The following is a 72,089-nucleotide window of genomic DNA, read 5'->3' as shown; positions in this document are numbered from 1 at the left end:
GATTGAAACAGTCAATGAATCCTTTGTTGGTGGTCAACCAGTCCATCCCTAAGATGACATCCAGTCCTTTATTTTCCAACACGATGAGATTTGCTTGGAACTTTAGTCCTTTGAACTCAATGATCACTCCTTGGCAGTAACTCTGAGCGATCTACTTATTTCCGGGGGACTTGATGATCATAGATTTTTCCAAGGGAAGTATCGGAAAACCATGTTGCAAAACAAAACTCTTCGAAACGAACGAATGGGAAGCTCCAGAGTCAAACAAAACCGTGGCAGGTACTGTGTTGACAGGGAACGTACAGAGCACGATGTCTGGGGCATTCTGCGCTTCCTCCCTGGTCACATGGTTCAGGTGACCCTTCCTGTGGTTGTTGTTGGGATTGAAGTTGTTGCGCTTGGGGGCTGGATTATTCCCATCGTTGTTCGGCTTGGGGGCCGAGTTCCTTGGCTTTGGGCACTGTTTAGCATAGTGCCCTTCTTCACCACAAGCATAGCATGTGACCCCTGGACGGTACGTGAATTCCTTGTCCCTGGCATGAAACTGTCTGACTGGCCTTAGATCAGTAGTCGTGGATTTCCTTGCTTCTGTCCTCGGAACCTCAGTCTTGCTTCGGTTGTTGCGAGCAAGAGTCGTCTTGTCCCTCTTTCGCTTACGGATATCTTCCAGACTACGGCGCTCATTCTCCAAGGTAATGGCCTTGTCAACCAGAGTTTTAAAATCCGGGAAAGTGTGTACAACCAGTTGGCATCTTAGTGCCGGTGCCAGGCCGTCCAGGAATTTTTCCATCTTCTTGTTCTCTGTCATGTGCCCGTCATAGGCATAACGAGATAGCTGGGTAAACTGACCGTTGTATTCTGTCACTGACATGCCTCTTTGCTTGAGGTTGTCAAATTCTCTCTTCTTGATTTTTATGATGCTCCTGGGGATGTGTGCCCCACGAAAGCCTTCCTTGAACTCTTCCCAGGTGATGTTGTGTTCACTGGGATGCATGTGTAGGAAGTTTTCCCACCATGCTGCAGCTGCTCCAGTAAGGTAGTGTGGTGCATAAAGCACCTTCTCATGATCTGAACACTGAGCAATAATCAGCTTCCTTTCGATGTCACGAAGCCAATCATCGGCTTCCAGCGGCCTATCGGTGTGAGCAAACGTTGAAGGGCGAGTCTTCTGTAACTCAGATAACTTGGAGTGTGGCTGGTACGGCTCATGGTGGTTTCCCATATTGATGACGTGGTTCATCATCTCTTGGTGCTGTTGCTGGCTTTGTTCGAAGAGATGGCATACTTGAGACAAGGCTGCTTCGCTGTCCTGTTGACTGGACTGTCCCTGACTGAAGTTGTTGCTAGTCTCTGTCCCATAAACTTCTTCTGGCTGATTGGGCATGGAGCGAGTCCACGGGCGAGACATTTTTCCAGTCTGGGGGTATTATTTTGCAAAACTCATGAGAAGAACTGTGTGGCACAAGGAAAATCTTGCAAAGGCAAAAATTTAAAAGACCTCAAGATTTTTCAAAAAAGAACATAAACAATTTCGCACGGAGAAGAAACGCTTAGCACATATCTTACACGCGAAAAGCAAACACATGATACAGCACTCAGGATGTGCGTACACAATCCTGACATGTTATTTGACTAGCACACTCCTGCGGAAAGCAGCGAACACAACTACTACAAACTAGCGTATAGATAAAACACATCATACAAGCAGACATAACGCGCCGCTACTCGGCGCTCTCAGTCGGAGATGGTGACGATGTCCTTTCCCTTGCCGAGGGCAAGACTCAGCGGTGCAGGAGATTCAACCTCCACCTCCTCTCTAGCAGGTTCCTGGCGCGTAGCACTGCGCTGCGGTGATGGCGCGGGTGCGACAGGCGGTAGTGCGGGTGTGGCAGGCGGTGCAGCTCTGACTGGAGTAGGAGCGATGACTCGGTCGAACTCCTCAGTGGTAGGCAGACGGCGAGCAGTGGCCAAAATGGCCGGTGCATAAGAGGCTGAAGACGAGACGAATGTCAGAGGCGGTGCCGTGTGGAGAAGCTCCTTCCTGCTGGCAGGACCGCCCCGGACTAAGTCCACGCGGGCAGCCACAAGATCGTCCACGAGGTTGTCGAAGGATTCCTCCAGAGCCTTGAGGTACTCCACAACCATCTCGATGGCTTCATCTCGCTCTCCCCGATGGCAGGCGAATGCATAGTGACAACTGTATGGCATGGGAGGTAGCGGTAGCGACGAGTCTTCATCATCGGAAGGATGTCCCGAAGACGAGCTATCGCCTCACGGGCAGCCATCTGCATGGCATGCCTCTCCGTAGGCATGGCCCTTCCCACAAAACGGAAGTGGCGAGATGCAGAACACCCTCCCTTGAATTGCACCACGGCTTGGTGCATAGACACGTCGTCACTGAGCTTGTGCTGGTAAAGCGTGAACTCCGGACGAGTCGCTGGCCCGATCGCGAGCTTGGTGATGGAGACGAGGAGCTTGACAAACCCCTCGGGCACGTTCGTGAACACTCGAGTCTCGCAGTTGCTGCCAGCCATCTACAAAAGTAGGCAAAAATTCTGAGTAGTCATGACATAAATTTATGATGACCAACAGAAAATAGCTACATTTGCAAAAAAAGCTGAAAAAGCACAAAAGACGCTAATAACCGATTAGCGATCACACCAAGTGGCTTCCTACAGTCAGCCTGGCTCTGATACCAAGCTTGTCACGACCGGTTTTTAATAAAATATTTATTGAGAGACCAATCCCTTTTACGGACCAATAGAGAAGAATTCCTTCTCACTAGTAGACAATATCTTGGTCACAGAAGAAAAATACCAGGAGTACTGAATATAATACAAGGTTGAGCGGAGACTGCTCAACAATTTATTACAAGCGCGCCGATAAAACTTAACGGCGGATAGGGTGGCATAACTACTAACTCACGATAGGAGTGGTGGTGGAAATATCACCGCGATGTGGGTGATATGACTCCTGAAAACTAACAACTCTTCGAGCGTCGGAGTGAGGCTCGAGGAGACTTATTGCGGGTGGTGGAAGCGTATATAATATAAGTGACCAATATCCAGGTTCGCACGGGACTGACTGGGATTCCTCTAGGCGTCGGACTCACTATCAAACTCTTCATCCATGAGATCGCCTTCGTCAACATCTGGCCAAATCAACAAGCCAGGTGAGTACTATGAAAGTACTCGCAAGACAGTTCGAACTTAAGATATAACAAATGTAAACATGATGCATAAGAACAGATTAACAAGTGCACTCAGACATAGAGATAATAATACACGGGAAATAAAAGAGAAGTCGGGCGGTAGTCCTCCCGAAATCCCAAAACAAATACTGGGTGCCAAACGAGGGTCTGAATGACTCCTCGAGAGGAAAATGCAGGAATAATATTGCCGCAGTCGGGCGTCGGGGCGACACCACATAAAGGGCTTATAACAGAAAATAAATGACAGTGTGTGCCACAGTCGGACGTCTGAGCGACATCACATAAAGGGCTTGTTTTGAAAGTAAAAGACAGGTATGCCACAGTCGGACGTCTGAGCGACATCACATAGAGGGCTTATATCAAAAGTAGATAACAAACATGCCACAGTCGGACGTCTGAGCGACATCACATAAAGGGCTTATATCAAAAGTAAATGACAAACATGCCACAGTCGGACGTCTGAGCGACATCACATAAAGGGCTTATATCAAAAGTAGATAACAAACATGCCACAGTCGGACATCTGAGCGACATCACATAAAGGGCTTATAACTTAATATCTTAGTAGCTCAAGAATTTAAATCATGACAAAGGAATAATCAAGCATGAGATAAATAACAGGGTTAGTCCATCCACGGGAATAACGTTCAGCCAAGTTTACTACTCACGCTCGCTTATCGGAAAGAAAAAATATACCACGAGGTTTTGACATAGACATGGATACACTGATCACGATACTTGACCATGGATACGATGACTCGGAAGGATTTGACTCTGCAGAGTTTGTACTTTAACCACAGCCAACGGATTTCAGTAGTCACGGGGACTAGTTCCGTTTACGGTGTCTTGGAAGAAACACATCTAACCAGTACACACCCATTCAACATTCCGAAGCCAGGAATCACCCTCGGCAACTTTCAAGAAAAACCTTGAGACGGGGAGGCTACAACCTCGCGTAGCATGGGATCAAATTTCTATATGCGCGCTCTAAGGGGTGCCCCCCTCTCAGTCCCAACCGGAAACACCCATGCCCCCTGACCGGATGACTGGCTTTAATCCAGGGCCATGGAACCCTCATCCCGGCCCCTCTATTTGGTGTGTACACGGAAAGAGGTTACCAACTTACTAAACCGCATTCTGGTAGAAAACATGTGGTAGCACGGAAGGGGAAGAACGATAACGTGACTCCGTCCACGTTAACGTCGGAATTTATCGGATGACGTAAGGTTGGCATGCTACAACAGTACCACCTTACTGCCCTTCATGTCACCACATGACTAGGCCATCTCTCATCAGAGATCACAGTAACTTTGGAACACACGGGTAGTTGCCTCACATGCAACGTGATACTCACCGGTGCTCATATGTCATGCACAACCTTTCACGCAAACATGCAAACACCTATCATATCAAAGGTTCAAACATGCTTGCCTGGTTCGGAGAAGTCGGAGTCTAGCTCGGCGAAGTTCGCGGCTCCGTCACCTCTCCCGGAACCTACGGTATAGCGAAAAAAATGCATACTAACGTGAAAACCAACGCGTGCATAAAAGTTGTTCCAAATTTTTTTTAAATAAATCCCATAAAAAACTAGACAAAATTATAAGACTGACAGAAAAAGAATCACTCAAAAATCACTTTTTATTAAAAAGTTATAAGGGTTTCTGTCCAGGGACTCATATGTAATGAAACAGAAAAGTTCCAGGGGCTTAACTGAGAAAACAGAAAACGGTTCGAATAGAAACGCGCCAGCCCACAGAGAAAACGTACTTGCCCGAAGGCACCAACAGAAAACGCTTCAGGAGAGAAAGAAAGAGAGGCTGACGTGGGGGTCCCACATGTCAGGTTTGAAAAACCTCGCCGGCGCCTGAAGGCTGCGGTGGTCGCCGGCGTCGAACCACAGCGAGTCAGGGAGATCGGAGTGTACCAAGAGTATCAGCGTGTCCTTCCGCGTTGGTGGGTGGTGGACTTGGGCGTCGGAGAGCACCACGTCGACGGCGACACTTTCTCCGGCGGACGGCGGCTCGGGCGATGTGGAGAACTCCGGTGGTGTGCTGCAAACTTCGAATTGAAGCGCGGGTCAGAAGGAGGGATGCACTAGAGAGCTACTGGCAAGAGATGGGAGGCAGAGGTGCATGCACGGGAGCGAATCGAGCTAGATCCCGTGGCGGGTCGCGGCGGCCGGAGTTGAGGAAGGAGACTCCCTCGGGGCTCTTCCAGTGGCTAGGCGGGGTCTTGGTGGAGTGCAGAGGTGGTGTGGGTACTAGCTGGAGCTCGGGGTCTCTATTTGTAGGCGGCTCGAGGGGTGGCCGTGAACGGGGTCGCTCCGGCGAGCAATTACGGCGAGGCAGTGGATGGTCAGTGGGTTTAAGTGGCCAGGCAGCATCAGTGAGGTGTACTGGTGCCGTTCCCCCGCTAATCCTGGTCGGTCTTGGCGTAATGGCGCTGGTCCACGGCGGGGTGGCCGTACGGGCACGGCGGCAGCAGAGAGCGCGCTCCGCGCCCAGCGGTTCACGACGAGGGTGGCAGCGCGCACTGGGGAGTGGAAGACCACGCGGCGGCCTCCGGTGGCTTGGGCGGCGCTGGACGGCGCCGTCTGCGCTGTGCCTCCCTTCTGGCGGCCGCAAAGCCGTCGCTGGCGTCGGTCACGGGGCGGCGCACCTCCTGCTGCTCGTCGACGACGTCCGCAACCTTCCAGGCGCCCGTGCGGTGCAGAGGACAAGGGGGAGGGGACAGGAAACACGGCGACGCCGGGGCACTTGTGAGATCGACAACAGACACTGAAGAAACGACAGTGGTTCAGCCACTGTTAACTGAATTTGACAGAACATGACATTGACAGTGCTCTGAAGGTGTTCGATGAAATGATATGGTATGAAGAAATTTTTTCCTGGAGCTGGGACTTGGTGAGGTGACCTCTCAATGCACCCAGAGGCTGCCTGATTTTTCTCAGAATTTTTGGAGAAGGATTTGAATGAATTTCATCAAATTTGGCAAATCTGGTCCAAACTTGCAGCAAGTATAGTTTGAAAAATTTGAACTGAAGACCAGTGGATCTTCATTAATCTAGGTTGAGGGTTCAAAGGACTATCTAGGGATATTGGTTTGGAGGCAAAAATCAAAACAGAAGGAGTAGCTCCTTTGTAAATCTCCAAGAGCTAGAATAGAAGGCTGAAATTGTTTTTGATGAGAAATAAATGGAAAATAAATATATGGAGAGGTTCAACTTGCTGTAGTTGAGGTACATCATGATCCAAAGGTGGGGAAAGGTTTATGGAAGAGGATTTGCACATAGGTCATGGCAAGAGAGATTTGTTGAAAGTGGCAAAGGATCATTCCAAAAGCCATAGGGCATTTTCAAAGAAATTTTCAAAAGACATTTTTCCCAAGTGAGAAGCATTTTGGTTTGAGTCCAAATAAAAGAAAGAACCTCCAAGACCAAAATCAAGTCTTGGGTGAATCCAAATAAAACTCTTGCCATAAAGAAAAAATATTTTGAAAGGGAGGGTTCTTTTGAAGAAAAATTTAAATCACCTCCCTCAAGTCAAATAAAAATTTTGAAAAATCCAAAATAAAATTTTGGGTACACCTACCCCCTTAGGAAAAATCTCGTCCTCGAGATTTCAGCTGATCCTCGAATAGATATGGATATTCTGCCTGAAGAAAATCTTCCCTTTCCCATGTAGCTTCATCCTCAGAGTGGTTGCTCCACTGAACTCTGAAAAATTTTGTCGTTTTCTGACGGGTCCTCCGTTCAGACTCTTCCAGTATCTTTACTGGCCGTTCTCTGTAGGTGAGGTCCGGTTGCACATCAATGCTCTCATGAGATACATGCTTCTCCGGGTTACTTACACATTTTCTCAATTGTGAGACGTGGAACACGTCATGGACGTCTGACAGCTCCTTGGGTAGGTCTAGTTGGTAGGCTACCGTGCCTCTTCGTGCAACTATACAGAATGGTCCAATAAATCTCGGGGCTAGCTTCCCCTTAATTTTGAACCGTTGCAGGCCCCTCATAGGAGACACTCGTAGGTATACGGAATCACCGGGTTCAAAGCTGACCTCACGATGTTTTTGATCATAGTAGCTCTTTTGTCGGCTTTGCGCTGTCTTGAGTATGTCCCTGATCTGCTTAACTTTCTCCTCGGCCTCTTTAAGCATGTCTGGGCCGAAGATACGGCTGTCACCTGTTTCTGACCAATTCAGTGGGGTACGACACCTCTGTTCGTACAATGCTTCAAAAGGTGCCATTTGTAAGCTGGCTTGGTAACTGTTGTTGTAGGCAAACTCGGCATACGGCAAACTTTCCTCCCAACTGGATCCATAGGTGAGCACACAGGCTCTTAGCATGTCCTCTAGGATTTGGTTCACACGTTCCGTTTGTCCATCAGTCTGAGGGTGGTACGCTGTACTGAAAGCTAGTTGCGTGCCCAGAGCTTGTTGTAGGTGATCCCAAAATTTGGAGACAAATTGTGTACCTCGGTCAGATATTATAGTCTTTGGGACTCCATGCAGACAAACTATATGGGAGAGATAAATCTTGGCCAGCCTTTGTGTGGAGTAGGTAGTCTTCACGGGAATGAAATGAGCAACCTTGGTTAGTCGGTCTGTGATGACCCATATGGCGTCATTTTCGCGTTGAGATCGAGGTAGTCCGACGATAAAGTCCATTCCTATTTCATCCCATTTCCACTCCGGTATCCTGTTTGGCTGGAGTAGCCCTGCTGGCTTTTGATGCTCGGCCTTGATGCGCTGACATGAATCGCAACAAGCAATAAATGCGGCTATATCCCTTTTCATACCGTGCCACCAAAATCTCTCCTGAATGTCTTTGTACATTTTGGTTCCTCCAGGGTGGATCGAGTATGGAGCGGTGTGGCTTTCGGTTAGGATTTGTTGCTTGAGTTCTTCGATGTTAGGTACGCAAAGTCTGTCTCCGTACCATAATATTCCTTCATTGTCTGTGACGAACTCTGAAGCCTTACCAAGGTTCATTTTCTTCTTTATACCTTCGATGCTGGGATGTCCCTGCTGAGCCTTCTTAACTTGTTCCACTAGAGTGGGTTGTATCTCCAGATTTAATATGGTGCCCTCAGAGACTAACACCATGTTGAGTCTAGCGAACTCTTGCTGAAACTCAGGCCTCAAGTTTCGTGGACTGTCGTTATCCGGGCTGGGGTTCCGACTAAGGGCATCAGCCACTACATTTGCTTTCCCTGGATGGTAGTGAATACCGACATCATAGTCCTTGACCAATTCCAACCAGCGTCGTTGGCGTAAATTTAGCTCTGGCTGAGTGAAAATATATTTAAGGCTCTTATGGTCCGTATATATTTCACAGCGATTTCCCAACAGAAAGTGCCTCCACTCCTTGAGTGCATGGATGACCGCTGCTAGCTCCAAGTCATGAGTTGGATAATTTTCCTCATGTTTCCGCAGCTGCCTAGAAGCATACGCGACAACTTTGCCATCCTGCATCAGCACACATCCGAGGCCCTTTCGGGACGCGTCACAATATACTTCAAAACTCTTGTGTATGTCTGGCACAGTTAAGACCGGTGCGGTTGTTAGCTTCTTCTTAAGCTCTTGGAAGCTTCTCTCGCATGCTTCCGTCCATACAAACTTTTTGTCTTTCTTGAGCAACTGGGTCATTGGTTTCGACACAGTGGAGAATCCTTCAATAAATCTTCTGTAATATCCGGCCATTCCCAGGAAACTCCGCACATCTGTTACGTTGGCGGGTGGCTTCCAGTCAAGTATGGCTTTGACTTTTTCTGGGTCTACGGCCACGCCTTCTTCGTTTAATATGTGGCCTAGGAAACCAACTTGCCTTAGCCAAAATTCACACTTGCTAAATTTGGCGTACAACTGATGTTTCCTTAATTCTCCCAAGACAATTCTGAGATGCTCAGCATGCTCTTCTGGTGTCCTTGAATAAACCAGAATATCGTCAATGAACACCACAACAAATTTGTCCATGAATTTCATGAACACTTTGTTCATGAGGTGGACGAAATATGCGGGGGCGTTCGTTAGTCCAAAAGGCATCACTGTGAACTCATATAATCCGTATCTGGAGGTAAATGCTGTCTTAGGCATCACTGTGAACTCATATAATCTCTAATTGTCATTGCAAACATGTTTATTCATAATAGGCTGAATCAGGAACGATGAACTAATCATATTTACAAAAACAAGAGAGGTCGAGTTCATACCAGCTTCTCTCATCTCAATCAGTCCATCATATATCGTCATTATTGCGTTTCACTTGCACGACCGAACGATGTGAATAATAATAATAGTGCACGTGCATTGGACTAAGCTGGAATCTGCGAGCATTCAATAAACAGGAGAAGACAAGGCAATATGGGCTCTTGGTTAAATCAACAATAATGCATATAAGAGCCACTTCAACAATTTATCATAATCTTCTCCTATCGGCCCCCAAAGAAAATAACAGAAATAAAAACTATTTACACGGGAAAGCTCCCAACAAGCAAAAGAAGAACAGGAAATCTTTTTGGGTTTTCTTTTTAATTACTGCTACAACAAGAAAAGTAAACTAGCTAAAGCTATTACTAATTTTTTTGGTTTTTTCTTAAGATTTAACAAACACACAAGAAGAAAGCAAGAAAAATAAAATAAACTAGCATGGATAGTACAATGAAAGAGTATGAGCACCGACAACTAGCAATGAGTGTGTGAACATGAATGTAATGTCGGTGAGAAATACGTACTCCCCCAAGCTTAGGCTGTTGGCCTAAGTTGGTTTATTGCCACGGATGGCCTGGCGGATATCCAAAGTTGTAGTTGGGGTCGTACTGAGATGCAGCGGCTATTGCCTCCTGAGCTGCAGCGTGACGGCGAGCTGCCTCCGCCCTCCTCTCATACTCATCTGCCTCCTCTCTGGTGATAAAATGTCTTCCTTTTACCTGATAATCAAAGAAGGTAGGAGCAGGGAGAGTAATATGGACAGCACGACGTCTGTCAAAGATTAAGCGATACTGGAGGGACTGCTCGTTCCTCTCAAGAAAATGATGATGAAACATGGCATTATAATCTATATAAACATTAGGTAGCTCAACATCATACTCACGTATAGGTACCTCAAGAAAATTAGCTAGACGGGTTGCATAAATTCCTCCAAAGAAATCCCCATTAATTTTATTATTATGCAACCTACGTGCAACAATAGCTCCCAAATTATAAAATTTATCTCCTAACACAGCACTCCTAAGAATACTGAGATCAGGGACACCCATGTGACATGCTTCATCCTTACCATTGATGCACCTACCTATGAAGAGAGCAAAATAATGTATAGCAGGAAAATGAATACTCCCTATGGTAGCTTGTGTTATGTCTCTAGATTCACCCACAGTTATATTGGCAAGAAAATCTCTAAATTCAGGTTTGCGAGGTTCACTAGCACTACCCCATTGTGGAAGTTTGCAAGCAGTGGTAAAATCCTCTAAGTCCATCGTATAAGATTTTTCATAAAGATCAAACAGGACAGTTTGAGAATTGCGTGAAGATGAAAATTCAAACCTCCTCACAAAGGAACTAGTGAGATAGTGGTACTGGCAGCACTTTTCCTCCTCGAAGCTCACAAGATCAGCGTTACGCAAATATGCGTTAAATTCTTCCTTAATTCCCGCTCGATCCATGAAGTCCTCTGAAGGCCATTCACAAGGCTGCACTGGAGTGTTCCTTGGTGGCTCATCATCGGCATCGCGCATTGCGAGCCTGGGTCCTTGCTTCCTTGAAGGACCACCTTGGTACATTTTCCTAAGCATATTTCTTCCTCTGAATTTTTTTGAAATTTTTAGTAACTTCAAATAAAAGTGAACCAAGCTCAACAAAATTGATAGCAACTACTCCTACAAGTGCCTAAAGCCTATATCATGCATTGGAACTACTTAGAACCATATAAATTTGACATGCACGCTCAAGAACATGGTCACCTAGGCAGCACAAATTTGCAATGAATAAAGCACTAGAACAAAAACTAATTGGACCAATGGAGGAGTCACATACCAAGGAACAATCCCCCAAGCGGTTTTGTGAGAAGTGCTTTGAGCAAGGAGATCGAAAATCGCAGCAAAATGAGCTAGAACTCGTGCTTGAGCTGGATGGTGTTTTTTTGGGAGGAAGAAGAAGTGTGTGGGTGCAGGAATAAGTGGAGGGGAGCCACCGTGGGCCCACGAGGCAGGGGGCACGCCCTGGACCCTCGTGGCCAGGTGCTTGCTCCCCCTGCTGTGTTCTCAGTCCCAGATATTCTCAAATATTCCATAAAAAATCATATTAAATTGGCAGGGCATTTGGAGAACTTTTATTTTCGGGGTATTTTTATATTGCACGGATAATTTAGAAAACAGACAAAAAATACTAATTTTACTTTATTTCAACTAAATAACAGAAAGTAAAAGAAGGGTACAGAAGGTTGTGCCTTCTAGTTTCATCCATCTCATGCTCATCAAAAGGAATCCACTAACAAGCTTGATCAGGTCTTGTTAACAAACTCATTCCGAATAACATGGAACCGGAGAAATTTCGAATAACACTATGTTACCTCAACGGGGATATGCACATCCCCAATAATAATAATATTTGTTCTTGACAGTAGGAAGAGGAAATTCAAAACCTCCAAAAATAATTGATGGAAATTTTCCAATAGAATTGATACTGTGGATTTGAGGTTGTTTCCTCGGAAAGTGTACCGTATGCTCATTACCATTAACATGAAAAGTGACATTGCCTTTGTTGCAGTCAATAACAGCCCCTATAGTATTCAAAAAGGGTCTTCCAAGAATAATAGACATACTACCGTCCTCGGGAATATCAAGAATAACAAAGTCCGTTAAAATAGTAACGTTTGCAACCATAACAGGCACATCCTCACAAAAACCGACAGGTATAGCAGTTGATTTATCAGCAATTTGCAAAGATATTTCAGTAGGTGTCAACTTATTCAAATCAAGTCTACGATATAAAGAGAGAGGCATAACACTAACACCGGCTCCAAGATCACATAAAGCAATTTTAACATAATTTCTTTTAATGGAGCATGGTATAGTGGGTACTCCTGGACCTCCTAGTTTCTTTGGTATTCCACCCTTAAAAGTGTAATTAGCAAGCATGGTGGAAATTTCAGCTTCCGGTATCTTTCTTTTATTAGTAACAATTTCTTTCATATACTTAGCATAAGGATTCATTTTGAGCATATCAGTTAATCGCATACGCAAAAAGATAGGTCTAATCATTTCAGCAAAGCGCTCAAAATCCTCATCATCCTTTTTCTTGGATGGTTTCGGAGGAAAAGGCATGGGTTTCTGAACCCATGGCTCCCTTTCTTTACCGTGTTTCCTAGCAACAAAGTCTCTCTTATCATAACGTTGATTCTTTGATTGTGGGTTATCAAGATCAATAGCAGGTTCAATTTCTACATCATTATCATTACTAGGTTGAGCCTCAACATGAACATCTTCATTAATATTATCGCTAGGTTCATGTTCATTACTAGATTGTGTTTCAGCATTAGAAATAGAAATATTATTGGCATTCTCAGGTGGTTCAGCAATAGGTTCACTAGAAGTATGCAAAGTCCTATCGTTTTTCTTTTTCTTCTTTTAAGAAGGACTAGGTGCATCAATATTATTTCTCTAAGAATCTTGCTCAATTCTCTTAGGATGGCCTTCAGGATACAAAGGTTCCTGAGTCATTTTACCAGTCCTAGTAGCCACTCTAACAGCATAGTCATTATTCTTACTATTCAATTCATTGAGCAAATCATTCTGAGCTTTAAGTACTTGTTCTACTTGAGTGGTAACCATAGAAGCATGTTTACTAATGAGTTTAAGTTCACCTTTAGCTCTAGACATATAATCACCCAAGTGTTCAATCATATAACCATTTTGTTTTAATTGTCTAACAAAATAAGCATTAAAATCTTCTTGTTTAACCATAAAGTTATCAAACTCATCCAAACATTGGCTAGCAAACTTAGTAGGAGGGATTTCAGCTTTATCATATCTATAGAGAGAATTTACCTTTACTACCTGTGTCGGGTTATCAAGACCATGAGTTTCTTCAATAGGTAATGGATTAAGATCATATATTTCTTCAACAGGCAGTAAATTAAGAACATGTATTTCTTCAATAGGTGGTAAATTCTTAACATCTTCAGCTTTAATACCTGTTTCTTTCATATATTTCTTTGCCTCTTGCTGTAGCGACCCGACCTCAAACGGTCAAGTCTCTGTGCTTCAGTGTCATCCCTGGATCGGTAATGCTGACACACACAGTACTCGAAGGATTTATAACAGAGTAGCAATCACACACTTATTACATCGAATGTCTCAAAAGAGAACTTATTACAATAAATATGGCTTAAGGCCATCTAATACGATAACATCGGAAGGCTTGGAAGATAAAGTGAGTCCATCAACTCCAACGGCATAGCTGAGCTGCACGGCAACGACCTAACGAACCTCACTCCTCGTCTGAAAAGTCTGCAACATAATACGTTGCAGCCCGGAAACGGGTCAGCACATGGAATATGCTGGCAATATACCACAGTAGAGCAAGAACAGAATAATGCTATCACTACATGCATATTTGGCTGGTGGAAAGCTCTATGGTTATAGTTTTTGCGAAAAGCCAATTTTTCCCTACAACAAAGGAATAAGTTTTATTTTAACTATCATGGTAGTTGAAACATCATTGAGAAGGTTCCTCCAACTCAATCCCAATTAAAGTAATTATCAACCCAACAATATTAATTTAGAGTGATGAGATACTTAGGATACTCCAAGTACTAGATACTCAAGATTGTCCATAACCGGGGACACGGCTAACCATGATTAGATTGTACACTCTGCAGAGGTTTGCGCACTTTTCCCCACAAGACTCGATCTCCTCCGTTGGATTTCTCGCACTACAAGGTGTTTGAGAAACGGATGACCGAGACATAGCCTTTCAGAAACATTAACTCTTTACTCCGGGCAGACCATACAAACCTACATCCCTCTACCTGCTGATCCACCTCTTCAAGAGCTCATGCAACTTACTCAACTATGCTAGAGCCCATAATAGCTTGTGGCTGCACACGGAAGTTTCTAGCATGAAAATATCTCAGTTCCCTTTGAGCCTGGGTGGCGGACCTTAGGATGATCACATGGGTACTCTGGGATATCCTAGGACAACACTGGATTCTCCAGGTGCCCGACAAGCAATCCACCCAGATGTGTATTAAAGTTGCCACCTTAAGTTGAACCATTAATTAACAATCTCACATCTGTCATGGATACACTCAAACCCAATCCACGTCTACGAGCATAGCATAGCAATATAAGCAATACGTAGAAGTAACTCCCAAGGTTTGAATATAACAGGGCAATAGGTTCTACCTCATCAACTCCTTCCCAACCCACATGTTAATCACATCCTAAGCATGCAATGTTTGAGGATTGGAACTAATGCATAAAAACTGGGTATGAAAGAAGTATGATCAATGTGTTACTTGCCTTGCTGACGATCCGCAAAACCTAGGGACTCGTAGTAGCACGCTTCTCACTCCAGGAATTCTATCGCAAACAAACAATAGCATACATAAGCAATCAAGAAAAGATGCATGGGCAAAACTCAAGTAAGAAGAATTGACCAGAAAGTTCAACTTAAGAACTCCGGTTTGCAAAAAGAATCAAATCAAACGGAGCAACGAAACTCAAACTGCGAAAGAAACAAGATCCGTTTACTAATCTGAACTAAAGTCAAATTTTACAGTACCAAAATCTTGTTCAAGTTGGTTAAACAGAAAGAGGGTTTCGAGATGAAGATCTAGGCGCTTGAATCGCCTGATTCCGATAAACGAGCGAAAAGATAAACTAAAACGAAAATCGGATCAGAAATCGCGATCCAAAATAATCGCGGAAAATCCGAGAAAAAGAAAAACTGACGAACAGGCTAACGAACGAACGTTCGCTGTCTGCGGTTAAACGGTGAAAACCGTTCGTTAAAACGAACGTAAAACGGGCGTTCGCTAAATAACTAAACCGAAAATAAACCGAACCGGATCTATATAAAAAACGGATCTAGGGTTTCGAAAAAAAACCAAAACGGTTTTCTCACGAAAACCGAGGCAGCTACCTCGGGTCCGGCATCTCTGGCGCGGCGGGCAGCGGCGGGCGGCGGCGCCGCGGGGCGATGGCGGCAGCGGCGGCAGCGCGGGCGGCGGCGGCGGCTGCGCGGGTGGCGGCGGCAGGATTAGGGTTAGGGTGCGGGTGGCGGCTGGGCTGGCTCGGGGCTCGGGGTCTCGGGCTTTAAAGGCCGGCCCGAGGATTCCTGGCCGGTTACGGCCCGGAGTCGGTTCACTTTTTTTTTAATAATTCCGATGTGCAGAAAAAAAGAAAAGAAATACTAAACGGACTCCAAAAATCCCGAAATAAATTTTCTCCGTCCTCTAAAAATAGGCCGGACAAGGTGAACATTTATTTGGGCCTAAAATGCAATTTTGAAATACGCATATTTTCCTAATTCAAATAAAATAGCGAAAACTCCGAATAAAATCCAATATTTGATTTTAATATTTTTCCTCCAATATTTCATTTATTTTGGAGAAGTCATATTATCTCCTCTCATATATTTGAATACGAAATATTTTCGGAGAGAAAAATAATTAAAACAAATAATCCTCGTTTCAATATTTGATAAAATTCAAATATACAGGGAAATCCCCAACTCTCTCCGAGGGTCCTTGAGTTGCTTAGGATTTCGAGGATCGCCAAACGAAATGCAGCAAAAATATGATATGCATGAATGATCTATGTATAACATTCCAAATTGGAAATTTGGGATGTTACACTTGCATATCTTCAGGACTGAGAAATAAAACACCCCTCTTCTTTGGAGTTGGTTTAGGAATAGGCTCGGGAATTGGCTCAGGAAGTCTCCAGTTATTTTCATTTGTCAACATATTATTCAATAAAATTTCAGCTTCATCCGGTGTTCTTTCCCTGAAAACAGAACCAGCACAACTATCCAGGTAATCTCTGGAAGCATCGGTTAGTCCATTATAAAAGATATCAAGTATTTCATTTTTCTTAAGAGGATGATCAGGCAAAGCATTAAGTAATTGGAGAAGCCTCCCCCAAGCTTGTGGGAGACTCTCTTCTTCAGTTTGCACAAAGTTATATATATCCCTTAAAGCAGCTTGTTTCTTATGAGCAGGGAAATATTTAGCAGAGAAGTAATAAATCATATCCTGGGGACTACGCACACAACCAGGATCAAGAGAATTAAACCATATCTTAGCATCACCCTTTAATGAGAACAGAAATATTTTAAGGATATAAAAGTAGCGAGTTCTCTCATCATTAGTGAACAGGGTGGCTGTATCATTTAATTTAGTAAGATGTGCCACCACAGTTTCAGATTCATAACCATAGAAAGGATCAGACTCAACCAAAGTAATTATATCAGGATCAACAGAGAATTCATAATCCTTATCAGTAACACAGATAGGTGAAGTAGCAAAAGCAGGGTCAGGTTTCATTCTAGCATCAAGAGATTGCTGCTTCCATTTAGCTAATAACTTCTTAAGATCATATCTATCATTGCAAGCTAAAATAGCTCTAGCAGCTTCTTCATCCATAACATAACCCTCAGGAACAACAGGTAATTCATATTTATTAGGGGGAGAGTCTTCGTGATCACTATCTTCAATATTATCAGTTTCAATAATTTCATTCTCTCTAGCCCTAGAAAGTTGTTCATCAAGAAATTCACCAAGTGGCACAGTAGTATCAAGCATAGAAGTAGTTTCATCATAAGTATCATGCATAGCAGAAGTGGCATCATCAATAATATGCGACATATCAGAATTAATAGCAGAAGCAGGTTTAGGTGTCGCAAGCTTACTCAAAACAGAAGGTGAATCGAGTGCAGAGCTAGATGGCAGGTCCTTACCTCCCCTCGTAGTTGAGGGATAAATTTTTGTTTTCGCGTCTTTCAAGTTCTTCATAGTGACCAGCAGATATAAATGCCAAGTGGCTCAAAGAATAGAGCTATGCTCCCCAGCAACGGCGCCAGAAAATAGTCTTGATAACCCACAAGTATAGGGGATCGCAACAGTTTTCGAGGGTAGAGTATTCAACCCAAATTTATTGATTCGACACAAGGGGAGTCAAAGAATATTCTCAAGTATTCGCAGTTGAGTTGTCAATTCAACCACACCTGGATAACTTAATATCTGCAGCAAAGTATTTAGTAGCAAACTAATATGGAAGTAACAGTAACAGTAGCAAAAGTAATATTTTTGGGTTTTGTAGTGATTGTAATAGTAGCAACGGAAAAGTAAATAAGCTAAGAACAATATGTGAAAAGCTCGTAGGCATTGGATCGGTGATGGAGAATTATGCCGAATGCGGTTCATCATGTAACAGTCATAACATAGGGTGACACAGAACTAGCTTCAATTCATCAATGTAATGTAGGCATGTATTACGAATATAGTCATATGTGCTTATGGAAATTAACTTGCATGACATCTTTTGTCCTACCCTCCCGTGGCAGCGGGGTCCTAACGGAAACTAAGGGATATTAAGGCCTCCTTTTAATAGAGTACCGGACCAAAGCATTAACACATAGTGAATACATGAACTCCTCAAACTATGGTCATCACCGGGAGTGGTCCCGATTATTGTCACTTCGGGGTTGCCGGATCATAACACGTAGTAGGTGACTATAGACTTGCAAGATAGGATCAAGAACTCACATATATTCATGAAAACATAATAGGTTCAGATCTGAAATCATGGCACTCGGGCCCTAGTGACAAGCATTAAGCATAACAAAGTCATAGCAACATCAATCTCAGAACATAGTGGACACTATGGATCAAACCCTAACAAAACTAACTCGATTACATGATAAATCTCATCCAACCCATCACCGTCCAGCAAGCCTACGATGGAATTACTCACGCACGGCGGTGAGCATCATGAAATTGGTGATGGAGGAAGGTTGATGATGACGACGGCGACGGATTCCCCTCTCCGGAGCCCCGAACGGACTCCAGATCAGCCCTCCCGAGAGGTTTTAGGGCTTGGCGGCGACTCTGTATCGTAAAACGCGATGAATCCTTCTCTCTTATTTTTTTCTCCCCGAACACGAATATATGGAGTTGGAGTTGTGGTCGGTGGAGCAACAGGGGGCCCACGAGGCAGGGGACGCGCCCTCCACCCTCGTGGACAGGTGGATTCCCCCCTGACTTGGATTCTTCTTCTAGTATTTTTAATATTTTCCAAAAATATGTTCCGTGGAGTTTCAGATCATTTCGAGAACTTTTTTTGCACATAAATAACACCATGGAAAGCGTCAGTCCGGGTTAGTTCCATTCAAATCATGCAAGTTAGAGTCCAAAACAAGGGCAAAAGTGTTTGGAAAAGTAGATACGACGGAGACGTATCACGCAATGACCGGGCTAAGTCTCCCATGCGGCTGTGCACTACCCCCTCGGTTCTTAAATATACTCCGGAGTATTTGTCTTTCTAGAGATTTCAACGAATGACTACTCAAATATTTGTCTTTTAAAGATTCAAATGGACTACTACATACGGATGTATATAGACATATTTTAGAGTTTAGAATCACTCATTTTGCTCCGTATGTAGTCACTTGTTGAAATCTCTAGAAAGACAAATATTTCGGAACGGAGGGAGTACACATACGAAGCAAAATGAGTGAATCTACACTCTAAAATATGCCCATTTGAAATTTGTAAAAAGACAAATATTTAGGAACGAAGGAGTATAATTTTGTGCATGGCACATGGACCCGGTTGCCGAAGAGGATTCTGGCAACGCTATCAAGCTTCCAGCATTTGTTTACATAATTGACGTACTATACAAATAATTTTCCAGCGACATGAAATTGTAAAATGGTGTGAGCTTTCAGCTTTTGTTTCGTGTGTCTTGCCATCGATGCTATTTTGGAAACAATAAAAAACTAACGTCCTTGCTAATGCATCTCAATTATTAGCAGATCAGAGCTAATATTTACATCACAACTGAAGACAAAGTTGTGAGAAGGTGTTAAATTAAAATTGATCCATGCTTTCATTGGCAGCAACGTCCCCTAGCTCTGTCTAAATCAACAAGGCATGTTGGGAAAAAAGTAGCTGTCTGGAGCATGCAACATTCCGATCATTTTGTGCAGTTCCACTAAAATAGAGCTGAGCGTCCCTGTTCCAAAGATATTAAGTGTGATTGCAATAATAGAGGACTACTGATGAAACAATAAACACACAAATAGAAGCCGGTCACCTTTGCAGTCTCTCTTAATACTAACTAGTTGGAGAAGACTAGGCTCGGAGTTGGATGAGGAGGATAGAGCAAAACCAATCTCCCTTTGTGCAGTCGCACTGAAATGTAGAGACGTTGCCCATGTGACATTTTGGTAGAACTGCACAAAACACTCTTAAGAAAAAAGTGATTTGTGCAGTTCACCAAAAGGTCGCAATAGCAACGAGGTGAAATGGATAGCCCTGTTTGCAAAAAAGAGGTAGAAAGGAAACAATTACTGGCCAATAACAGTTGATGACACATGCGACGACAAAAAAGTAGCATATTCCTTGTCCTAAGGGAAGATAACAACACGGTTGTGTTTGTCTAAAACGTTGTGAGGACGAGATTGCAATATGGAAAGTACGCCGGACGAGCTACGTTTTGGGCAAAGAACTATGGAAGATCCACATGCAGCGACGTGGGAAGACGGGTAGTGGAGCAAGGTCAGAGGGGATACCTGGAGGTCGTCGGGATGTAACTAGGTGAGCGGCGGCGGGCGGAATCTGCCCATACTGCGGCAGCGAGCAGGTGGCGTAGGCCCTACCACGCCGGAGCTTGGTCAGAGAGAACGGCATGTACCGTAGATCGGGACGTGCTGCCTCGGCGCCGTCGAACGGAGAAACAATGCACGTCCTCCCTTTCCGCCAGCGGACGGGATGCGGCTGGATCAGTGACCAACGGTGAGAGAGAGAGAGGCCACCGCGGCCTTGTGTGAGATACTCTGAAGAGAGACAAACCAGGCAGGCTCCATTGTATATAGTGGAGCGGACTACCTTTTTCTCCATAAAAATCATTTTATATTTTGTGTACGTGCCATTGAGCGATATAACTTTATTTAAAAATAATGCGCCAACGCATCAAGTCGAACTTTGTTTCGTGCACGCGTGGTACACGACCTCCGTAGGTAAACAACCGCTACACGCGTTCAAATTAGCATGTGGGCTGCCATTTCGTACAGAAATGAGCTCCACCGTGTACCCGCGCAGGTGTGGCTGGGCACGAAGCGTGAGTACGTGCACGGTGCACCTATTCTCTTCTTGTATACGTACACCACCTATGTGGGGTTGTGTGAGAGAGATACAAACGTAGAGAGATATAGTGTGTGGGTTTGTGAGAGTTTTTGGGGGGGGTCAATCAAAAAATGTAACATATGCAATGTGTGTGAAATAGAGTCCTGGATATATCATATATATAGAGGGGGCGATCCACGAGAAGAGAGTGGAGGTATCATCGGCTTGAGGTGTCCATAGAATCGAAGAGAGGGATGATGTGTGTGTGTGTGTGTGCGCGCGCGTGATCGATAAAGAGTGCCATCGAATTTGTGTGTGCCCACGTCAAAGATATAGAGTGGCTGGCCTACTGGAACATGAGAGGGGACAGGTGCAGTTTGTCTCTGTGGCATGGATACCTACCTACAGCGCTCGACTATCGGTGTGTGCTGGGGGGGAGGGAGGCCTAATTAACTATAGAGGTACAATGGCTGGTATATGTGTGGAGGAGGAGAGAGGCCTACCTCATGTATTAAGGGAGATCGATCTACCTCATGTATTAAGGGAGATCGATCTACCTCATGTATTAAGGGAGATCGATCGGCATCCATGCATATGTGTAGGAGAGGAATAAGGTTGGGAGAGAGACAGAGCTAGAGTGTTGGAGGGGGTGGTAGTGGAGTTGCTTCTAACAAATGGTGGGATAGGCTTGCTAGACAACCGGAGGGCATGCCTGCAATATCAATAAGAGAGGGGATGGCTGCCTGTCTATGCACGTGCGTGTGAGAGACGGGTCAGGAGGCATGCACGAATGATGAGGGGGACAATATGGATGTGGTAAGCAGACATAACTACATAGGAAGATCAATGGTCCTTTGTCAGAGAAAGAAGAGAGATAACTTGTGAGGTACGTCGATCGATGGGGGGAATAGTTAAAGTCGACCTAGGTATATGTTGGGAGATCGATCGGTATACATGCATGTGTGTGTTAGAAGAAAATGAGGCACGGGGAGAAGGATAGAGAGAGAGAGGGATGCATCTAGGAGGTGGTGCGAGAGTCATACTATATCAAGGGGGAAGGAGTGTGCGAGTACGAGATCGATTAAAAGAGTGGTGGGAGTGAGGCATGGATGGTGATAAGAGAAGAGGGGAAGCTTGTGCTTGTGCTAGGCACACCTGGCTAGAGAGGCATATGGATCGATGTGTGCCGTAAAGAAGGAGCTGGGGGGCCTACGCACACCGTGGGTGAACGACCTAAAGTGAAAAGACGAATTTGCACGATGGAGCTAGAGAATGCTGAGGGAGGGTGAGAGGGAAGTGGGCGTGTGCATGCATGAGAGAAAGTTAGCGCTAGCTACAAAGATAAGAGGATTGTGTGGGTGTAAAAGACGAATAAAGATCATACTTCATTATAAAAAGCGAATTCGGATATTTGAAGAATTTATCATAGTGTTTTAAACTGACGCATGTGTGAATATATATAACGGTGATACACATGGTGTGGTTATGAACATGTTATACTACATATAATATATTTTATCTCTACTCTTATAAAAAACGGAGTTGTTGATGATGGTGTGCCTGCCATCCTGCAATATAGGTTGTTCGATTTATATCTGACGGATAGAAAGGAAACTATGGCAATTTTGAAAAAAGATACCCACACCCCTTTTGCAAATTAGGCCTCCCCTTGATCATGTTGATGTTCTGTGGAACGCATGGGCATCTTGCTAGTACTACGTATAATATATAGAACATTGATCATAATGGAAATAATTTGCTACCCATGGTGGTAGCTACACACGGCCCCAATTTTTATCTCTAATCATTTTGGTAAATTATTTTGGACGATGAAAAATAACTCTATAACCAAAATATGGTGGCTTTGGACCAGCCAGGCAAGTAACATGCAACTGTGCCAAAAAGGCAAGCAAAAAGACTGAGAGAAGTGAGAAAATGCCCTTTCTACACAACGAAAAGGCACTTGTGTCAAAAAGGTAATAAAAAGATAGAGAGAAGTGAGAGAAAGTCATTTTTATACAACAAAAATGCACTTGTGCCAATGCCATAAGAAACCCAACACCTCATATATCAAAAAAATGCACATATGCCAAAGGGTGTGTAGCTGCCACCATGCATGCGTAGCTACCACCATGCATAGAAAATTGCCTCTCTTGATCATAATTTGGGCTAATGTGTGGCTTTTGCAGCTCAGGTCTAAATACTTGTCATAATGTAGGGGGCGGGGCACTATACTATGTGTCATAAACACGGTGTACGTATGGAACATGGTTTAGATTATGAATATATAGTTAGTACATCAAATGTACTATTATTTGAAATCAACATCAAGTGTACTCAAAAAATAGAATTCGAGTTCATGTAGTACACATAGTTCATATCTATCTCTATAGTAATCATGTGGTGTGTTATTAAGGTAATACACGAATGATGGTTGAAGTTGGCAACAATCATGATTGTAGATTCTTATTGAAATAGAGAAACGAATTCAAATTCAGTTCGAATTGCAGCGGTAGTATAGACATTTGGAATGCACTAAAATGTTGGTATGAGTAGGTTACATGCATTATACAGCAAGCGAAAAAATTTAATTGGACATAACATGGATTCATACTCCCTCCTTCCATCTATATAGGGCGTAATGCGTTTTTAAGACCGCCTTTGACTATTGACAAGATTAGTAGTACATGACATGCACAATGTGAAAATTATATCATTGAAAGAACCTTTCACAAACGAATTTAACGGTGTGCTTTGTGTAAGTTGCATGTCATATATTATTGCTCTAATATTTGGTCAAAGTTAGCATCGAAAAACGCATTAGGCCCTATATAGATGGAAGGAGGGAGTAGCTTTGAATAGCATTTTTATAGTAAAACGGGGCAAGACTCTCTCTTTGTGTGGTGTGAATAGTTTTATTTTTTTCGTTTTCTTTTTGGTTGAGGGAAGTGTGAATTGATTTGGTACGTACAAGTACAATATTACACGTTAGGCTTGTCCCTAAAATTCAACTCGCGCCTTGTTATATCCCGAAAATTCAAATATCGTGCTCCCAAAAATGGCGCCTTCACAACCCGCGCCTTGCTATCCCGAAATTACAATGCGCGCGAAAACTCCCTCCAGCTGCCAAATCCCGACACGCGAAATCCCCCTTCTAACCCTGAGCCGAAAGGGCCGCTAGTTCAAATCGGTGGGGGGTACTTTTGTAACACACCCTACATTTTGGACAAGCGCGTCCCTAAGTCATGGTTCACCCCCTCCCATCGCCTCCTTTTTGCCATTCGAAATCCGAGGCCGCCATAACCTCTCCGCTCCAGCCGCGAAACCCCACCCTCCTCCGTCCGCCACCTCACCGCTGCCCAACCGAAGCCTCTTCCCCGACGACGTCGTCCACCGCAACAGCTCGACGTCCCTTGTCCACCTCCCCAGATGAGGATCCGTCGTCCATCTCATCATCCCGCCGGTTCACCCGCCCCGTCCTCCACCTCCAAGGAGCTGCTCTGACGATCGCCTCGTCTATCGCGGCTGCTCCATCCCCACAGCGCCGCCTTAACCTGCTCCATCGGAACCGCAACATCCTCACCGACTCCTCGGACGAAGCCGAGGCCTACTCGGCGCCACCAAAACACTCATCGCGTCGCACCTTCTCCTTAACTCGACCTCCCGACGCCGACGGTGCTCCATCCCACACCCCCATGGAGTGGCTACCTTGAAGCCAGCGCAGCGGGCGACATCTCCACGGCGGCTCTCCCCCAGTGCGAGGCCCCTTCGGCGGCGGCGGCCATACCAGCCGGATCTGCTGTTGCTGCTCCGGCTCTCGCTCGCTCGCGCTGCTACTGCTGCTGCTCCGGCTCTCGCTCGATCACTCGCTCGCCCAGCTGCTGCTGCTCCGGCTCTCGCTCGCTCGCGTTGCTGCTGCTGCTCTCCCCCTCGCTCGTGTTGTTGCTCTGCTCCGATTTAGCTGCACTTCAGTCGACTGAATCGACTTTTGGGTCAGTCGATTTTCAGGGGGTGGGGGGGCTCGCCCTAGTTAAGGAAGAACCACCCGCAGCGGGGATGGGGGCTCGCCGGAGAGGTACCCCACTAACTATCTTAGGGTTCAGGGTGGGGGTGGGGGCCTAGAGGGCTGGCCGGGGCGGCGGCGGACTGGCGATGGGGAGTTGTTTCGGGGCGGCGCTTGGGCCGGCGGTTTGGCCGATGGTGGCTGGCGGCTCAGGGGGGTGCAGGTTGAAGATGAACTGCAGGCCCTCCCTAAACTACATGTCAAGTGCCTCTCTGCTACCATTGCGTTCAGTTTCGACAGTAACATTCAGATTCCACGGTAATTTTCTGTTTCGGCAGTTAAGTTCAGAGTCAACAGTTTTTACCTCATCTATTGTAGTCAGGTGGTTTTTGGTGATGTAAATTTTACATCTATTTTACATCATCTATTGGAGATGCTATTAGAATCCCACTTGAGATTGACGATGTATGTCTTGTGCTGCTTCAGCCTTGACGTCTTACGGCTCACCGGAGCTGCTCCAACGACAGAATGATCCATCACAACAGAGCAGTGCCCTGGACGCCGTCTACAGATTCCTCAGATCTTCCTCCACACCTCCGACAGCCACCTGTGCCTCAACTACTTCAGCGACCAACCCAATGATGCTGAGGTCGACATGGCTACGGCAAAGAGGTTGTACACTTGTTGCATCACTTATTACTATACATGCATGTCGATCCATTAGGGCTATTTTGGTTCAACGGAAAAACATAGCAATAGGGAATTTTCCAATGGCACTCTGCTATTCAATTATTCATCCATTTGTTGAAAGGAATGAAGCAAAACATCCACCTGGACCTACTTTTCAAAATCCTATGCATGAAAACAAGACCAAGTGCATTAGTGGCAGAATAACATTCTAACTGTACACGCTTTCATATGGTTTCACTTTATTTTGGACATGTTTCTTTGCATTCCTCTGCTCTTCCAATTCCTGTAAACCAAACACCCAAGTTGACAGAAATCATGTGTTTACAAATGCTCTGTTTACCATGTGCATTCCTATCCTATTCCGGTGTTTTTCCTATCCCTGCGTTTTTAGAATCATGCAAGCCAAATGAGCCCTTATAGAATTACTTCAGTTACAGGTAGGTGTCGAAGGGAACTTTGTGTGGTTTGTCCTGCTCCTGCAGCGACGTCGCCCACCTCACCTGAGCTGCTCCATCAACAGAAACATCCACCAAACCAGACATCACGACTCCTGACCGTCTTTCGCCGCCTCAGATCTCCTTCCCTGCCGCCGTCTCCCACCGCAACGGCATCACCATCATCGACTCGGCAGATGAACCTAAGGAGTACACGGGTCCACAAGAGAGGTCACACTCTTTTATTTCTGCTTATGTTATGCATTGCTTAAAATTACCTGCTACTTTATCGTCCTGTTCACCTCTTGGACTCCAAGTCAGGTCCAAATTAATGTTCAAACTTGAGTTCTAAATTAGTTGTGGGGCACATATCAAGGAAGCAATGAATAGTATCTCTGTCTAATATCTGGTTCACCTGGGTATGCCTATGTTGTTCATCTTGGGTGGGAAACAAATAGTAAAGCAATCATCATCTGTCTTTTTATTAAATTAAAGCAATCATCAGCCTGCTATCATTATTTTTGGATCCATCCACTAGTTGTTACCATCACTGTAAATTTCTGCATGCTCTCCTTACATAATCTCACCATATTTTTTCGTATGCATGTCAGATATTGTACACAGTCATGCTGAACATGTAGAGAAAAAGAGAAGAGTTTTGCGTGGCAATACAATGTCATGCAGACATCGCCCCATGGTGGGTTCAATGGCAAACCCTCCCCACCCCTCTCCAGATTGTAATCGAGAGGAAGATATCTGTTCTGAGGCGGATTCAGACGCCGCTGACCACTCCTATTTACCCCCCAAGGTGTTTGCTCTACCTTGGCATGATGATGTTAGTCATATGATGATGTTAGTCATATCATATCAACCATTTGGGTGGGAGATTGAAAAATCTAGAGTGAAAACAAGGCCTTCAGTGCAGAAAGTGCTACCTGTCGAAGCAGATCTCTTGTTGGGTCCCGATAGCTCCTCGGAGATGGATTCAGAGACAGATGACCAGTCCTATTCCCCCACCGAGGTGTATGCTCTAACTTGGCACGGTTATACTGCTCATATCATGCATATGGTGTCTTGCATTGCATAGTTTAGACATCATATACACAATATTCAACACCATGTTCTTAGTTCAGACATAATATCTAATGCCCTCTGTTTAGCATATAAATCACATATGTGAATTAAATGATGCGATCCTGATTACTTAGATAACATGTAGGTGAATTATGTCATGCGATCCTATTTAGTTATTCATCATATCTTTGAATTATGTTATGCTATGCTATCCAGTTTAGATAGACATCATATATGTGAAATTATGTCATGCTATCCGTTTTAGTTAAACAATATACATATCAACTATTTCATGTCCTCTTTTTTCCACACTATGTATTGCATCTGTCTCTCATACAATGTCTGTACATTCAACTATGTTTCCTGTTTATCAGCCATTTGAATTGGAGCGGGTGATGCCAGTATCTAGCCAACTAAAAACACGGTCTTCAAATAAAACAGTGCTACCTCTTGGTGGAGATAGCACCCCGGTTGTACATGCACGAGAACCAGCCCTACCACACATAACCCAAACTCTCGCAGATTGTACCCCTACTGTGATGGACAGAGAACCAGCTTCATCCAATCTAACCCCAACCCCAGCAGATAGTAACCCAGTTCCTGTTGACACAACACCATCTCCACCACAGAGCTCCCAAACAAGAGCAGTTAGTAAGGCAGCTCCAGTGCCCAAAGGGCCAGTACTACCACGGCGAACCCCAACTCCACCAGTTAGTACGCCTATTCCTGTGGAGGAAGCACAACCAGCTAGTCGTAGTTTAGCATCTATCGCATTTGATGTTGTTAAATCGTATGTGCGTATCTTCCCATCTTGTAAATATTATACTGAAGATGAAGGAAAATGCCAGTTGCAGGTGTTTATCCAGGAGTTATGTGTAAGTAATGTTATTCATGGCAATTACTTTGCTTTGTCCCATACATCCTACCTCCATGATGGTTATAATACAGCAAATTTTCCCATTTTTCTCTATAGAGAAGGACGATTTGGAAACTCAGGATGAGGTAACCTGTGCTAATACCTCTGCTATCTTCAAGAATGCTTGGTGGCAGTATCGGAATTACCTGAAGAAAACGTACTTCACCGGCAAAGAAACTCATCAAATTCCCTTACGTTCTCCTGAGACACATTTACTGGACGATGATTGGGAACGCCTTGTTCTGTACTGGTCCCGAACCAAGAATGTGGTAAGGTCTATGAGCTCATTTTCTATTTTTAAGTACTATATTCTTGCGTCTTACTGTACTCTGTTCATGTAGAACAAGTGCCTAAACCTGAAGAACAACTGTTCTAATTTAAGATTCCATTGTTATCATAGTTCAAAAAAGCGCTAGGCGTTAATTGTGCGTTTTGCCACCGCCTTGCGCTTTACTGACCAAAGCGCATGCTTATGCGCAGTTATGCACAGATTAAGCGTAGTTATGCGCAATGCGTTTTGCCAACGCCTAGAGCCTAGGCGCGCTTAAGCGCTCGCTTAGGCACGCCTTTTTTAACTATGATTGCTATCGTGCATACTGCTTTGCTCTTGTATCACTGTATTTACTCATACAAACTTATTTTTAAATTGAAGGATCCAATCGAAACTCCAATGGCACAGCAGGTATGTTCACGCATGTTTCTTTAACATGCTTGCTCTTATCAATAGCTCTGTTGATTTCAATTTCAATTGTGTATACAGTTGACTTCTCATATCATGCACATTGCTAGCATCACAACAGAGCCAATAGTGTTGTTGTACATGTAGACCCGTGGTACCCATCTGAAATCTTGTTGTGCCGTGTAGTTTCCCACGCTTTGTATTCTTTCACTGCTACTTTGTCTTGAACTGATATGATTTGAACCGTGTTTCTATTTTGATTTGGCAAGACAATGCAGTGACCATAGGACATAGATATATGTTTGTTTGATGCTTTTATTATGTACTAGTACTTGGCAATAGAAGACTTGGTAGTTTAATTCTGTCCACCTTACTAATGAACTGGTTCACCGAAATGAGTTTCATATACTAGTACATGGTAAACCTGTTATGTGCCTGCTTGTTTCTTCTTTTAGAATGCTGACAGAATATTGGGGAAGAGTGCCTTATTAAGCAATGGTAAAGGAAGTAATGCAGATAAGGTTCAGGATAGTGACACATCCTTGTTGGTCTCCAACAAAGCTGATAAAACAGCTAAGGAAGACTATCTCGAAGACAGTGAGACAACCCCAAAGTCCTGTCTTGGTTTAGTGTTCGAGTTACTGGCCACTACCGCTTGCACAAGCTATTCAAACTCACTGTCTGAATTAGTTCGGTTTCTTGAGTCTCAACTACAAACTGAAAGACATCGATCAGCTGTGCTGCGACAAGAAGCGGAAGGACTGCGGAAGTCCCTAGAGCATTCAGATGCATACTTTCTGGTGCAACAGTAAGCGTTGGAGGATTTTAGCGCCAAACAGGACAAAGCTAATAAGCTTGCTAAGCTTATTGCCAGCATGGTGGATACCCAGGATAACATTTCTTGAGCTCTTCTGAAGTTGTTTCAGTTATGCTCTTGTTTTGCTGCCGCGTTTATTTGCACTGGTGGCCAATTTTGACGGCCAGTGTATGTAATATGCTGTTTTGTTCCCTATATTTGCACTGGTGGCGGACTTTGATGCCCAGTGGATGTAATATGTGTAATAGCGGTAATAGGCTAGCGTTAATTGCTTGCTTATTTATTTCCTTATTGTCTTGTTTAGTTGTTTGCTTGTAGTCACTGCAGTTCTTTTTCTGTGTTTTTCTAGTGGCCACAATAACCTATTTTTGGAAACTAGGCCAAAATAATCATGGCAACACATGAACTGTTGTAACCATGGCCTCCTGCGGGCCGTATGATCCATGGGCCTTCTACGGGCCGTAGGATCCATGGGCCTTCTACGGGCCGTACGATCCATGGGCCTTTTACGGGCCATAGGATCCATGGGCCTTCTACGAAGCGTATCATCATTTCGCCAATCATGGGCCGTACTATTCGTGGACAATAACGGGTCGTTAATAGGCCGTATTTGATAACTCTATGAAAACAGCCCAACGGGTTTTTTTGACATGAAAACGGCCCAACGTATTAACAAGCCACAAATGGGCCAACTGTAACCACGGGCTGAATTTGGCCCACAAGCAGAAAATGACAGTAATGGGCCGTAAGTAACCGAATGCTGAAAATAAGCCCAAGAATAGGGCCCTGATAAGGCCGAAAGATAACATGGGCTGGAAACGGCTCAATGGAATAATGGGCCGTTAATGGGGATGAAGTGATACACTGTTCATTATGGGCCAGTTTCACCACGTGTCGTTAATGGGTATAAAGTGATACACTGTTCATTACGGGCCAGTTTTACCACGGGCCGTTAATGGGCTGAGAGTTACAAAGGGCCTCATATGGGCCGAAAGACGTCATGGGCCATACATGGGCCGGAAGTTAAAACGGGCTCGAATTATATTGGACGACCCAGATGACGCTACTGGGCCTAATTCGGATAGGCCGTAAACGGGCCCTGGGTTAGCGGGCTGTAAATGGTCTATATGCGAACATGTCGTTACCAGGCTTGCCGTGGGCCGGCCCGCCACCTTTGACCAAGTCAAACGGGCCGGCCTTTTCACAAGAATGGGCCTCTGTTGGGTCGTGCCACGTGTCGACGTATCATAGGCGCTTTGGGTCCAATGAGTGGATGACATCTGTCCCAACGGTGAGCCGACACGTGTTTCCTCCAGCCAATGATGATTTTACACGTGAAAAATCCCCATTGGTCAGGGCTGTTAACGGGTTATCGGATCCAAAACCGGACCCGATAGCTTAACAGCGTTCCGTTACGGTGGATGCCACGTGTCGGTCACCCTTGACGAAAGCACTTCTGTGACGCGCGATTTATCGTCATGGAAGTGGACACTTCCGTGATGATAATTTTGGTAATGTCATGGAACACTTCTACGGCAGCACATGTATGACTATCTTGATTCTGTCATAAAATCGTCATGGATGTACATGCATGACAGAAAACGTGACCTACTGTGACAAACACGTATCATCACGAAAGTGTTTTTTTTGTAGTGATTGCTAGTAGCTAGATGATTTCTTCTCTCTCTTTGATTCTCAATACCATGTTCTCCTCGATGTTCTTGGAGATCTATTCGATGTAATACCTTTTTGCGGTGTGTTTGCCGAGATCCGATGAATTGTGGATTTATGATCAGCTTATCTATGAAATTATTTGAATCTGATGTCTACTACGCAACCTTCTTCTTGTAGACGTTGTTGGGCCTCCAGCTGCAGAGGTTTGTAGGACAGTAGCAAATTTCCCTCAAGTGGATGACCTAAGGTTTATCAATCTGTGGGAGGCGTAGGATGAAGATGGTCTATCTCAAACAACCCCGCAACCAAATAACAAAGAGTCTCTTGTGTCCCCAACACACCCAATACAATGGTAAATTGTATAGGTGCACTAGTTCGGCGAAGAGATGGTGATACAAGTGCAATATGGGTGGTAGATATAGGTTTTTGTAATCTGAAAATATAAAAACAGCAAGGTAGCAAGCGATAAAAGTGAGCGTAAACGGTATTGCAATGCTAGGAAACAAGGCCTAGGGTTCATACTTTCACTAGTGAAAGTTCTCTCAACAATAATAACATAATTAGATCATATAAAAATCCCTCAACATGCAACAAAGAGTCACTCCAAAGTCACTAATAGCGGAGAACAAACGAAGAGATTATTGTAGGATACGAAACCACCTCAAAGTTATTCTTTCTGATTGATCTATTCAAGAGTCCGTAGTAAAATAACACGAAGCTATTCTTTCCGTTCGATCTATCCTAGAGTTCGTACTAGAATAACACCTTAAGACACAAATCAACCAAAACCCTAATGTCACCTAGATAATCCAATGTCACCTCAAGTATCCGTGGGTATGATTATACGATATGCATCACACAATCTCAGATTCATCTATTCAACCAACACAAAGAACTTCAAAGAGTGCCCCAAAGTTTATACCGGAGAGTCAAGATGAAAACGTGTGCCAACCCCTATGCATAAGTTCACAAGGTCACTGCACCCGCAAGTTGATCACCAAAACATACATCAAGTAGATCACGTGAATATCCCATTGTCACCACAGATAAGCACATGCAAGACATACATCAAGTGTTCTCAAATCCTTAAAGACTCAATCCGATAAGATAACTTCAAAGGGAAAACTCAATTCATAACAAGAGAGTAGAGGGGGAGAAACATCATAAGATCCAACTATAAGTGTTGACACCCGATTTTGGCACGATACAAAACGCAATAAATATGGCCTCAAATGAAAAAGTTCTCAAAGTGAGGAAGTTTTGTATCATCAAAAGGAGAAACTTTGATATTTGGGTCATAGCCATCCAATCTCATCTCTAAGGCCGAAGTTGTGTTCGAAGTACTGAGATTTTGTATCTAGAACACTTTTCGGCTGATTACACCCCCAAGACTAACCTATATTGAAAACTGATCTACATGAATTGTCTTCGTCTCGTCGAAACGATCGATTTTGATACAAAGATCGTCTCAATCCGAGGTCATATGCAAAAGTTAGAACCCGCACAGCGCGACCCTCCAGTGAGCAAAAATATGACGCCCGGAACCACACACATATGTGGGTATGTCTGATGTGCTGCGTGAATAATTAGTTGTCTTGCACGAACGATTTGACCCTCTATATGACCTCTGATGAAAACACGTTCAACATGAAAGTTGTTCGTCTCGTCGAAACGGTCAAGATTGCTTTTGGGCTCGTTTCCATACGAGGTCGTTTACCACCTCAAAAAAGACCCACAGTATGCAGCCAGTTTTAGACCGAACAGTTTTGGAAAGTTTGGACAAAACCAATCCGAATTTGACTAGGGTTTTGGACGTGAATCATAGCCTTTTCCTTGCACGGGAAGTCCAGCCCCCTCTTATATACCTAAGGGTGATGGCCGATTGAACAACACACAATCGATCAAATCAATCTATCCACTTTTATCTTTTATCTTTTCTCCTTAACCCTAGTTCTTCTTCTTCCTCGTTCTTCGTCTGTTATTCTTGTTGCAGGGCAGCGAACCTCGAGGCCCTAGGGGCGATCAGGTCGACCTACAGCAACCCATAGCCTCCGCACGCCCTGACGGGGTCCCTCCCGGGCGTGCGGGGTTTCGGGTTCTCAAAAGCACCCGTCGGATTGCCTGCGTACCGCGCTTCCGGCCGGGTCTCCTTCGACGTGAGTCGCGGTGCATCACCCCCGACGTCGAGGGTACACGGTGACGTGTTCGTGTGCGAACACACTTTTTGGCGACTCTGCTGGGGACGAAGCTTTGAACAGTCTCCAGCCTGTTCTTGCTACGAGGAGAGCGTCATCAAGCGGCTGCAATCTACAACGGTAACATGTATCATCAATCTCCTTACGTAGATGCAAATAGCCATTATGTTGATGTTGCTAGATCTTTCAATGGACATGTCATGTCGGCTAGCCCTAACGAGCAAAGGCCGACTAGTAATTCCATTGGAGAAACTTGGAATTTACAGAATCGCGACATGCAACTTATGAATCTGAACTTTCGTGCATCGGCAACATCTTTCAATATGCCGGTGAACAACGCAATGTATTCGAGTGATAGATATATGACACCTCATGTACAGGAGGGCGTCTCACAGTTTTATCCATCGGCAGCCAACTCGCAATATGTGGATTCATCCCCAAACATGCCGATGGATGGGGAAATCGGCCATGCTTCCATTAGCTATTTGGCCGGTTATCCTCAAACATCATATACTACACCTCATGATATTAATTGTTCAGTGGCATATGAAACTAAAAATATTCATGACTCGGATCACCTTGGTCGAGTGAATGGAGATTCTGCAGGAGCATATGTGCCTAATATTGCAGGAGATGAGGTGGCTCTGGCTGCATTAAAAAGTTTAGCCCAAAATAAGAAGATTAGTGCTATTTGCCTTGAGCAGCACGAAAAGGGATTGGTTCCTGATTATGAGGCAATAAGAGCTAGGGTTTTGAAAGAAGATGAAGTGTTGCCGATTGATCAAATTGGTGTGAGAAAATATTCAACAACAGTGCACATGTCTTCACCTATCATTGCAGCATGTTATACACCCCCTATACAATCGCAAAATTTTGCCAACATCAATTCATTGCCGAAAGATCGTAAAAAGTATTGGGGGGTAAGCCGATCCAAGCAGGGTTGAGTTTAAAGAAAAACATGTGGCCCAAGTGGACAAGAACAAGCCAGAGCTCATAGGGAATAGCGTTAATGAATTTACTACACCTACCCTTGAGGAATTATCAGCAGAATATCAACAGGCTTATGAGGCACTCAAGAAGAAGCGTGGAGAGGAAGATTTGCAAGAGTACATCAAGTGCCTTTCTCCATGTAGCAACCATGTTGGCCCTTCTACACATTTAAGGCAAGATAAAAAAGATGCTTTGCCAGCAAATCAGCAAAAAAGGATTCACTTGGCTAATACAGTGGATTCGGTTGAAACCAGATTGAGCACTGAGATAGCTAATGCCGAGTGCATCAAGCCATTTATTACCAAGTGTACCAAAATAGAAGATGCAAGCTTCGCTGAGCAAAGGAACGACAAACACAGCAAATTGGTTGTCCTCGATTTTTCTAGATGTAAGGGAGCTTACATGCTACCCTATGAGTTTCGTGCCAAAAATATTGATGAGCATCAAGAACAAAGTAATATGGCTGAACACAGTTCCTTTAATGATGAACATCAAGAACAAGAAAATGCATCCGAGCAAAGTTCAACTGACAAAGAGCTTCCGAGTGAAATCCACTCAGGCAATCCGACTGAAATATACTCGGGCAATCCGAGTGAAATCTACTCAGACAATCCAAGTGACGAAGCATGAGATCCAGAAAAAGAGGACGAGGCATTGGAGAATTATTCAGAAGTGGAGCAAGATATTGTTCCAGTGGTGCAATCATCTCTTCCTTCCAATGTCTTCACAAAGGTACACCTAGCAGATAGTTTATTCAATTTTCGATTCGGTCAAAATCATATTGTTGATGCACCTGTTAGTAAGATTCTAATTAATTTTGAAAGACCAATCGAAATGAGTAATTTGTTTGTTAGGAATGATCTTGTCACTAATCATGATAGTCAACACATGGTATCATTCATAGAGACTGGTAGTGATAACTCATCGCAACCAAAGCTTTTCCCATTATGCCAACTTAAAATTATGTTCATATGGGTAGCTTTGCTTGTTTCATGCCTGGCTAACATTTGGTCTCAAATGAGACGTATATTCTGTAATTGTTTTGGTTGCGGAGACATAAAGCCAGGTCCAATGTCCTTCGAGATAGCCGATTCAAAAGCATCAGGAAAAGAGGATGAAAATCAATGCATAGCCGAGTCGGATGACGCTAAGCCAGCACTGCTCGGTTGTTTTGTTTCAGAGCTAGTATCACAATGTCAGTTAATGGACGAGCAGTGTACCTTCAGTCCGGGCATAGTTGATCACATCGTTGGTGCATCTCGACTAATCCTATTATAATTGATCGTGATGTCGAGCCATCAGGACAAGAACAAATGCAATGTTTGTTTGAAGAGAATATCGAAGACAACAACGTGATTCATCAAGCCGCACAATCGAGATGATTGAAGTTTGTTGAGGCACAATCATATGACCAGTCGGATCAGATTGGTTTTGATGGCGATCAAATGTTGACTCGGCTATCTCAAGCTGATTCACCTAAAGGTCAACAGGTACACACCAATGATGATGGGGTCAAGTCTTCGAGCAAGGATATGGTTAAAAAGTGCATCAACAACAATCTTAAAGATGGGAATTCCATCAAAGCTACAATGGCGACATCTAGCACTGGGGGGCAACAAGAAAATTCAAAGACCAATGCACGCACAGTTAAAGAAAGCAAAGGCAATGGTAAGCACAAAGGTAAAAAGCCGAAAGTCACTTTCACGCAGTTATTAGAAAAATATCAGAAGATAAGTGAGGCAAAGAGTGCTTATCGGCCGAGTGAAACAAAAGCATCGAAGTCAGCCCTAAGGCATAAATTTGAGGACCGGGATTGGCGAAGGAAGAAGTTGAGCAAACAGACTCCATATCCTCCTTTTGGGCCACCAATGCTGATGTCATGGATACCTCCCCATGTTGTCTATTATTTAGATCAATCATGGAACAAGTATAAATCAAGGGCACACCGTCCATCATATTCTAAACCACATCACCAAAATTATGTAGCTCCGAGAGGATCATCATTTGTTCAACAACCACATGTGAAAAACTGACTCAACCAAAAAGAATCGGTCTGGGGGTCAGCAAAGAAGATGGACATGGTCAAGCAAGTGTACCGAGTAAAAAAGGATGGCCGCAAGTGTGCTGCTCCAGATCCGACTCCGGACGACAAAAAGCCAGTCGGGTCTACATTGGCTACTAAGGGAAAGGAAGTGAAGCGGGTAACTTTCAAGGACCCAATCATCGAGTCTGGACAGGCCAAGCCGGAAGTGCCAAAGGTCGGGAAAGAGTTGCTAGTGCACAAGACAAAATCACAGCCGGGATGCTCACTCGGCTTATCACATTGGCAAGAAAGAAAGCTGAAGCGGCTCAGGGCCAAAGAGTTGGAGAAGAGGAATATGGCATGGGTCCCCAAGGGAAGCCGTCAAGGCAAGAATGATGTGCCAGCTCCTGTTGTGAAGCCAGCAAGAGTAAGGGAGGACAAGCGTGAAGCCGGTAGGCAAAAAAACGATTTTCATGTCACTATACGAGACTCCAAACGGCGCATCATCCATGTTCTGCAACCGTCACATCAGAGTTTGTGCCCAACAATATATCCCCAGCTGAAATATCTGATTTATTTCGGCTATTCACACTTTGGTGGACGGATTTTCAAGCTCCTTTGAGATGAGAATGCATGGCCTATATTTTCATATCGCCCTGAGAGTTCATTGTATTGGCAAAATAGGGCATCTGGTTAACGGTGTTCATCATGTTTATCTTGTACTCCTATAGCCGATGCTCGGTGTTTGCCAATACCAGCGAGGCCGACTTAATTATTTATTCGGCCACTGATCAAGGGTTTAGTGCATAAAAGCTCTGACTCATGATGATAGTTATCTGCAGGATCCATGTTAGGAGACAGACGATGTTCGGTGGGGGCTTGATGGTGTGCTTTGGTCAACAATGAGTTGAGTCACCGAACAGTTGTCAGTATTCCTTTGAGGTGCATGGTTATAACTGCTCGGCAAGACGGCTTGGCGATGTATCGTCGAGCAGTTCTAATATCTCCAAGGAGTACCTGGACAAAGTAAGGTTAGAATTGACATGAGAAATTTGTGTGGAGGCCTTTGTGACATCCAATCGTTGTTCTCAGACGACTATCATCCGAGGAAGTTCTACTCAAGTAGCAACAAGCCCGAGCATATGGCCGATAACAATTATCATCCTCAACATACACAGCCGATGGAGTGTTGACATCGTGCTTAAACAATACCCGAGGCAAAGTATTTTCTGGCACGCAAGCTCTGCCAGAAAACAGGGGGCATGTGTTGACACCCGATTTTGGCACGATACAAAACGCAATAAAGATGGCCTCAAATGAAAAAGTTCTCAAAGTGAGAAAGTTTCGTATCATCAAAAGGAGAAACTTTGATATTTGGGTCATAGCCATCAGATCTCATCTCTAAGGCCGAAGTTGTGTTTGAAGTACTGAGATTTTGTATCCAGAACACTTTTCGGCTGATTAAACCCCCAAGACTGCCCTATATTGAAAACTGATCTACATGAATTGTCTTCGCCTCATCGAAACGATTGATTTTGATATAAAGATCGTCTCAATCCGAGGTCATATGCAAAAGTTAGAGCCCACACAGCGCGACCCTCCAGTGAGCAAAAATATGACGCCCGGAACCAGACACATATGTGGGTATGTCTAATGTGCTGCGTGAATAATTAGCTGTCTTGCACGAACGATTTGACCCTCGAGATGACCTCTGATGAAAAAAACGTTCAACATGAAAGTTGTTCGTCTCGTCGAAACGGTCAAGATTGCTTTTGGGCTCGTTTCCATCCGAGGTCGTTTACCACCTCAAAAAAGACCCACAGTATGCAGCCAGTTTTAGACCGAACAGTTTTGGAAAGTTCGGACAAAACCAATCCGAATTTGACTAGGGTTTTGGACATGAATCCAAGCCTTTTCCTTGCATGGAAAGTCCAGCCCCCTCTTATATACCTAAGGGGTGCCGGCCGATTGGACAACACACAATCGATCAAATCAATCTATCCACTTTTATCTTTTATCTTTTCTCCTTAACCCTAGTTCTTCTTCTTCCTCGTTCTTCGTCTGTTCTTCTTGTTGTAGGGCAACGAACCTCGAGGCCCTAGGGGCGATCAGGTCGACCTAGGGCAGCCCATAGCCTCCACGCGCCCTGACGGGGTCCCTCCCAGGCGTGTGGGGTTTCGGGTTCTCAAAAGCACCCGTCGGATTGCCTGCGTACCGCGCTTCCGGCCGGGTCTCCTTCGACGTGAGCTGCGGTGCATCACCCCCGACGTCGAGGGTACACGGTGACGTGTTCATGTGCAAACAAATAGCAAAGCTCGCGATACATCAAGATCGTGCCAAATCAAGAACGCGGATGAGAGAGAGGTCAAACACATAGCTACTGGTACATACCCTCAGCCCCGAGGGTGAACTACTCCCTCCTCGTCATGGAGAGCGCCGGGATGATGAAGATGGCTACCGGTGATGGATCCCCACTACGGCAGGGTGCCGTAACAGGGTCCCGATTGGTTTTTGGTGGCTACAGAGGCTTGCGGCGGCGAAACTCCCGATCTAGGTTATTTTCTGGAGGTTTCTATATTTATAGGAATTTTTGGCGTAGATCTCATGTTAGGGGGGTCTCCGAGTCGTCCACGAGATAGGGGGCGTGCCCAGGGGGGTAGGGCGCGCCCCCCACCCTCGTGGACGGCCCGGGACTCTTCTGGCCCAACTTTTTTACTCCGGGGGCTTCTTTTGGTCCATAAAAAATCATCAAAATTTGGCACGTCAATTGGACTCCGTTTGGTATTCCTTTTCTCCGATACTCAAAAACAAGGAAAAAAACAGAAACTGGCACTGGGCTCTAGGTTAATAGGTTAGTCCCAAAAATCATATAAAATAGCATATAAATGCATATAACACATCCTAGATGGATAATATAATAGCATGGAACAATCAAAAATTATAGATACGTTGGAGACGTATCAGAATCTCCTCTGAATTCTTATATGCATGATTTGATATCTTTGCAACTCTCTTCGAACTATCGATTTGGTTTGGCCAACTAGATTGGTTTTTCTTGCAATGGGAGAAGTGCTTAGCTTTGGGTTCAATCTTGCGGTTCTTGATCCCAGTGATAGAAGGGGAATCGACACGTATTGTATTGTTGCCATCGAGGATAACAAGATGGGGTTTTCATCATATTGCTTGAGTTTATCGCGCTACATCATGTCATCTTACTTAAAGCGTTACTCTGTTCTGATGAACTTAATATTCTAGATGTAGGCAGGATTCGGTCGATGTGTGGAGTAATAGTAGTAGGTGCAGGCAGGAGTCAATCTACTTGACATGGACGTGATGCCTATATTCATGATCATTGCCTTAGATATCGTCATACCTTTGCGCTTTTCTATCAATTGCTCGGCAGTAATTTGTTCACCCACCGTAATATTTCTATCTTGAGAGAAGCCTCTAGTGAAACCTATGGCCCCCGGGATTATTTTCCATCATATAACTTTCCGATCTACAATTTTAGTTTCCGATTTACTTCCTTTGCAATCTTTTACTTTCCAATCTATAAACCAAAAATACCAAAAATATTTACTTTACCGTTTATCTATCTCTATCAGATCTCACTTTTGCAAATAACCGTGAAGGTATTGACAACCCCTTTATCGCGTTGGGTGCAAGTTGTTGATTGTTTGTGCAGGTATTCGGTGACTTGTTCATTGTCTCCTACTGGATTGATACCTTGGTTCTCAAAACTGAGGGAAATACTTACTCTACTTTGCTACATCACCTTTTCCTGTTCAAGGGAAAAACCAACGCAAGCTCAAGAGGTAGCACATATTAACCCAGTGCCTAGTGTCAGTTGTTGTTTTCTACTTGTTTTTTGGTTTTCCAAAAAATTAGTACCAAACGGAGTCCAAATGCTATGAAACTTTTTGATGATTTTTTTCTGGACATAAGAGACTCTATAAGCTCCATGAGGAGACCTGATGAGTCACAAGTAGAGGGGATCAATCGCAGTCCTTTTGATAACTAAGAGTGTGGAACCCAACGAGGAGCAGAAGGAAACGACAAGCGATTTTTAGCAAGGTATTTTCTGTAGGCACTGAAATTATTGGTAACAGATAGTTTTGTGATAAGATAATTTGTAACGGGTAACAAGTAACAAGTGCAGCAAAGGTTTAGCAAGGTGGCCCAATATTTTTTTAAAGCAAATGATAAGCCTGGATGAACTCTTATATAAGGCAAAGCGCTCCCGAGGACACATGGGAATTATTGTCAAGCTAGATTCATCATGCTCATATGATTCGCGTTCATTACTTTGTGAAAGGATCGAGAAGAGGTGTCTAGAGGGGGGTGAATAGACTCTAATCAAGAAAAGTTGCAATTTTTAATTTCTCTTAAGTTGATGTGGAGTTTTAGCACAAGTTTAAACATTCACAATACATATCAAGCAAGCATGCAAGCATACAAGAGTATATGAGCAGCGGAAAGTAAAGCATGCAAGTTGCAAGAATGTAAAGAGAAGGGATTGGAGTGTGCAAACACAATCTGGAGACACGGAGATTTTTTTATCCGTGGTTCCGATAGGTGGTGCTATCGTACATCCACGTTGATGGAGACTTCAACCCACGAAGGGTAACGGTTGCGCGAGTCCACGAAGGGCTCCACCCACGAAGGGTCCACAAAGAAGCAACCTTGTCTATTCCACCATGGTCGTCGCCCACGAAGGACTTGCCTCACTAGGGTAGATCTTCACGAAGTAGGCGATCTCCTTGCCCTTACAAACTCCTTGGTTCAACTCCACAATCTTGACGGAGGCTCCCAAGTAACACCTAGCCAATCTAGGAGACACCACTCTCCAAGAAGTAACAAATGGTGTGTTGATGATGAACTCCTTGCTCTTGTGCTTCAAATGATAGTCTCCCCAACACTCAACTCTCTCTCATAGGATTGGATTTGGTAGAAAGAAGATTTGAGTGGAAAGCAACTTGGGGAAGGCTAGAGATCAAGATTTATGTGGTTGGAATGGAATATCTTGACCTCAACACAAGTGTAGGTGGTTCTCTCTCAGAAAATATGTATTGGAAGTGTAGGCATGTTCTGATGGCTCTCTCCACGAATGAAGAGTGGGTGGAGGGGTATATATAGCCTCCACACAAAATCTAACCGTTACACACAAATCACCAAACTCGGTGGGACCGATTCAACGAACTCGGTCAAACCGATTTGATTCATAATGTGACCGTTAGGCATTTCGGTGGGACCGACTGGATCAACTCGGTGGGACCGATGCGCTAGGGTTAGGGTAAATCCAAAACTCGGTTGGACCGATTACTCAAACTCGGTGGGACCGATTTGGGTAATGAGTGAAATAGAGAGTTGGCCAAGCAAACTCGGTGGGGCCGATTGCATATCTCGGTGGGACCGAAAATATTGCAATAGGCAATAGAGAGTTTGCAAGCCCATCTCGGTGAGACCGAGATCCCATCGGTGAGACCGAACTGATTAGGGTTTCTAGCAGTGGCTATGTCAACTGAACCCGGTGGCTCCGGATAGAAAGAATCAGTGGGGCCGAGTTGACTTTTGGTTTGGGACATATTTGGATGTGAGAAAGTGGTTGAGGGCTTTGGAGCATATCACTAAGCACTTTGAGCAAGCAAGCCATTAAGCAACACCTCATCCCTTCTTAATAGTATTGGCTTTCCTATGGACTCAATGTGATCTTGCATCACTAAAATAGAAAATGTAGAGTCCTGAGCTTTGAGCTTGAGCCAATCCTTTGTCCTTAGCATATTTAAGGGGTTCCACATCCTCTAGTCCATGCTCCATTGTTGAACTTATCTGAAACATACTAGGTAGAAGCATTAGTCCAACAAGAGATATGTTGACATTAATTACCAAAATCACCCAGGGAGCACTTGTGCTTTCAATCTCCCCCTTTTTGGTAATTGATGGCAACATACATCAAAGCTTTAGATAAAGATATAGAGAGCAACAAGTAAAGCTTTGGAAAGACATGCAACATGCATAGGCTCCCCCTATATGTATGCACTCATGTAAATATGGAACATAGGAGCATGTGAATGCAAAAGCATGATAGAGTAAGCCATGTGTTACATGTATCTTGGCTATATGCATCAGAGCAAATGATGTGAATATAGGAAATGTGCCCTCATGCTCATGAGTCCTTCTTGCAAACAATATGTACATCAGCAAGAAATCCTCATGCACATGACTGTGATGCATATTACCTTATGGTCTTGAGTTGGCTTAGAAGGGGATGAACCTGAGTAAACAAGGTTAGATAACACAGATACATCTACTAGCCAGAGCAAACAAAAGAACCACAAAGGTACCAAGACTGGGATGACATGTAGAGAGTGAGCACTGAGTACTCCATTGGATATAGACATGTCCCCAAAGGTAAAGATGTGCAATAAAATCAGAGATTTCCTTCCCTTAGATGTCTTGCTCCCCCTGAATCTTGCATGGGATATTGGGAGAAGACAGGGAACAGAAAATCAGAGCAAAAGAAAAGAAACAAAAGAGCTTGAGCTAATGCAAGCAATCAAATATGAACATGTCTTTCCCCTCTTAAAGACATGTAACTTCTCTCCTCTTGAACACCAAGCATCTGGGGTTTCTTACACACTCCCCCTGAGTATCCTCTCCCCCTATAGGAGTGATTTAGCTTAAGCTTTGATGTAATCTCTCTCTCCCCCTTTGACATCAATTTCCAAGAAGGGCTCTTCTGGATTTTTGTGTTTTATTTCAGAAGGGTTTGGTCCTTGAGTCACAAAGCAAATTGAATGTGATGCTGGTAGAGGACAAGAATCATTGAGTGGAGCTGGAGCAAGAAGACTGCGGGAATAAGTGGCAAGTTGTCTTTCCTGTAGTGAAATTGGTAGCACCGAGTTGTGCGCTTCGGTGGCACCGAGAGAGTCCGGTTGGACCAAAGGAACCGAACTGGTGTGACCGAGTTCATCACAGAGAAAACACTTGTCACCTCAGCTCACTAGGCACTTAAGATCTCACAAGGATTTGCAAGGAATTTGCTGAAAGATTTGCAATGAATTGGATGCAGAAAATGCAGAACAAGAAGAAATGAAAAGATCTAGATGAAGTTTTTTTTGAAAGGGGAAACACATATGCAAGAGACAAATGCAAGAGGAAACACAAGAGAACTTCATCTAGAAATGGGCGGTGACAAAGTCACCTATGTTAGAGTATATTGACATAAGAGTCAAGTGAGATCACTTGATCTTTGGTCATACTCCTCGTTTAAGCGCAAAATGGGGTTGCCATTTTTCGTTTAAGCATCTTGATGTATTCACATCTTGTTGAGTTGCTTTGCCCCATGATTTGGAGTAAAGCTTCTCTAAGATGGAATAACGTACCTTGGTTGGTGGTGTTGATCTTGATCATGTAGTTGAACTTGTGTGGGTTGCTCAAGGTTGATGTAGCTCATCAAGAGTTGGGAGCACCACTTGGAATTTGAGTTCATCTACCTACATGGGTTAGTTTTGCAAGGAAGAGCACTTGTGTATCTGAAATGACAATCATAAGGTTTAGCATAGAATTTGTCAAAGGATATATTTGAAGGGTTTTGTGCTTCCTCGTCTTCAACCACCATTGTGTAGAGACTTGGTGATGTAGAAATTGCTCAAGTTATGAGTTAGTTGCAATTTCGTGGATTTAGATTCATCCAAGTACCTACAAGGGTTAGATAGCATGCAAGGGTGCAAAAATATCCAAGACATATAGATAGCATCATGAAAGAAATATCAAGGATTAGTCAAAGGCTCATGCCTTGCATGTATCCAAATGGAGTCCCTACTCCAAGTTTGAAGCATCAATGATGTCCAATTCACCTCTCAAACGGCAAAATACTTTCTCATCAAGCGGTTTGGTAAATATATCCGCCAATTGCTTATCGGTACGAACATGCTTAAGATCAATGTCCCCTTTAGCAACATGATCTCGAATGAAATGATGACGAACTTAAATATGCTTAGTTCGAGAATGTTGCACGGGATTGTGAGCAATCTTAATAGCACTTTCATTGTCACAAAGAAATGGAACATGTTTCACATATATCCCATAATCTTTAAGAGTTTGGGTCATCCAAAGTAATTGAGCACAACATGATCCAGCAGCAATGTATTCCGCTTCGGCGGTGGATAAGGATGCCGAGTTTTGTTTCTTGGAGGACCAAGACACAAGAGATCTACCAAGAAATTGACAAGTACCCGAAGTGGACTTTCTATCAACCTTGTCTCCGGCATAGTCCGAATCGGAGTAACCAACAAGATCGAAAGAAGACCTCTTAGGATACCAAATGCCAAAATTTGGTGTGTGTATTAAGTATCTCACTATCCTTTTCACAGCCTTAAGATGACACTCTTTAGGGGCCGCTTGATATCGTGCACACATGCACACACTTAGCATAATGTCAGGACGGGAGGCACATAGATATAACAATGAACCAATCATAGAGCGGTAAACTTTTTGATCAACCGGTTCGCCGTCCTTAGTCAAGTCAAGATGTCCACTAGTAGGCATGGGTGTAGACATACCTTTGCATTCTTGCATATTGAACTTCTTGAATAAGTCCTTAGTGTACTTTGTTTGAGAAACAAAGGTACCTTCCTTAGTTTGCTTGATTTGCAAACCAAGAAAGAATTTGAGTTCACTCATCATAGACATCTCAAACTTCTCCGACATTAACTTTCCAAACTTTTCACTAAAATGAGGGTTAGTTGAACCAAATATAATATCATCAACATAAATTTGGCACACAAATAGTTCTCCATTAACCCTTTAGTAAAAAGAGTAGAATCAATTTTACCAATTTCAAAACCTTTTTCAATAAGGAACTTGGTCAAGCATTTATACCACGCTCTAGGAGCTTGTTTAAGACCATAAAGGGCTTTATGAAGTTTGTAAACATGATTAGGTTTCTTAGGATTGACAAAGCCGGGAGGTTGCTTGACATAAACTTCCTCCTCAATTTCACCATTTAGAAAAGCATTTTTAATGTCCATTTGGTACAAGGTGATATCATGGTGATTAGCATAAGCAAGTAAGATGCAAATGGACTCAAGTCTAGCAACGGGAGCATATGTCTCACCATAGTCCATACCTTCACTTGAGTGTAGCCTTGGGCGACTAGGCGTGCTTTGTTGCGGACGACTTGACCATCTTCATCTTGCTTATTGCGAAACACCCATTTGGTACCAATGATGTTGTGGTTGTTGTCGGGCTTCTCGACCAATGTCCACACTTGATTTCTCTCAAAGTTGTGTAGCTCTTCATGCATAGAGTTTATCCAATCCGGATCTTCCAATGCTTCTTCAACCTTCATAGGTTCAATGCTAGATATGAATGAGTAATGTTCACAAAAGTTAGCCAAACGAGTTTTAGAGCGAGTGATTCTCCCGGTTTGGATATCATCGTAGATTTGCTCGATGGGATGGTCTTTGGCGATTATTGCTCGAACTCGTGGAAGCTTTGGCTTGGCTCGGGGTGGAACATCCTCTTCATCTTGTTCTTCTTCTTGGCCTTCTTCATTGTTGACGTTGTCATTCTCTTGTCGTGGTGGAGAAGGAGGTTGTTGATGTTCATCTTGGTGTACTTCCTCGTTTTCTTCGTCTTGGTGTGTCCCACTTGTGGATGCTTCCGTATCAATTCTTGGTTCACCTTGTCGTGAGGTAGAAGCTTCCACTTGGACGGACGAGGTACTCTCCTTCACCTCCGTTGGACGAATCTTGCCAATAGACAAGTCTTGGATTGCTTCTGAAGGGTCTTTGTCTCCTACATCAATTGGCATTTGCTCTACTTGCGAGCCGTTAGATTCATCAAACTTCACATCTACCGTCTCTTCAACCTTTCGGGTGAAATTGTTGTAGACACGGTAAGTGTGAGAGTCTGAGCCATAACCAAGTAGAAAACCTTCATGAGATTTATGAGCAAATTTAGAACGACGATGCTTATCAAGAATGTAGCACTTTGAGCCAAATACTCGAAAGTATCCAACTTGGGGTTTGTTACCGGTGAGGAGCTCGTATGCCGTCTTGCCGAGTAGCTTGTGAAGATACAAGCGATTTGTTGCATGACAAGCTGTCTCAACCGCTTCTGCCCAAAAGTGTTTTGGAGTCTTGTACTCATCAAGCATCGTTCTTGCCATCTCAATAAGAATCCGGTTCTTCCTCTCAATGACTCCATTTTGTTGAGGTGTGTATGTAGCCGAGAACTCATGTGAAATCCCCTCTTCGTCAAGAAAGGTATCCACATTTGCGTTCTTGAACTCCGTATCATTGTCTCTCCGAACCTTCTTGATCTTCACGTCAAATTGATTTTGGGCCTTCCTAGCGAAGTTTTTGAAGATCTTTTGGATCTGCGATTTGTCGTCAAGAAAGAACACCCACGTAAATCTTGAAAAATCATCAACTATAACTAGACCAAATGAGTTACCACCGAGACTCTTGTAGGCATTTGGACCAAAGAGATCCATGTGAAGTAGCTCGAGTGGTCTTCTCGTGGTCATGATGTTCTTCGCGCGATGACTTCCTCCAACTTGTTTCCCTGCCTGACAAGCACTACAAAGTCTATCCTTGTCAAATATGACATCTTTTATTCCAAGGATATGATCACCTTTAATAAGCTTATCAAGATTTCACATGCCCACATGACCTAGTCTTCTATGCCACAACTAGCCTTTAGAAGATTTAGCAATTAAGCAAGTTCTAGGTTGAGCCTTTTTAGTGAAATCAACAATGTAAAGATCACCTCTACGTATACCGACAAAGGCCATTTTATGATTGTCTCTATGAAACACTTGGCAATCTACCTCAGTAAATAGGACATTGAAACCGAAATCAGCAAGTCTAGATACTGAAAGTAAATTGTACCCAAGAGATTCAACGAGCATGACATTTTGTATGGAGCTATCATGTGAGATGGCCACCTTACCGAGGCCAACCACCTTACCCTTTGAGTTATCACCAAAGGTGACATACTTTCGAGGGCCGTCGTTTTCAGCAAGCTCACGGAGCATATCTTTATCTCCGGCCATATGATTAGTACATCCACTATCAAGGACCCATTCCTTTCCTCCAGCCATGTAGCCGCGAAGATTTGCCATAAGACCAAAGTGTCTCATCGCATCATCAAGATCATAGTATCCATGTTCAACATCATCTTGTGATTGATCAATTCCTAGAGAGGGTAATTCATTAGATAAATGATCATTTCTATGGTTATCTTTATGGATTCTAATAGCTTCGGAAATGATATTGCTAATGATCCCAACATCTCCTATGGCACGCATGAGATTGGTAAGCTCAAATAGACAATCACCAAAGCTAGGATCACTAGAATTCAACTTACTCAATGCAATAGACTTATGGAGAATTTCGTCTAAATTTTTCAAGGAATAATCTGGAAATCGTTCCTCAAGAAATCTCTATATAGTATAGGCACAATCAAGAGTAGGCAAACTAGCAATCAAATTTTTGGGCAATCCTCTTATGATAAGATTGATAGTTCTAAGATTGCGAATCATGTCAAGATCCTCTTCGGGTGTGGGATGCAAAGGATCAATATGAGGTGCACAAGGGCTAGTAATGTACTTGTTCAAATGATATTCATTGAAAATCTCAATCATTTCATTTTTACACTCATGAAAATATTCTCCATCAAGAATAGGCACTCTACGTCTAAGACTCCCCAAAGTAGACACATCCATCTTCCTCCAAAGGTGTTTAAACCAAGGCAATGGAGACCAATGCTCTGATACCAATTGAAAGGATCGAGAAGAGGTGTCTAGAGGGGGGGTGAATAGACTCTAATCAAGAAAAGTTGCAGAGTATATGAGCAGCGGAAAGTAAAGCATGCAAGTTGCAAGAATGTAAAGAGAAGGGATTGGAGTGTGCAAACGCAATTTGGAGACACGGAGATTTTTTATCCGTGGTTCTGATAGGTGGTGCTATCATACATCCACGTTGATGGAGACTTCAACCCACGAAGGGTAACGGTTGCGCGAGTCCATGAAGGGCTCCACCCATGAAGGGTCCACAAAGAAGCAACCTTGTCTATTCCACCATGGTCGTCGCCCACGAAGGACTTGCCTCACTAGGGTAGATCTTCACAAAGTAGGCGATCTCCTTGCCCTTACAAACTCCTTGCCTCAACTCCACAATCTTGACGGAGGCTCCCAAGTAACACCTAGCCAATCTAGGAGACACCACTATCCAAGAAGTAACAAATGGTGTGTTGATGATGAACTCCTTGCTCTTGTGCTTCAAATGATAGTCTCCCCAACACTCAACTCTCTCTCATAGGATTGGATTTGGTAGAAAGAAGATCTGAGTGGAAAGCAACTTGGGGAAGGCTAAAGATCAAGATTTATGTGGTTGGAATGGAATATCTTGACCTCAACACAAGTGTAGGTGGTTCTCTCTCAGAAAATATGTATTGGAAGTGTAGGCATGTTCTGATGGCTCTCTCCACGAATGAAGAGTGGGTGGAGGGGTATATATAGCCTCCACACAAAATCTAACCGTTACACACGAATCACCAAACTCGGTGGGACCGATTCAACGAACTCGGTCAGACCGATTTGATTCATAATGTGACCGTTAGGCATTTCGGTGGGACTGACTGGATCAACTCGGTGGAACCGATGTGCTAGGGTTAGGGTAAATCCAAAACTCGGTTGGACCGATTACTCAAACTCGGTGGGACCGATTTGGGTAATGAGTGAAATAGAGAGTTGGCCAAGCAAACTCGGTGGGGCCGATTGCATATCTTGGTGGGACCGATAATATTGCAATAGGCAATAGAGAGTTTGCAAGCCCATCTCGGTGAGACCGAGATCCCATCGGTGAGACCGAACTGATTAGGGTTTCTAGCAGTGGCTATGTCAACTGAACTCGGTGGCTTCGGATAGAAAGAATCGGTGGGGCCGAGTTGACTTTTGGTTTGGGACATATTTGGATGTGAGAAAGTGGTTGAGGGCTTTGGAGCATATCACTAAGCACTTTGAGCAAGCAAGCCATTAAGCAACACCTCATCCCTTCTTAATAGTATTGGCTTTCCTATGGACTCAATGTGATCTTGGATCACTAAAATATAAAATGTAGAGTCCCGAGCTTTGAGCTTGAGCCAATCCTTTGTCCTTAGCATATTGAAGGGGTTCCACATCCTCTAGTCCATGCCACTCCATTGTTGAACTTATCTAAAACATACTAGGTAGAAGCATTAGTCCAACAAGAGATATGTTGACATTAATTACCAAAATTACCCAGGGAGCACTTGTGCTTTCACTTTGATAATTTGATATGTGGGTGGACTGGTGCTTGGGTGCTTTCCTTACTTGGACAAGCCTCCCACTTATGATTAACCCCTCTCGCAAGCATCCGCAACTTCGAAAGAAGAATTAAGATAAATCTAACCATATCATGAAACATGTGGATCCAAATCAGCCCCTTATGAAGCAACACATAAACTAAGGTTAAGCTTTTGTCACTCTAGCAACCCATCATCTTCTTATTACCTCCCAAGGCCTTCCCCTAGGCCCAAATAATGGTGAAGTGTCATGTATTCGATGTTCACATAACACCACTAGAGGAAAGACAACATACATCTCATCAAAATATCGAACGAATACCAAATTCACATGATTACTTATAACAAGACTTCTCCCATGTCCTCAGGAACAAATGTAACTACTCACAAAGCATGTTCATGTTCAAGATCAGAGGGGTAATAAATATCATTAAGGATCTGAACATATGATCTTCCACCAAGTAAACCAACTAGCATCAACTACAAGGGGTAATCAACACTACTAGCAACCCACACGTACCAATCTGAAATTTTGGGACAAAGATTGAATACAAGAGATGAACCCTCCCTCGATGGGAGGATCATTGGTGATGACGATGGCTTCGATGTCCCCCTCCCGGAGGGAAGTTTCCCTAGCAGAATAGCTCCGCCGGAGCCCTAGATTGCTTCTGCCCAGGTTCCGCCTCGAGACGGCGGCGCTTCGTCCCGAAAGCTTCCTTCTTATTTTTTCTAGGTCAAAACCCGCCATATAGCAAAAGATGGGCACCGGACGATGGCCAGGGGGCCCACAAGCCCTAGGGGCGCCCCCAGGCTTGTGGCCTCCTAGTGGGTCCCCTTTTGTTGTTTCTTAGCCCAATACTTCTTATGTATTCCAAAATAATTCTCCGTAAAGTTTAAGGACATTTGGAGTTGTGTAGAATAGGTATCTCAGATTTGCTCCTTTCCGGTCCAGAATTCCAGCTGCCGGCATTCTCCCTCTTCATGTAAATCTTGTAAAATAAGAGAGAAAAGGCATAAGTAATGTACCATAATGTGAAATAACAGCCCATAATGCAATAAATATCAACATAAAAGCATGATGCAAAATGGGCGTATCAAGACCAGAAGCGAAGCGAGGAGACAACAAGGCAATGATACGTCTCCAACGTATCTATAATTTATGAAGTATTCATGCCATGTTCACAACAATTTTATATGGTTTTGGTATGATTTTATTAGAACTAACCCGGATTGATGCTGTTTTCAGCAGAACTACTGTGGTGTTGTTTTTTGTGCAGAAATAAAAGTTCTCGGAATGGGCTCAAAATTTACGGTGATTTTTTGTGGAGCAAAAGAGACCCCCGAAGAATCGAAGAAGGACTAGAAGCTTCATGAGGAATCCACAAGCCAGGAGGGCGCACCCACCCCCAGAGCGCGCGGAGGTGGCTTGTCGCTGCCTCGTGGACCCCCTTGACGTGAGACCGACGCCAAAAAATCCTATAAATACCCAAAACCCAAGAAAGAACACTGGATGAGAAGTTCCGCCGTCGCAAGCCTCTATAGCCACGAAAAACCAATCAGGAGCACGTTCCGGCACCCGGCCGGAGGGGGAAATCATCACTGGAGGCCATCTTCATCATCCCAGCGGCCACTATGATGAGGAGGGAGAGTTCACCCTCGGGGCTAAGGGTATGTACCAGTAGTTATGTGTTTGATTTATCTCTCGTATTCTTGACTTGGCACGATCTTGATGTACCGCGAGCTTTGTTAATATATTTGGATCTTATGGTGTTCTTCCCCCTCTACCTTCTTGTGATGAATTGAGTCTTGCTCTTTGAGGTTTCGTAATGTTGGATTGAGTATTGGATTTGAGAATACTTGATGTATGTCTTGCGATGGGATATCTGTGGTGACAATGGGATGTTCTATTGATTCACTTGATGTATGTTTTGGCACTCAACTCGCAGATTCCCGAGGTGACATTGGGGTAATCTATGCATAGGGGTTGATGCATGTTTTTGTCCTACGTTCTCCGATAGAAACTTTGGAGTGACTCTTTGTCGCACGTTGAGGGATTGCCATATGATTTAATTATGTTATCATTGCTGAGAGACTTTGCACTAGTGAAAGTATGAACCCTAGGCCTTGTTTTCAAGCATTGGAATACCGTTTTTGCTCACTTTTGTTACTAGTTACCTCGCTATTTTTATATTTTTAGATTACAAAAACCTATATCTACTATCCATATTACACTTGTATCACCATCTCTTCGTCGAACTAGTGAACCTATAAAATTTGCCATTGTATTGGGTGTGTTGGGGACACAAGAGACTCTTTGTTATTTGGTTGCATGGTTGTTTGAGAGAGACCATCTTCATCCTACGCCTCCCACAGATTGATAAACCTTAGGTCATACACTTGAGGGAAATTTGCTACTGTCCTACAAAACTCTGCGCTTGGAGGCCCAACACGAGTCTACAAGAAAGGTTGCGTGGTAGACATCAGGCAACAGGGCGCGTCCAGGGGGTAGGGTGCGTCATGTTACCCTGTGGGCCCCACGTGGCTCCGTCTGACCTAATTCCACTTCTGTAAATTCTCAAATACTATTGGGAAACCCTCAAAGAGCCACCCGAAACAGTTTTCCCACCGCTGGAGGCTTATGTTCATCCGCGATCCCATCTGGAGGCCTTCTCTGGTACTCTGCTGGGGGAATCGGTCACGGAGGGCTCCTACATCATCCTTGTTGCCTTCCTATGATGCATGAGTAGTTCACCACAGACCTATGGGTCCATAGCTAGTAGCTAGATGGATTCTTCTCTCTCTTTGATCTTCAATACAATGTTCTCCTTGATCTTCTTGGAGTTCTATCCGATGTAATCTTCTTTTGCGGTGCGTTTGTTGGGATCCAATGAAATTTTGTTTTATGATAAGATTATTCATTTCCTTTCTGAACTTTATTATGTATGATTATGATAGCTTTGTATTTCTTTCCGATCTATCCGTTTGGTTTGGCCAACTAGACTGATTTATCTTCAGTAGGAGAGGTGCTTTGTAATGGGTTCAATCTTGCGATGTCCTCACCTCGTGAGAGAAGGGGTAGCGAGGCACGTAGTGTATTGTTGCCATTAAGGATAAGACAATGGGGTTTATTCAAATTGCTTGAGTTTACTTTGTCTACATCATGTCATTTTGCTTAAAGCGTTACTCTGTTTGTCATGAGCTTAATACCATAGATGCATGTTGGATAGTAGTCGAGTGATGGAGTAATATTTGTAGATGTAGGCATGAGTCGGTCTACTTGTCACGAACGTGATGCCTATATGTGTGATCATTGCCATGAATAACGTCATAACTATGCATTTTTCTATCAATTGCGTAATAGTAATTTGTTGACCCACCGTATGCTATGTGTTCGAGAGAGAAGCCTCTAGTGAAGACTATGGCCCCCAGGTCTACTTTTATTATATTATTAAAACCAAAAATACTTCCATGCAATTTTATACTTTTTTACTTTCCTTTTTATCTATCTATCACTATCAAAATTAATCCTTGCAAGTAACGAGTTAAAGGGGATTGACAACCCTCTTGACCGCGTTGGGTGCAAGTATTTACTTTTGTGTGTGTAGGTGCTGACGACGAGAGTTTGCGTGGGGCTCCTATTGGTTCGATAACCTCGGTTCTCACTTAGGGAAATACTTATCTCTATTGAACTACTTCACACCTCCTCTTCGGGAAAAATATCCAAAGTAGTTTACAAGTAGTAGGAACAATTTCTGGCGCCGTTGTCGGGGAGACATCATCAAATTCTTATCATGTTCCTACATCCAAACTATCATCTACTCGCTCTAGTTTTTATTTGCCTCTCTTTTTCATCTCCCTCTACTTCTCATAAAAAACAAAAACACAAAAATATTTTGCTTTGTTAGTTTGCTTACTTTGTCGCTATGTCTCAAGAAAAAAATCTACGATAGTTCTTATTGTAAAAGGTTGGGTAAGATTGAAAATACTACTAAGAACTTCGTGTTTACACAGTATGAGCACAAATTTTTTTTGGTGAGGAACTTAAGGAACACTCTACCTTATTGGATGCCATTAGTAAACAACTTTATGAAGTTAACTAAGAAGTTACCAACCTTCAGTCTCAACTTGCTCGTACTAAGAATTTGATAGGAAAGATATCCGATAAACAAACCACGTTAGTAAATAAGATGGCAGCTAAACCTGAGTCACATCCTCTTACTAGTGATGATGACAATATTAAAATGATTGGTGTTTCACCTATTGAATCCTTGTTTAGTAATATAAAAATTGATGAAAAATGGACTGGAGATGAGTCACCTTTAGCTAGAAGGCGTCCAATTGTTCGGAGGGTGATGATCTTAATGATAAAAATGATAAAACTGGGTTTGGAGAGCTCAAGACTTTAAATAGTGATGTGCCCACTACTTTGGATTACAAGGACTTTAATTATGATAGTTGTTCTTTAATTGAATGTATTTCCTTGTTGCAATCCATGATAAATTCACCTAATGCTTACGAACAAAACAAAGCTTTTACTAAACATATTGTAGAAGCTATGATAAAGGCTCATGAAGAAAAGCTTGAGATCGCTCCACTAGTTTGCATGACATGTTTCATATACTTGCTTATGTTGCATCACCGACGATTCATACTTGCTCATCTCATGTGGTTGATTGCCACATTGCCATGCCTCATGGCATATATGCTTTGTGTGTTGCATCCAACTTGTCACATACTCGCTCCTATCACATGTTTGGTTGCACCAATGTCATCTCTTCACGTATGCCATGCACCTTTGATTGTCACATGATTGACTTGATTGCCTCGCACATGTTGCACAATTGCTATCTCATTTGTGTTGAGTGCCACACTATCTTCACCACACCCCATGCACATTATGCTTGGATTGTCTTGCCCCATGTGTTTAGACATTTCATCTCATTTGGTGTTGTAAGTGACTCTTATGCCTACCATATACTGTACATTGAGCACTTTGTGCATGCTTGCTATGACATGAAGGTAGATGCGTGTTCACTTGTCACACATATTAGCATATGTACCTCACCTTTGCATGATTGCTTCCATGATGCCTTTACATGTGCTCAATTTATACACTTCCATGCCATATCGCAACCCTTTATCACACCATATGCTATGCTTGATGACTACACTTGTTGGGTGAATCACCTATTGAATGCTTGGTTTTGCACTAACGCTAACCACATTTGTTTTCTCCAAGTGTTTGTTATCCTTGACCCTTTTGAAAAAAATCACAAGATGGTGCGACATTGGAGAGTGCCCATTTCAAGCTTCACGATGATGTGTGCTTGGTGACCGTCCACTTCTACATGACGATGCCATCTCTTTCCCATGGTGATTTGGTTTTTGATCTGAGGATGGGTCTTTCCCAAGGGGGAGGGATGATGCAGAGCATCCTACGGACATCACCATGTCAAGATTTCCATTGCTAAGAGACACACCCACTCCTACTTCAATCATACTAAGGCGAATTCCACCCTTAATGCGTATCTTCTTAGTTCCCTCGAGGATGGTATATTACTTGACCGTCCTACCATGTGCCCATATATCTAGGTTTGAGCCCAATGATGAACGTGCCATGGAGGAGGTCATCCACAAGCGAGCGTCTACATCATCCACGACAGAAGCCTGGAAAACGGAGAAGGAATCATCAAGGAGAAGGCGAGGTTCCACCTGCACCGACGAGTATCCACGAGGAGGCGACATGCTACGAGCTTCAGGACACCCCATGCGCACAGGCCCTTGGACCCCGTGCACATGGGACCTCAATGCCCACGGTACAAGCCCGTGCGCACGGGCTAAGTCGCTGGATACCCCGTGGAGCCCGTGCGCACGGGGCCTCCCGCGTGGGGCTGTTGGGCTTTGCCTTGTATTACTATTTCCCCCGCCTTACCCCTTCATTGCCTGGACTATATACTCCTCTTCCTCCTCCATTTAGGGATAGCTAAGAATAGATCTAGACATTAGAGCTTAGCTCATGTACCTCCCCTTGTGGGATTGCTCTTGAGAGAGAGAGAGAAGACTCCATTGGAGTTCAAGACCTCCATTGGAGAAAATCCTTAGGGATTCAAGACCCCCTTGAGGGAACGATCTATCTAGATCATCAAGACCTCGTCTCCTTCATAGGATTTAGGATGAACTTTACCATGTATTTTCTTTCCCTTTGATTGTTCATGTACCTTGTGGATCTTGTGTGTTTGTTGGTCTAGTGGATGTGTGATTGGACTTGTTCTTGAGTGTTCCTCTTGTTCTTCGCGTTCTTCGTGGACCCCCCTCCAATTAGTGAAAGATCTCCACCTAGGGTCTCCACCCTACAACAGATGAAGTCATCCATGGTGATGGTGCTTCCCCACCTAACTCGTCCCCACACCTCTCCTCTGTTGCTGCTACAAAAGAAGAGAAAACGATTAGAAGAGGAAGAGAGATACAGAGAGGAGTAGGAGGAGCAACTGACGGGTGGCCGCTGGAGTTGGAGCCGATGCCCGAAACCCTAGACGACACCCGGTGACCTGCTACTACTTTTCCTGGGACCTCTTGTCCTCACGAGGCCCTATCCCAACGAGGAAATGCAAGTGGTTGCGTGGCAGATCTGGCCATCGCCATGGACGGCGCTCTGCTGGATCTCCCTCTCCTTCCAGCACCAGAGAAGGAGGAGGAAGGAGGGGGAGGGGGCTGCAGTGGGAGAGGAGGTCGCCGAATTTGGGCGAGACGCCGAGGTGCGAGGCCAGCAGTGGCAGTGGGTGAGGAAGGGCATCGCGGGTGGGAGGGAGAAGGGGAATCGAGAGAGTGTGGGTTTGGGCCTCCGCGCGCTATGTGTACACATGTGTTGGTGGGTCGATAGTAGTAGCGTTGGGCTTATACCCCACACTACTATTATGGCCTGTCACGGGGGGCATGACAAAGATCACTTAGTAGTAGCAAGGGGTTTATACCCCTCGTTACACCCCTCGCTACTACTATGGCCTGTCCCGGGGTCACGATGAAGGCCACTTAGTAGCAGCGTGGGGTTTATACCCCTCGCTACTACTATCAACTTAGTGGGGTCGATACCCCACGCTACTACTAATTAGCAGCAGTGCGACCTATATACCCTCGCTACTGGTAAGCATATATCTAGTATAAGGTATTTCCTAGTAGTGTTCGCGCGAGCCAAGATTTTGATGAAACTCAGTCTACCAAACTGGCCAAAACTGCACCCCACGGGTCTGGATGGACCTAATTCAGGTAACGAAACGCATCCTTGGTGTACCAAGATTGGATGATGGTCTCTTATCCGCTCTCTTTGGACATTTGATCTGTCTTTTTTATTTTTGATGCATGTCGTTGAAGAGCCCTGACCCCCCCACCCCCCTCAAGTAACTATTTCACCACTCCCAAAAGCCCACTTAAATTGAACATCCCAACAATTGAAACCCCTAAAAAAAGAAAGAAACAACTGGAAGTCAGGCCATAGGATTGAGCAAAAGTAGCATCAGGATCAGATGCTCAAAGAAGTGTTTGTTCCCTGCCGCGGCAAAATTTCGTGTTTTGACCCTTTTCTGAAACCTATTCGAGATCTAACCCTAGTTTGAATTTTTTTCGAGATCTGACCCTTTTGCTACCACCAGGGTCCATGGTGGTAGGGTGTAACAGCCTACCGCCAGGGACCTTGGCGGTAGGAAACATCCTAACGCCAAACATACTGGCGGTAGCCTGTACAACCCTACCGCCAAGGTGCTTGGCGGTAGGCACGAGCACGCACTGTGTTCAACACTTAGGAGAAATTTGCGGTAGGGCATGCAACCCTACCACCAGAGACCTTGGCGGTAGGCTGTTAGACCCTACCGCCATGGACCTTGCCGGTAGCAAAAGGGTCAGATCTCGAAATTTTATCAGACTAGGGTCAAATCTCGAATAGATATCAGAAAAGGGTCAAAACACGAAATTTAGCCCCCTGCCGCATACGGCATACCCGTTGTTCTAGCACGAAAGAGCAGATCGGCAAGGCGCAACACCTTTGACTTGACTGTATCCAGCAGATGACGCTGTATTTTTCAGTGAAAAAAGCAGGTGACGTCGTCATACCCGGACTGACGGAAAAGGATATACACACGACGGTATCCAGTTACGGTCCAACCAGTGGGCCAGTGGAGCCAGCCCATCGAGTTCCCGAATCGTAGAGCTCCCGACACGATCCAACGGTCCAGAGCGCGACGCGACGCAGCCCGCAGCCCCTCACTTGGGCTAGCCCAGGCTACACCTCGCCTTCGCCTGCGCGCACGGGCACGACTTGTCTGAGGAGAGGAGTTTCCCCTTTCCCCTCGACGCCCCTACGCGAGGGCCCGAAAACCTAGCCGCCAAATCCACCCATGGCTCGCCGCGGCCGCGACGACGACGACGACGAGGTCGAGGAGGAGGAGGAGGACGAGGAGGAGGCCTACGACCTCGACGACGAGGAGGAGGACGAGGGGGACGACTACGAGGAGGAGGCGAGGGGCCGGGGCAAGGCGGCCTCCCGCTCCCGCGCCCCCGCCGGCGGCGGCGGCGTGCGGAAGAGATCGCGCCAGGACAACTTCATCGACGACTCGGCCATCGAGGACGAGGACGAGGACGAGGAGGACGACGGCGGGAGCCGCCCGAGGAAGAAGGGCGGCGGCGGCGTGCGCGGGTTCTTCGACGAGGAGGCGCAGGTCGACGAGGACGAGGAGGAGGAGGACGAAGGCGAAGGCGAGGATGGTGAGTTTTTTTTTCTTTTGCGCTATCCGATTGCGGTTACGATGCCATGCCTTGCGTACTTCCGCGGCCTTTTTGGCGAGATCTGAACCTGCTTGGCTTGATTTGCAGAACTAGATTTGAGGTGTAAGTGATTTTTATCCTGTTTTGTTCTTTGGGTGCTATTATTTTGCATGCATGATTTGCGGTAAGCGATGTTGGTGGAAATATTAGGACATAGTAGTACTGAATTTTGCCTAAGAGCTAGGTGTCAGCGATTTTGATGCCATTCTATGGCTTTTTTGGTCACAAACCGGAGCTTGTTATTGTTTAGTTGTCACGGGCAATGGTTGCACATTGAGACTTGTGGTTATTTAGTACTCCATCCGTCCACAATTACTTGTCGCGGAAATGGATAAAAATGGATGTATCTAGAACTAAAATACGTCTAGATAGATCCATTTCCGCCACAAGTAATTCTGGACGGAGGGAGTAGAACTTTGTATGTCCCGGTCATTACTTGGGTAGTACATGCTCATTCAAGCTTAAGCTGGTTTGGTTGCTTCAGTTCTGATCTGTTGCTGTGTTTATGTTCATTGAGAGGTGGTGAAGATTTTTGATGCCTATCTTCTACTAAAATAATTTGAATACTAATAGGATGACATTAACCCCCTTATTGATGCTATACTATATGGTAATCTTTGATCCTGAGCTTGGACTCGAGTCAAGTCGAGAGTTTTTTCAGGCATGTGAACTTTCCTGTTTGAAAGCACACTTAATGTTTATAGATCTTTGTTTCCTTTTTTTTCATTAAAATTATGCCGAAATTGTGCTCCCTATAGAGCCATAGACAAGCTGTTTCTGAATAAATCTATGTTATCACATCCTACAGGGAACAGAACTAATCGAAGATTATGTAGTATTAACCACTAGTAGTAAGTACTTCCAGTCTTGTGTCAAGCAGACCATGCGTATGACCTAACTGAACAAGACTACTTCCTTTTCTTGTCTTGGGTAGTTATCTAAATTCATACAGTCTTCCGAATGCTGGACAAAATAGCTGTGAATACAACTTGATCTGGTGCAGCAAGCTTGACATATCTTTTGCTACCATGGTGAAAACCAGTTAATTATTGATCCGTAAACTGCAGCACGGCTTAAAAGATTCATTGTTATGAGCAAGGAAAATAGCACGACATTATGTCCTGTATATCTGACTGGTGTAATTGTGTGATGCAAGGTTTGTCCAATATAAATTATGTCTCCTAGGAGTAAAAAAAAATCCGTCAGATTTCAGACTCCCCTGCTTTTATCCTGAACATTGGTGACCACAGCATTTATGGAATACATCACGTGGATCTGTAAGTATGGTAACCAATCATAGTGTCTGGCTAAAATGATAAATAGATTGTGCAATTCTCCACAATTTGAAAGAGGGGCTGTAAAGGATATTCAGTATGGTGTCATCAAGGGATTCAATGTGTAAACACAATTTTTTAGATGGTCAATTTTATTATTGAGTTGTCAGACTGAATTGGATGACTAAGATGGTCTGCGTCAAACCCTAAGTAGTACTTCTTATATTGGTATGGATATAGGTAGATAATTTCTGAAGAATCACTTGATATAATCTATTTTTCACTTGTCCTCATTGTACCCGTCAAAATTTTCACGTGCTACCAAATACAATGCATGGTTCACTCAAAACCCTAGAATTGCCATTTGAATGGGAGGAGCCAACTAAAAACTATTTCTAATGGAGCCTTTTCAATCTATCTCCTGCATTTTGTATTACATGGCAACATGCTTCATGCTGGTAACCAGTGCTAGTATCTGTAAATGACACATCAGGTCCCGAGCAACATATCTTTTGGCACTGATGGTCCCACTAATTCATGACAGACCTGAGTCATAGCTCTCTTGTTCCAATTGATTATCAGAATCCATGAAGAATCATGCTTTGTCAATATGATTATGGTTCCCCTAGTTCTAGTAGGTTAAGGAAAGCAATGGTTGAACATTAGCGAAACCATCTGGTATTTTTGTAGCAGTTTTCTGATCTATTTCAGTACATCTGCCATGTATCTGCCACTAGCGGCGTTGCATTTGTGTAATAGAAACGACTGTACTAGAATATAAAATTGATTGACCTGCCTTTACTGCTGCTTGAGGATCAGAGGATCTGTATTGAACTAATTGACGAATTAGATGGTTATTTACGGAAATAAATGAGAGGTTAGTGTGTTGAGATATTGTGATGGCTATTACAGCAAATTCAGCTTTTAGTAGCATAGTAAGTGTTCTATTAGTGTTACCAAGGAATTTAACACTATTCAGATGTGTACTGGACGGATGCCCAACTAGTTTCAGAACAGTTATCATACTGAGTTACAGAAGCAAGGCTAGATAGGTTTCTAAATTCTAATGCACCGATCTCTGTTCATTGGCCATTGTTCAGACTTTATCAATGATGCTGGAGCCGACATTCCTGATGACGACGCCGGCAGGGGCTCCAGATCACGTCACTCTATCCCTATGAGGGACGAAGAAGAGGATATTGATGAGATTGAACGACAAGTACGGGAGAGATATGCAAGATCTACTCATATTGAGTATGGAGAGGAAGCTGCAGACGTTGAACAGCAAGCTCTCTTGCCATCTGTGAAAGATCCAAAGCTTTGGATGGTGAAATGTGCGGTAGGGACGCTGTAGCTTAATTGAACTACCCGCCATCCTTTCTTAGCACTGTCTGTACTCTACTAATGTCATGTTATGATTTCAGATTGGGCATGAGAGGGAGACAGCAATCTGTCTAATGCAAAAGTTCATTGATAGGACAGATCTCCAGATAAAGTCTGTTGTTGCGTTAGATCATCTAAAAAATTATATTTATGTCGAAGCGGAAAAAGAGGCCCATGTCAAGGAGGTATGCATATGCGTGGCATTATATTTCTTTTGGTAACACAACCCTACTAATTATTTATATGCAGGCTTGCAAAGGTCTACGAAATATCTATGCTTCAGCAAAAATAACGTTAGTGCCAATAAAAGAAATGGCAGATGTCCTCTATGTTGAGAGTAAGAATGTTGATCTTGCAAGGGATACTTGGGTCCGAATGAAGCTGGGAGTATATAAAGGTGACCTTGCTAAGGTACGATCACATCACTTCTCTTAGATATGTTTCTCTAGAAACTAAGATGGTCTTTTTGCAGGTTGTTGATGTTGACAATGTACGCCAAAGGGTAACTGTGAAGCTCATCCCTAGAATAGATTTACAAGTTTTGGCTAGTAAACTGGTAAGTCACATATCTCTTTTTTCTAAATCTAATTTGGCGTAACGATAGGTTGATCTATGATACAAGATGATACTACCTCTAACTTAATATAAGATGAACTGGAAAAATGTCTTATATTAAGGTACAGAGGTGTATATCATAAGTACTCCCTTCATTCCTAAATATAAGTCTTTTTTAAAGATTCCAATGCGGACTACATACGGAGCAAAATGAGTGAATCTACACTTTAAAATATGTCTATATACATCCGTATGTAATCTTTATAGAAATCTCTAAAAAGACTTATATTTAGGAACGGAGGGAGTAGTATTTAAGTTATCCTTTTCATGTTATTTTCTTTTGTCCCCTCTTGTGCTTTTTTCTGAAGGCGAAACATCTGTCGCTGAGTCCTGAGTTATTACTCCCTCTGTTCCAAAATAAGTGTCGTGGTTTTAGTTCAAATTTGAACTAAAACCACGACACTTATTTTGGAATGGAGGGAATACTTACTACGGATTGCTCTGATTGTTATGACTACGAGATTCCTTGTTTTGGATGGTGTGAATTTGATGGGTAATTTATAATTTCAGGAAGGGAGGGTGGTTGCAAAGAAGAAAACCTTTGTCCCACCACCAAGATTCTTTAATATTGATGAAGCCAGGTGTTCTCCTCCTCCTCTGTCATCAATTATTTTATGTTTTTGTCATTGTTTGCTAACTTTCCCACAAATAGGGAAATGCACATACGCGTGGAGCGGAGGCGGGATAAAGACTCCGGGGAATACTTTGAGATGGTTGATGGCTTGATGTTCAAAGATGGTTTCCTGTATAAACCGGTCTCAATAAAATCAATCCACACACAGGGCATTCAGCCATCATTCGATGAATTGGAGAAGTTCAAGAAACCCGGTGATGACATGAATGGGGATATGTCTAGCTTGAATACTCTGTTTTCTAATAGGAAAAAGGGACACTTTATGAAGGGTGATGCTGTTATTGTTGTTAAAGGTGATCTAAAAAACTTAGAGGGTTGGGTTGAGAAAGTAGAGGACACAACTGTCCACATCAGGCCAAAAATATCCGATCTTCCGGTAATTGTTTGCACTTGTAGCTATCATTAACATTAGCTGTTTGATCTGGTGAATTATGCATCTCTTTGTAACTGCAGAAAACATTAGCCTTCAACGAGAAAGAGCTTTGCAAATATTTCAAACCTGGAGATCATGTGAAAGTGGTATCGGGTGTCCAAGAGGGTACCACCGGCATGGTTGTTAAAGTTGATGGGCATGTCTTAATCATTTTATCAGACACAACCAAAGAACACGTGAGCAATTTTTGTCCAATTTAATAGTTATTATGTTTGGAGACGACTCAGTCTAATCTGTACTAAATAATTTATTTCTTAACTGTGTTTTCATCTTTTCATGATGATCACAGATACGTGTGTTTGCCGACCATGTTGTGGAGAGCTCTGAAATCACCACAGGAATTACAAGAATCGGTGATTATGAACTACATGATCTTGTTCTTTTAGAGTAAGTTGTCTTTCCAGTGTACCATAAGCTTAGCTCATTTGTGCAAGTGCTTACCTTAATTTCCAATATTTTCAGCAACTTGTCATTTGGGGTTATTATAAGAGTGGAAACTGAAGCATTCCAGGCAAGTGTGTTTCTCAGGATCTTTAATGGATGTTGAAGTCCACAAAATATTTACCACACTTATGTTTAGGTTCTGAAAGGAGTGCCAGATAGACCTGAAGTGGTGCTTGTAAAATTAAGAGAAATAAAAAGCAAGATTGATCGGCGTACATCAGCGAAAGATAAGTTTAATAATATGGTCGCAACCAAGGATGTTGTCAGAGTTGTTGAGGGAGCATGTAAGGTGTGTATCCTTTCACATTTATTATTATATTTGAGCAGCACTTTATTATGTAATCCCAATACAGTTACATTCATTTTTCCCCTCTTGAACTAGGGAACACAAGGACCTGTGGAACACATACATAAGGGGATATTGTTCATATATGATAGGCACCACCTTGAACATGCAGGCTTCATTTGTGCAAAAGCACAATCGTGCATTCTTGTCGGTGGATCGACTGGTGGCCGTCGTGGAAATGTTTGTACTGGAGTATTAGTACTCTTGGTAAAAAAAATCTGATTATGTTTTCGTGGATTAACTTGCCATTTGTTTTGTGCATGCAGGGTATGGATGCTGCAGATGCTAGGATGGGTGCTTTGAGATCCCCGGCAAGCATTTTGCAGTCTCCAGGAAGGCTGCCCCCAAGAGGACCACAAATGAACTGTATGAAACTTCTTGCCTCATTTTGTGAATGTGAAAAATATGTGTTCTGCTTCAGTGTTGATTCTCAGGCAGCTCCGTTAATTGGGCAAACACGGTAGCTTTGTTAACTGAAGCTGATGTAGTAATATGGCCTTGTCATTCAATGCAGATGGTGGAAGATTTGGAGGAGGTGGTCGTGGTGGAAGAGGACATGACGCCTTGGTTGGCAAGTGTATCAAAATTAAATCTGGTCCTTACAAAGGGTACCGTGGCCGCGTTAAAGAGGTGACTGGGGTGCTTGTGCGTGTGGAGCTTGATTCGTTAATGAAGATTGTCACAGGCGAGTAATCTTATTTTATGGCATTCTTTGATTTCTCATGTGCTTGTTGCTAATATGGTACCAAAATACAGTTAAGAGGGATGATATCGCCGACACACCTACTGTTGCAACACCATTCCGGTAATTCTCTCTCTCTCTCTCTCTCTCTCTCCCTCTCTCTCTCTCCGTTGCATTTTGGGCATTTGTTCGATTACTAACAGGACTTATTATCACCAGTGAACCCCGATTCTCGTTGGGTAGTGAAACACCAATGCACCCGTCTAGGACGCCACTACATCCTTTTCAGACTCCAATGCGGGACCCTGGAGGTATGATTGCCTACTGCCCATGTTTCAACCATTCAACCATCGCATGTAAATTATATTATCACCATGATCCATCATGCTCACGTTCCCAGCTGTTTCATTTCAACTTACAGTGTTGATATGAACTGTTGTTGAAAGGACACTATCTGATTGTTACCTTTTTTTGTTTATTTTGATCCTCTATAACCTCAGTAGTGCTCAGTCACATTCTAGTCTTAACTATGCAATCAAACGTTTCAACCTAAGTAGGCTTCTGATAAGGTCATTAGAAAGTTAAACATTATTTGCGCCCTTTCAACAAATGCTGGTTGAGTATAAAACCAACGCATCAGTATTTGCACTATTCATTCATAGTCGTACTTGTCATTTATTTTCTATGCTTATGTATTAACAATATCCTTCATTTTCTACAGCAACACCGATACATGATGGAATGCGAACCCCGATGCGTAGTAGGGCCTGGGCTCCTATGAGTCCTCCAAGGTTGTGCAACCTTTATATAGATATACTCCCTCCGTACCAAAATATAAGACGTTTTTGCAGTTCAATTTGAACTGCAAAAACAATTGAACTGCAAAAACGTCTTATATTTTGGTACAGAGGTAGTATATTTCTGATCCATGAAGATCTCTTGTCACTAGGGTGTATTATTGTGTTTGTGTTAATGTTTTGATGTTCATGACTTTGTTCGTAATTTGCCAGAGATAATTGGGAAGATGGAAATCCTGATACTTGGGGAAGCAGTCCAGCTTACCAGGTTAGTACAACTTTAGTACTAACTGGAAAGATGGAAATCCTGATACTTGGTGACTTATTTATTTGTTCCTATTACCTTCTATATCTGATCCCACATTTTTATTCTTGTTAATTTTCAGCCAGGAACACCACCAGCTCGGCCATATGAAGCCCCAACACCTGGATCAGGGTGGGCAAATACTCCAGGAGTTAGTTATAATGACGTCCCAACTCCTAGAGAGGGCAATTATGGTAATGAAATTTGTGCAAGTATCTACTTTGTGTTACTTAACATGATATGCCATTACTGTGAAAGACGTATTTATTTTGTTCTGATTGTTTCTGTTCTCTTAGCGAATGCTCCAAGCCCATATGTGCCTTCCACACCTGTTGGTCAGCCAATGACACCAAATTCTGCTGCGTACCTTCCTGGTACACCTGGTGGTCAACCGATGACTCCAGGCAATGCTGGAATGGATATAATGTCTCCTGTAATAGGTGTGTGTTCTCAGCATTATTTGTAGAATTGTTTTAGTAAAGTGCCATCAGAATCACCAAAATAGGCAAAGCACCCCTGATAACTCATCTAATTATATGCCCAAATCCTTGCAGGTGGCGAGGGTGAAGTTAACTGGGCATTGCCAGATGTGTTAGTTAATGTCTTGGCGGCAGGTGATGAAGGACCTGGTGTGGTCAGGGAAGTGCTTGGGGTATGTGTCGTGGAGAGCATCGTTGGCTTCCAAGATGTCCATGTGAATTGTTTTGTGTCCTAAGCTGTTCTGATTACCCTGAACGTTTGAACTTGCAGGATGGAACTTGCCGTGTGGCACTTGGGTCGTCAGGCAATGGAGACATTGTGACGGTCCTTCCGTCTGAGCTCGAGGTCATCAGACCAAAGAAGAGTGACAGGATCAAGATCATGAATGGTACCTTCCGCGGATTTGTTGGAAAACTTATAGGAATAGACGGTTCTGATGGCATTGTGAAGCTCGACGACACCTATGAGGTCAAGATCTTAGATATGGTGATTTTGGCCAAACTGGCGGCTTGAGTTGGATGTATATTTGTAACCTGTCCCTCATATAGCCTTTGTTGTAACAAGTGTCGTTGCTTTCTCAATAAAACATGATTTTTGTTTCATTTAGTTGTATCCCAGATTTTGACATCAATAGAAAAGAAAAAACCCATGAGGGAAATGTTTGTCTGCAGCCATAGTTATCTCCATTATTCTCTTCTATGGATTTGGGGGTGTCCGATGTCTTCACTCTTCTTGATGGGGGTTTCCTTTGTGATGTAGAGGTGTGGTGGGTTCATGGTTGTGGTGCATTCAGAGTGTCGGGTTGACGGTGCGGTCATGGGGTTTTATGCTTTGTGAGTAGTCTGTGTATGGACTATTTGTGCGTCATGTTTTTTGTTAATTAATTAGGCAATTCTTTTCTGCTTAATCAATCAATCGATGAGGCAATTTTTTTCCCTCCGTTTCAAAAAATAAAAATAGATCATTCTCTTCTATTAGCTTTTTAAGTTCCAAATGAGTAAGAAGAGATGTATAGATTGCCAAAGTAGCATCCCAAAATCAGACTCGATGATAATAGCGTTCTGTATTTGTGAGGTTCGTATCCCATTTGTACACAAGAACAAAAACTGCTATCTCCTGGGGCTTACACCAGAGCAAAGTCGTAAAGAACAGATCGATATACTATTATTGTACGTACGCAAGGAAAGGAAAACTGCAGCCGAGACATCACGGCCTGTACTGTGGTTGCGCTCCTCCCGGCCTCAGGCAACGTCTTGCTTGCACTGCTGGAACACCTGGAGCAGATTGCTGTACGGGCACGGGCTCCTGGACGACGGCGACCCGGCGACGGCGCGCTGGCGCTTGCTGCTCGACGGCCGCGAGTCCGGGCTGGGCGTCGGCCCCGGCTCGGCCTCCCCGAGCAGCTCCTCCGCGTCCTTCTCCTTCCGAAGGGTCTCAAGGAAGGACTCCTTCACCGCCCCGTCGAGCTGATACCACCAAACATCACCGACAGAGAGAGAGAGAGAGAGGCAGGACATCAATTCCGTTTCCGACTTTACAAGTTCAATCCAACCGCAACGAACGCAAGCAAGCCGGGCGCTCACCGTGAGAGGGCAGAAGTCCGGCATGGGCCAGCAGACGGGCCCGGCGTCGTCGGGGGGCTCCGGCATGGGCTCCACGGGCTCCATCTCCACCTCGTCGCCGTTGACGCTCCCGGCGACATCCTCGTCGTCATCCTCCGCCGCCGCCGCGGCCACCGCCTGCTCCTCGACCTTATCCTACACGCCCGGCGCACCGCGCAGAGTCAGAAATCAACGGAAATCGGGCGAAGAGAAGCGGAAAACCAAGGAAGGAAACCCAATCGCGCGGAGGAGGCGGGAGAGATGGAAAGAGGCGGAGATGGGGGAGGAGATCTCGAGTTCCAAGTACCATGAAGCCCGCGGCGATCTCGACCATTCCCCTTTTGCTCTCTCCCCGCACGCGCTCCCTCCTCTGTCTCCGCGCCCCGAAAGATCTTTTCCGGATCCTTCCTTCCTCTGCGGCGGTGGATTTGGAACGGGGGGCGGGCCTTTTCGGGGGTGGTTCGTTTCCTTTTCCGTGGTGGTTTGAAACCGGGAGCGCGTAATAAGGGTGCTTGCTTATGGGTCGAGAGATTTGGGGGAAAAGGCAACGGCTACTTTTTGTGCGGGCTGGCTGTGCCGTGTGCCTAGTTGGCTTGCGGGTTTACCGAGGTAGATCGGATTTGGGGGGCGGAAAGGCGCGCGGTGGAGCCTTCTGATGAGATCGAGTCCCCGGTGGCCCGGGGCGGTCGGCAACTTACGCCCATCACGCGTGCACAAACAGTCAGGTCTCAAATTTACCCTTTTTCATCCGGGTCTTTCATATTTCATTTCTTAGATCCATATAAACCATGTAAAATAAAAGCTATGTATTACGACACCTTAGCTATGATTCGTCGTCAGAGATGTTCACGGCGTCGATGCCGGGCACCGGGTGGACGGGCACGTAGGAGGGCTCCGACTCCTTCTCCTCATCCATATATGCGAGTATCTCGTCAACTTTCGCGGCGTGCTCCGCCTCCACCTCCCACCGACGATGGCGTCTGGCCTCCGCATCCAACCCCGACCGGTGGGAATCGAGGATCCCTGCTACTCCGCGTCCCTAGCGTCCCCCACATCATCCTCCGACTCCTACTCCTCCTGAACCTCATCCTCCTTCTCCTCCAGGTCCTCCTTCGGATCCACCGCGTTCGGAGGTAGCCCCGCGATGATCCGGGCTTCGCGCCTTGACCGAATCTGCTCAAGGAGCTGCAGCCGGCGCTCCGGCGTTAGATATGGGCAGCTCCGTACCCGGCGGCGTGGGGGCATGGCTACTAGTGTTGGTGGACTGCGAGTGGAAAGTGACGGCGGCGGACGAGAGGGGGGAATTTGGCATACGGGTAGGGTTTTGGTGCCGGCAGTCGGCTTAAATAGCCGGGCCGTCGGTCTGGCGGAGGAGACAAGTTTCGGACCGCCGGGTTTCAGAGTGTTTTTCTGCGAGACCCAATCGCCAGTCCGACATGGCAGACGCGCTCCATATCTGCCTCAGATTTGGGCTGGATATGAAGGGTGTCAGTCAAGCCGGGCGTTTGAGGAGCCGTCCGAGTCATTTTTTTGTGACGGTCAGTGATCGGGCCGTCCATCCGGACATTTGAGGCGGGTTCAGAGCGCCCGGCTGTAGATCTCTTTTTTTGCAGGTGACCCGGCTGCAGATCTAATAACAACACTAGCTACGATTTTTATTTATGCCGAGTTGGTTGCAGCAGTACTGGACCAGCAACCGTGCACCCGGCAGGAATCAAACTTACTCTTTGACCTTGGATGGGTACCATTATGAAAATTACAATCGAAGAAGTGGCAGCCTCAGCCGGTTCAAGCACCGGCTCAGGACAGGGCTTGATCGTACATGGACCACTTCATTTCCAACTTCCAAAAGGGACCTAAAGCGAATTCAGTTATCATTTGTGTTGTTTGGGCTTGGAGTGGTTGGTCATCAGTCTAGTTGTGCAGTCTGAAAACCAGCGTAAATCCATAGGATTATTTATTGCAGGCGAATGTGTGACAAATGATCAAAGTCTTTAAATACAGAGGAAACTCGGCAACTTATGCCCGTCTAGAAAAAAAAGATCCAATGCCATCATGCTGGCGATGATTTGTGGGCCCTCAAAACGTTTCCCGGTACCTCGCTTATTTATCCACGAGATTTGGGTCGAGTGGCGATTCGTGTAAATCTTCCTTCTAGTTGAAAGAGGACTGCCAATTCGCCTCTTTGTTTTCACTGCGAGGCCATGTGGTTGGTAATCCATATTTGCTGCTTACTACAGCAAGGTTCTCCGAGTAACGCATAGGGAGACGCACACTGGTTTGCTGTCGCACGGGTTACTGCAGTGTGGCTACTGTAGCGCGGTTTCGCGACAGCGCATGCGTCTTAATGTAGCGTGGATGTTGCAGCACATGGTACTGTAGCAGTGCCTTTTGAAAATGTGTCCATTTTTTGAAACCTGAACAATTATCCGAATTTAATTCTTTTCAATTTTACTTGAATATTTCTGGAAAATTGGACATTTTTTAAATATTGTGAACATTTTTTGAAAAGGTAAACAAAATTTTCAAACAATAATTTTTTTAAAAAATTGATTTTTTTTGAAGACATGAATATTTTTTGAAATTCTCCGCTATTATTCAACCGTATGGAAAAAAAATCACTGGCCAGTCCATTTTTATGCAAAATCATGAGGCCGAGCCAAAAACGAGCAGGAGGTAGGACGGGAGCGAGCCAGAAGCTTGGCAGTGGGCCCCGGAGGAAATTCCTAAAACGCCTATATATATGCCGCAGTGTCAAGTTCACTTGTCACATGATCGGACTATCCTCTCTCTTGAATTGTACGCATGCAACCACGATACTAGCCACTTCTTGAAATTCTTTGCCTCCTTTTTCCATGACTTGATGATATTGTCTACACAATGCAAGGACTTTTTCTTATTACATGCATTACCATTTTACTAGTTAAATATGTGGTTAAACTTTGACCCAAAATACGATGGACTAATAAACCCAGCAGGAGGTAGTAGAATATGCAAACGTTTCTGCAAACACGAACAATTTTTGATTATTTCGAAAACACACACATTTTTTTAATTCACAGAGATTTTCTAATTTTTAATGTTGCTTGAAAACATGATAATATGTTCAACTTATTCAAAAATGTTTATCGAATTCTAATTAGTTCATCAAATCCAAAATTTGTTCATCGAACTCAAAAAATGTTCATGATATTAAAAAAATATTCTTGAATTCAAAATTTCGTCATAAATTCTTAAAAAAATTCATTGAATTTAAATTTTGTTCGACAACGTGCAGTTTTTTGAAATCAAGAATATTTTTCTTATCGGTGAACCTTTTTTGAATCAATAAACGTTTTTGTGAAATTCATGAATATTTTTTGAATTCATGAACATATTTTAAATATGCGATTTTTTTCAAAAGCATAAACATTTTTTAAATGAAGAGCATCTTTAAATTTCTGAAACATTTTTGGAAATTCAATTTTTGAAGGTTGGAACTTTTTTTAAATTCGGAATTATTTTAAAGAGGAAGAAAATAAAAATAGAAAAAAGCAAAAGGCAAAAAAAAGAAAGAAACTGGGATGTCCAGCCCCGCTCATGGACCGGACCAATAGGGGCGCGCGAGAGGAGAGGATTGCGTGCTGTCATGTTCAGAATGCGCCAAATAGCGAAATCACTAGTTCAGGAGCACTCTTTGCAAAGATCAATTCCACCTCCCAGGCTGCGACAAGTGTTGGACTGCATGTACGCCACTTGTCGCAACTGGGAGTTTTCCCTTTTTTTCGTAGATTCGTTTATTGAAAACGTTTTATCTCTCAAACCATGCGTCCAAATCTTGAACTGTTTTTCTGTTGGATTCCTCCCGTCGAGATCTTCAAAACTAGATCTCATATTGATATGTTACGACGAACTTTTTTTTGCATGAAAAAACCAGACGCAAAAATCCGAAAGAGAGCATGTTTTTTTCCTTTTCAAGAGGCACGACCGTGCCCTCGCAGAAGCAAATCCATGCCTCCACGAGAAGTACATATGTGTCTCTTGAGGTAGAAAGAAAAATAAAACGCGTCCACCTTTTGCGAGAGGCAGGACCGTGCCTCTCGCGTAAGCAAATCTGTGACTCCACAAAAAGTAAGTTTGTGCCTCTCACGAAAGAAAAAAAAGAAAATGCGTTTTTTCCTTTCCAAGAGGCACGGTTATGCCTCTCGCAGAAGCAAATCCGCACCTCTACGAGAAGTAAGTGCGTGCCTCTCTCGAGAAAGAAAAAGAAAACCCATTTTTTTCCTTTTTGAGAGGCACGGCTATGCCTCTCGCAAAAGCAAATCCGTACCTCTACGAGAAGTTATCCGTGCCTCTCGTCGTAGGAAAAAAAAGATAAAGCGCACCCCCTTCACGAGAGGCACAATCATGCCTGTCGCCGAAGCAAAAAAAAGCGCATTTTTTCGCGGCAATTTTTCTTTCTAAAATTGTTTTTTGTCCAAAACCTAAGGAAAGCCGGGGAAAAACCGAAAAGCCAAAAAAACCAAAAAAATCACCCAAAAGGCGAAAACGCGTGTAGAAAAAGAAAATAAAATAAAATCCGAAGGCAGCCTCCAGAGCACGACATGTGACGGCGGCTCCGCATTCTCAACCCACCCAAGTGACTCTTGGGGAGGCTCCCGAAGCAGCGCTCTAAGTTCCCCTATATGAGAGCCCCCTTGACTCTTTGTGCGTCAAAATGGTGGTCGAACGCACAATAGTGATCCTTATGGGCCATCCCAACCGAGAGAGTTGTATTGTGCGCCTTACCAAGCGACACCTTCTTCCCTAAAGAAAAACCAAGCGACACCTTCGGTCTTTCAGCAATGTTTTTCTGGTTTTTAGCTGGTTTTCTTCATTTTTTGAAAATTATGAAAAAAATTATTTTAAAAAA

General features: G+C 44.0%; 2 protein-coding genes across 2 annotated transcripts; one reads left to right on the top strand and one right to left on the bottom strand.

Annotated features, from left to right (window-relative positions):
- Positions 1–57,677: 57,677 nt before the first annotated feature.
- On the top strand, positions 57,678–66,267 carry LOC109754840 (putative transcription elongation factor SPT5 homolog 1). The gene is made up of 22 exons (XM_020313732.4): positions 57,678–58,145; positions 60,580–60,818; positions 60,904–61,047; positions 61,112–61,273; positions 61,335–61,418; positions 61,988–62,058; positions 62,130–62,487; positions 62,565–62,720; positions 62,834–62,931; positions 63,007–63,055; positions 63,125–63,277; positions 63,371–63,514; positions 63,601–63,700; positions 63,849–64,019; positions 64,091–64,139; positions 64,236–64,327; positions 64,738–64,807; positions 65,027–65,081; positions 65,200–65,311; positions 65,414–65,557; positions 65,672–65,769; positions 65,868–66,267. The coding sequence occupies exons 1-22, from the start codon at positions 57,779–57,781 to the stop codon at positions 66,108–66,110; spliced, it is 3,159 nt and encodes a 1,052-aa protein (XP_020169321.1). The 5' UTR covers positions 57,678–57,778; the 3' UTR covers positions 66,111–66,267.
- A 374-nt stretch (positions 66,268–66,641) lies between these two features.
- Positions 66,642–67,778, bottom strand: LOC109754835 (uncharacterized). Its single transcript, XM_020313728.3, has 3 exons — positions 67,506–67,778; positions 67,181–67,354; positions 66,642–67,063 (listed from the first exon to the last, which is right to left on the bottom strand). Exons 1-3 carry the CDS (start codon positions 67,530–67,532, stop codon positions 66,839–66,841), a joined length of 426 nt encoding a protein of 141 aa, XP_020169317.1. The 5' UTR covers positions 67,533–67,778; the 3' UTR covers positions 66,642–66,838.
- Positions 67,779–72,089: the final 4,311 nt, after the last annotated feature.

This window comes from Aegilops tauschii, chromosome 7, assembly GCF_002575655.3.
Source record: "Aegilops tauschii subsp. strangulata cultivar AL8/78 chromosome 7, Aet v6.0, whole genome shotgun sequence".
Lineage (NCBI taxonomy): Eukaryota > Viridiplantae > Streptophyta > Magnoliopsida > Poales > Poaceae > Aegilops > Aegilops tauschii.
Note: the sequence above shows the minus strand (reverse complement) of the source record. Positions and strands in the feature narration are given on the sequence as shown.

What these genes read in the sequence shown, in the direction of transcription:
- LOC109754840 (XM_020313732.4), top strand. Translation starts at nt 57,779, where the DNA reads ATGGCTCGCCGCGGCCGCGACGACGACGACGACGAGGTCGAGGAGGAG. An exon ending in GTTAATGAAGATTGTCACAG is followed by an intron (nt 64,020 to 64,090) that starts GCGAGTAATCTT and finishes ACCAAAATACAG; the next exon opens with TTAAGAGGGATGATATCGCC. An exon ending in GCTCCTATGAGTCCTCCAAG is followed by an intron (nt 64,808 to 65,026) that starts GTTGTGCAACCT and finishes GTAATTTGCCAG; the next exon opens with AGATAATTGGGAAGATGGAA.
- LOC109754835 (XM_020313728.3), bottom strand. Translation starts at nt 67,532, where the DNA reads ATGGTCGAGATCGCCGCGGGCTTCATG. An exon ending in AGATCGCCGCGGGCTTCATG is followed by an intron (nt 67,355 to 67,505) that starts GTACTTGGAACT and finishes CCGGGCGTGTAG; the next exon opens with GATAAGGTCGAGGAGCAGGC. An exon ending in CGGACTTCTGCCCTCTCACG is followed by an intron (nt 67,064 to 67,180) that starts GTGAGCGCCCGG and finishes TGGTGGTATCAG; the next exon opens with CTCGACGGGGCGGTGAAGGA.